This window comes from Lynx canadensis, chromosome C2 (assembly GCF_007474595.2).
Source record: "Lynx canadensis isolate LIC74 chromosome C2, mLynCan4.pri.v2, whole genome shotgun sequence".
NCBI lineage: Eukaryota > Metazoa > Chordata > Mammalia > Carnivora > Felidae > Lynx > Lynx canadensis.
Genome location: NC_044311.2, coordinates 47,479,740 through 47,551,828, shown reverse-complemented (window position 1 = coordinate 47,551,828; position 72,089 = coordinate 47,479,740).

Genomic DNA, 72,089 nt, shown 5'->3' with positions numbered 1-72,089 from the left:
TGTGGTTGTCAGTGGTGAGGGATAGGGTGACAGGTAGGAAGACCGTAGATGTGGTCACAAATGGGCAATGCCAGGGATCTTTGTGGTGATAGAATTCATTTGTGTCCCTACTACACTGGTAGACCCAAGGATCTACACAAGTGATAAAATTGCATAAAACTAAATACACACACATACACACAATGTAAGTGAAACTGGGGAGATTTGGATAAGATCTGTGGATTGCATCACTGTCCATGTCCAGTTTTGGTATTGTAGTATGTTTTTGTAGGTTATCATTGGAGGAAAACTGAGCCAAAGGTACATGGGATCTCTGTGTTATTTCTTTACATCTACATGTGAATATATAATTATCTCAAAATAAAAAGTATACTTAAAAAGTATTGTAGATAATCCTATTATCTTCATTCAAATTATTTTGCCACGTCCCTGAGAAAAGTGAACTAAAAATTTTATAGTACCTATTTTTAGCCGCAAAGTAAGCTGAGCTGTAAAAATAAGGTTCCATTCATCAAGTAAAGCAGCCATCCTTCACTGATGCACTGCCTTTATTGTTAGTAATGCATCCACTAACAAGTGATTCAGTAATACCACATCTTTGTGCTCCACGGACATGCATTATACAGTGTGTTTGTGTGTGTGTGTGTGTGTGTGTGTGTGTGTGTGTGTGTGTTTAAGTGTGAAAAGAAATCCCTTAACAGTACAGCTTTCCTCTTGCATTAATTCATTATCTGAGCTTGGGCATAGATGTCTGGTTTTCGTTTTCTTTGTGTGTGGCCAATGTCAAAGTCATCAATTTTTAAATTTAAATCCACTTTATTTGTCAATGCCCACTGATTTTAAAGATATACAGAATTTGAACCACTTATTTTTCTTTAAAAAAATGGCATGATAGTTTCTTTCACCTTTGATTTGAACGGGATGGAGGAGGGGAAGTATCTTTGAAAAAAAATAGCTTTTAAAGTCTGCTTTCTTCAAGCACAGTACTAATGAATCAAGGCGGTCTGAAGTTACAAGCTTCTGGTTTTGAGCTGTCATTTTCTTCACTCACTCTGGCTCCAAATTCCCCAGCTTCTGCTCCCCTGCCACTTTTGTTCAACCTGTGCCTGTTGTTATTGGTGTTGATATAATATACACAAAGCGAGATTTGCCTTTATGGTTGCCATGGAAACACTGCTTATTAATAAAAGTCTTTCTTCTGAAAGGAATTGTGATGTGATGCATTCACCCAGGTCTGTAAGCAAGTTTTCTACATTCTGAAATTACATATTTAATAAAGACCTCGCTCTGAAAAATTGACCTCTGGCATTTACTGTCCCCTTTAGTGACCTTGTACTGTTTCACAAGATACGCACTATTTTTCCAAAGTTGTGACCACATCCTTCTGGCCACAGGGAACTAAATATAATAAGTAAAGCAGGGAATAATTCTCTTCTTCCCTACACCACCCTCCTTCCAATTTGAAAACTTGTGACAATTATTTACATGTCTCCCTGCTCTATGCTCCAATCAAAATTATGGCTGAAAATACTTTGTAAATTTATCCAATAGCATGGTGCTTACAGCTGGCATGATCCAGTTGAGAAATTTATTGCAGATTGTCTTATATCGTGTGTTGTGTCCTATATATTTACATTGTCACTTCCACTGACTATGAGTCAAAGGCAACAGCACCCTGTCCTGTGCTAATTACATATTCCTCTCTTTCTTCCCTCTTGCTTGACTTACTAGTTTAGGGATGAACAGTAAATCACTCAGTTGACAAATGTTTATTAAGCTCCTACTGTGTGCCTAGCACATTCTAAGAGCTAGAGATACAGCAGTGAATAAGATATGTTTCTAGATTTTAATTATATCTGGAGAAAACTTGATTTGCTTTGGGTATAAATAATCTTTTCCTTTTGCCCCTTTTGATTAAAAAAAAAATGCCACCCAAACTGTTTTGTTGGTGCTGTTCATCACTGAGACCCTTTTGTTCCTCATTTAAACACATAAAAGTGACAGTTGTAAATGGAAAAGTTAAAAAGATGCAGCATTGCTCAAAAGCAGTATCAGTAACTTTGATGGAAAAGTAGTGAGGCAGAAGCTCTGGAAATAAAAGCTAGAGAATGGCTGGAATTTTAACTCCTGCAGTGTGAGATGATCAGGAGACCAGAGTCTGCCCATTGCTTGAATTAGAGGCCTGGGGTAAGGAGCACCCCAGCCCATGAAAGGAAGAGAAAAACAGCTTTTGACCAACATCTGGGGTTACAGCTTATGTGAAGTTACTTAACCAAGATGATCCGGCACCCAGGTCTCATGCTCACCTGCCTACTGACACAGTGCATTCATCTATATTTGTTCCAATACAAATACAGATGAGCTCAGAGTAAGCTCGGAGTCTGGACTGGGGTTCCCAGTCGTCTAGGTGGTGTATTAGTGGGAAAGGTAAATATACAGAGAGCATATGGGATGCCTGGGTGGCTCAGTGGATTAAGCACCTGACTTCAGCTCAGGTCATGATCTCATAGTTCATGAGTTCGAGCTCCACATCAGGCTTTGTGCTGACAGCTCAGAGCTGGAGGCTGCTTCAGATTCTGTGTCTCCCTCTCTGCCCGCCCCCCCCCCCCAGCTTGCACTCTGGCTATCTCTCACAAAAATAAATAAACATTAAAAAAATTTTAAAAATATACAGACAGCATAAGAAAACAAACAAAGAACATGGGAGGAAAAAAAAAACTTCCCTAAAAATGAGCTTGAAAACCAAAATTCCAAAGTACACCAGAAATATAACTGAAAAGATAACCAAGAAAGTTAAAGATTGGGGTAAATAATCACTCTGAATAAAGTGAAAATAACAGAGCAATCTGAAAAATTAAAGCAAGTATGTTTAAGATTTTAACAAGATATTTCAGAGAGCGAAAATATAATAGTCTTAATATAAAGATTATGAAACCAAAAGCAATAACATATAAAGGAATCAAGTAAAAACTTTGGAAAGGAAAAATATTATTATAGACAAAATAACAAACAGAATGAACTCAAGACTAAATGCAGTTGGAAAGAAAATTTTAAGACATTAGGAAAGGGGCACCTGGGTGGCTCCATTGGTTAAGTGTCTGACTCTTGATTTCAGCTCAGGTCATGATCTTATGGTCCATAAGATCTAACCCCTCCCATTGGGCTCCATGCTGACAGTGCAGAGCCTGCTTGGGATTCTCTCTCTCTCCCCCTCTCTTCCTCTCTCTCTCTCTGTCTCAAAATAAATATAAACATTTTAAAAATTAAAAAAATAAAACATTAGGAAAAGTGTGCTTAGAAATATAAACAGAATGCAGCCCCAGGAGGTAAGACATTGAAAATACGTATATTAAATAGCAGTTATGGTATTATACAGAACTGAAAAGAATAAAATTTCATTTTGAAATACCACATAATACATAGCAGGATGTATTTAAAAATAGACAATTATTTATTTCAATGAGAAGATTCCCCCAAATAAGCCTTTGTCCATTATGACAATGTAAACTTCAAAGGATGTTGGCGAAACAGTGAATTGTCTACTTACAGAATTTATTACTTTATTCACACATGTATTTAAATTACATATTATTAAAATACAGTAATTTAGAAATGTTGTTTTTTCTTCCCCACTCACACTTTAAAAAAAATTCAACCTTTTCAAATGCATCTTTGACATCAGCATCTTTGTTAGTATTTTTTTAAAGTTTTTAAAATGTTTGCTTATTTGTGAGAGAGAGAGAGAGAGAGAGAGAGAGAGAGAGCAAGTGGGGGAGGAACAGAGAGAAAGGGAGACACAGAATCTGAAGCAGGCTCTAGGCTGTCAGCACAGAGCCCCATGTGGGCTCAAACTTACCGACCAGCAGACCATGACCTACCTGAAGTCAGACGCTTACCCGGTTGAGCCACCCAGGTGCCCCTGTCAGAATACTTTTCAAGCATCATAGCAGCATCACCTGTGCCTCAGTTGCTCTGAGATAGTCTGACTGTATGTGCAATGTTGGCACTAGACGTTCCCATTCACATACATTAGTATAGTTTTATTTTAATTTTTATTCTTCTTCTGGGTTTATATTCCTCATCCTCATAATGCAAGAACCACTTCTGATTTTTTTTTTTAAAAGATGTATTCATTTATTTTGAGAGAGAGAGAGAAAGGGTGTGTGTGCATGTGTGTGCGTGGGGGAGGGGTAGAGAGCGAGGGAGACAGAGGATCCAAAGCAGGACTCCGCACTGTCAGCACAGACCCCGATCCTGGGCTCCAATTCAAGGTGCGAGATCATGACCTGAGTTGAAACCGAGTTGGACCCTTAACCAACTGAGCCACCCACATGCCCCGAACCACTCTTGCTTTTTAAAGTAATCTTTAACAGCCTTATATCTGATGGCCTCCAAACCTTGCAAACATAAACTCAATTCCAGAAATAAATATTGAAATTGTTCATCCTCCTTGCCTTTTTAAATACTAATTTTAGCATATGATCTTTGTAAACATCAAAACTGACATTAATTGTAGAAAAGACACCGCAGGGTAGTTTCTGGCTGACATGTTGTCCTAGGCAGTATTTTATGGCTTATGGAAGTGATCCATAACATTAGAGATTGTGTAGGGACCCATATCTATACGGTCATTCCTTTTCTATAATTTTTGGGGGAAATTTTACCTTATATTTGAGTTACGTCATCACAAGCCTGGCAGGCATGTCTCTCATATACACCACACACACACTTACACTCACCCCCTCATGCTCGCACACACACACACACCTGTTGTGTGCTGCCTGGAACAGGTCCCAGCAGCTGCTGGGGTGGGTGGAATAAGACAGCTGAAGTTGCCTTTCTGTCTCGTAGAACAGCTGGTGGTGGAAGGAGACATGTTGGCAAAGATGCAGGTGAAGAGTCCAGTGTTTCCTGCCAAGCTTTTGCCTGAAAACAGTGGCAACAACACCAAATAGGCCCCGCTTGAACTTCATGAAAAAGGCAAATGTGTGGAGAGAACCTATAAAGCTCAAACTAGGACAAGTCAGGTGAGGCAAATGCAATATTTAAGGTGGCCCTCAGTGAAGGTGCTGACTCTGCCCCTGCAGGACCTTGAGGGTGAGTGCCACCTTAAATTTTGTGCCGCTCCTCTCATCCTATCCCTGCCAACTTTGCTCTTTGATGTGTAGCCTCTCTAGGCTGTAAGCCACCCATGACCAAGAATAACGTGACAAGAAAATCTCAGTGAGGTAGCAAGTGTAGTTTTCTCCCATTGATGCATCTGGGAGGTATTTGATAATGGACTTAAAAGAAGAACTGCGTTGCGAATTCTGAATATCAGTGTTCTTCTAGGTTAATTAAGGTGTGTTTTAGGGGCAGCTGGGTAGGTCAGTTGGTTAAGCGCCTGACTTCAGCTCAGGTCATTATTTCGTGGTTCCTGAGTTCTAGCCTGCGTTGGGCTCTGTGCTGACAGCTCAGAGCCTGCAGCCTGCTTCAGACTCTGTGTCTCCCTCTCTCTGCCCCTCCCCTACTCACACTCTATTTTTCTCAAATATGAATAAATGTTAAAAAAATTTTTTAAAAGTATGTTTTAAAACGGTATTTTATCTGCACACATACTCATCCGCGTGAACAACAGAGAAACGCTTAGGTTGATCAAACTATCTATTCTAGCCTCTTGTTTGTTCTTTGTTCTGGGTTGGTATCCTTAACTGATCCCAGCTAGGCTGCTTTTTTTTATATCATTGACTTAATCACCAGTTACAGAGAATGTTCTCTTCATCAGCAATTACTATGAGTTAGTATCTAAGTAATGTTTGTCTATGGCTACAGTTACCTGTACTCAGAATTTCACAGGGCTTAATGACATTCTTTTGCTCCCAGCTATATTAACAAAATGCTTGCCCTAACTATTTATTCTCCAGGAATGATATCTCTGTATTTGTGCAGCATTCCACATCTCTGATTGGTCCCCCATTGAGAAAGTCTCATCCATTTCTGGATTTTAGCCCAACAACTTCCAGGTTTGTTGCAACCTGAGCAACTCGTCCAGTGCATGAAAAAACTTGACTCTCTGTTGCCCTCTGAATTGTCTACAGAGAACACCATCGCTGGGTTCTAATATTTAACCATTTCATGTTCATTATCATGCTGGTTTTCCATATGACATATGCCTGTTTCTGTTCTAAGTTCTGTGAAAAATGAGAGTCACCAAAGCACAGGTGGAAAGTCTTTTAGCTCATTTATGCTTCTGACCATGAGATCCTAAAGTCCTATTTAATGCCCTTAGGGCCAAGCTGGCCTCCAATGTATGAATTAATCATCCATTCATAAGACAAACTCTTTCCTGTCTGCCTTTTCGCCTGTGTGCCCCTGTCCTTCCTGGCCTGATTCAGAATCCCTAAGGCAGGAATCACAACGTCAAATGCATGGGGTCTGGTCAGAATACATGGATGAATGAAGCTGACCGTTGGAAGAGAAGGGTTACAGCTGTGGCAAACTGGCTTACAGGGCTTCTCTACAGGTCCTGCATGGACTCCAAGTTCAAACCCAGACGTAAATAAGATAGCACAATCCATAGATATAAAATAAAAACGTCACGTAAAAGGTGCTTATGCACGTAAGTGTGCACGCACACATGTGTCTGTGTTGCATTCCGATCACCCCACTTGGAAGGGGGCATTTGTTAATGTAAAGTATCGTATATTATTAAATTTGTGGGCATAAGATACACCTCTTTTTTTTAATGTTTATTTATATTTGAGACAATGCATGAGACAGAGTGCAAGCGGCAGAAGGGCAGACAGAGGGACACACAGAATCTGAAGCGGGCTCCAGGCTCTGAGCTGTCGGCACAGAGCCTCACGCAGGGCTGGAACGCATGAACTGTGAGATCATGACCTTAGTTGAAGTCGGATGCTTGACTGACTGAGCCACTCAGGTGCCCTTGATATACATCTCTTAATAGAGCCAAGTAAAAGTGAAAATTTGGGGTCAGAAACATTTCACAGTTGATCCAGAAGTCCTGGAGGTAAGCTAAGTATAAGCCAGTAGTGTCTCCAGGAAGGAGAAGCCACAAAACTCAATTTCTAGATGAAACAATATGCTAAAAATAAACTCGGAGCGGTGAGCCTGAGAGGGGGATTTAACAGCAGTGTCAGTGTCTCACTCACGCTACAGGGGAGATCAATGAGAAAACATCTTTCCCTACAATTAATGGTTGTAGCATTTCAACTTGAAAAAAATTCCAGAGCAAGCAAAAGCACCCCTGAGGCAGTACTAAGAGCAAATACACTGATGATTCTGCTGCACTTGTAACTTTCCATACTAATTCTTAAATAAATATACCCGATTCACTTGGAATCTTGAGCTATGAAAGCAAATACCACACGCACAAAAACCTTATTCAAAGCCCCATACGTTTTATTTATTTTGAAAAGCAAAGCTCAAAAATTGGGGTGTCCTGAAATCAATCTTCTAAGTGAAAACTTAAAAAAAAGTTATTTGTACTAATATTCCCTACTAATTAACTAAATTTTTGGTATTATTCATAAAAAAATAGCATACAAGCTTAAATGACCAAGGACCAAAAATTTAATTTCAGACAGTAATATCAATATAGCAAGATGATTTGATTAAGTAAGCATCAACAATGATTAAATGATATGTAGGGCCGGGTCTGAACAACTATTCTTAAATTGAAAATGTATCTACCTTTAACGAGGACATGGGAAGAAAAACAGAAAATAATGAAAGAGAGTTTGTTTTATAATGCCATATTTCTTGGTAAAACAAACAAAAACACTGTTGTTCTCACAGTATTTCTTGAAAAACAACTCTTTCAGACAGGTGAATTAATACTTGGTACATAACAGAAATGATCTGGAGCCACCTTGTGGTAGTCACCTGTAACTGGCTGTGGTTTTGGAAACCATCCTAGAACTGTATTCTAGAATAAAGGTTTTTTTACAGCTAAAAAATTATCTAATTTCTTTCAGAATGCTAATGTTTCAAACGTAGACAACATATTTATATGGCATAAGTGCCAAACAAAAATATTTTTGTAATGGAAAGTGGTAATAATAATTACAGTAGCTGTCAATCATTTATTCAGTGCCTTCTGAGTGCCAGGCACTGAGCTGTGGGTCTTGTGTATCTTCACGCGCCGGATGGAAAGAAGTTTTTAGGGAAAAGACTAAATCACTCTCTTACCCATGGCCCCACAGGTTTAGTAACAGGCGTAGCTGAGACTTGGAGGTCAAGTCCTTAGTAACTACCACCCCTTTAAAAATGCCTGCTGTATATCAGCCATCATGTTAAGCATTTTCTATTTGTTATATAATCATGATAATATTCTTATGGGATAAATATTATTACATACATTATATAAATGAAGAGATTCAGGCAGATTATATAAACCTGCCTTAAGTTTTAGCCCAAACTGACAAAGCTGGAATTTGAACCCAGGAAAGTTTAATCCTAAAAATCGCTCTCTTATACTGTTCTATGTTCGTCTACATCATCTACATCATAATACTTTAATTAATTGTTTATATATGGATTTATTCATTCATCACTCAGTCACTCATACACACACACACACACACACACACACACACAAATGGAGGGTGTGGGGTAAGGAGAAAGAGAGAAATATTAAGACACAAGCTGCTGGGTTTGAGGCTCCAGGGTCCATCTGACAAGGTCTAGGAAGGATCTATTTTCTGCAAAGCTGGTAAATATGGTTAATGTGGCTTCATTTATGAAGGAGAAAGGTTGAGGGAAAAAACACACAGATATAGATACATCTGGTTATTATGGAGGACATGTTGAGTTGTTCTCTCTCATTTACGCACAGACACACACACACACGCACGCATGCACACACATGCTATGGTGCATCTTTCTTTAGCTGGCATACTCTCTCCTCCTTCCCTTGGGTAAATATTCCTTTCCAAGTTGATACTTAGACATTGGTTCCCAGAGAAGCTTCCCTGGCCTGCTTCCCCAATCTACGTGTCTCTGTAGCTTCCACACACCCTACCTTCTGCTTTTCCTAGCACTTTGCACACTTCACTGTGATTGTATTTTCCTATCCACCATCAGACTCCAAACTCCGGGGGTCTTCATGCCATTTCCTCCCTTGGTGGACCACCAGCGTTCAATAAAACTTGTTGGCAACTGAATTAAGATGCTCAAGGAAATCAAAATATAGGTCACAAAAATAAAAGCAATAAGTACCAGAAAATGCCGGGTACAAGTATAACTAGGGTAAAGCGGAGGCACGGAAGGGGCAAAGAGTCCATTTTATTTGAGGAAAGAGAAAGTTAAAAAGATTTTTCTTAAGGAGATGATATTTGATCCGTGGAAGGGGCAGATGGAAAGGACAGAGGTGTCACCAAAAGGATTGAGATGTGGCCTGCAAATATTAATGTACGTGAAAAATAAATTGCCTGGAGAATTTGTCAAAATGTAGATTCCTTGGCTAAATGCCCAGGAATTAGATTTCAGTAGAACCTCGGAGTCAACATTTCTAAAAATACCCCCAACTGATTGTAGTGCTGATGATCTTTGGACCTCATTATGAGGAAACCAGAGGCATGAAAAGCATGATATGTCTGAGGCCATATGCAAGAAGTTCATTGTGGCTGGGGTTTGTGATACAAGGGAAGAATGTCGGAAGGTGTGGTTAGGAAATAGTTGAGGCCAGATTCTGAAGAACCTTGTGGGTCATGCCAAGGAATTTAAGTTTTATTCTGTGGTACTATGGAGCCATTAGTCACCTAAAAGAAGAGAGGAGATAAGAGCGAATTACATTTGAGTTCACTGTAGAGTGTGGAATTCATGGGAGAGACCTTAGATGCTGTGCTCACCAGACACCTCCCCCACCCACTGCCTCAATGGGTGTTTTTTTCTTTTTTTATTATTTATTTATTTTTTAAATTTACATTCAAGTTAGCGTATAGTGCAATAATGATTTCAGGAGTAGAATCCAGTGATTCATCCCCTATGTCTAACACCCAGTGCTCATCCCAATGTGTCTTCCCTAGTGCCTCTTGCCCATTTAGCCCATCCCCCCACCCACAAACCCTCTAGCAACCCTCAGTTTGTTCTCTATATTTAAGAGTCTCTTGGGGCGCCTGGGTGGCTCGGTCGGTTAAGCGTCCGACTTCAGCTCAGGTCATGATCTCACGGTCCGTGAGTTTGAGCCCTGCGTTGGGCTCTGTGCTGACCGCTCAGAGCCTGGAGCCTGTTTCAGATTCTGTGTCTCCCTCTCTCTCTGCCCCTCCCCTGTTCATGCTCTGTCTCTCTCTCTCTCAAAAATAAATAAACGTTAAAAAAAAAAGTCTCTTATGTGTTGCCCCCCTCTCTGTTTTAATATTATTTTTGCTTCCCTTCCCTTATGTTCATCTGTTTTGTATCTTAAATTCTACATATGAGTGAAGTCATATGATATTGGTCTTTCTCTAATTTCGCTTAGCATAATACCCTCTAGTTCCATTCACGTTATTGCAAATGGCAAGATTTCATTCATTTTGGAGTAATACTCCTTTGTGTATGTATGTGTGTATGTGTGTGTGTGTGTGTGTGTGTGTGTGTGTGTGTACATACCCATCTTCTTTATCCATTCATGTGTCGATAGACATCTGGGCTCTTTCCATACTTTGGCCATTGTCAATAGCACCGCTATAAACATTGCCAATGGGTGTTTTTTCAAAAGCCTCCAACTTCCCAGGCATATTCTTGGGATCCATAAAGTTTCTATGATCATCTCCTTTGCTGTGTCAGTAATAGTTTAAAAAATATTTTTATGTTTATTGTTGACAGAGAGAGAGAGAGAGAAAGAGAGACAGAGTGTGAGCGGGGGAGGGGCAGAGAGAGAAAGGGAGACACGGTATTGGAAGAAGGCTCCAGGCTCTGAGCTGTCAGCACAGAGCCCAACATGAGGCTTGAACTCACAAACCACGAGCTCATGACCTGAGCCAAAGTTGGATGCTTAAATGACGGAGCCACCCAGGCGCCCGAGTAATTTTCGATGAAGGTAATCTTCCCTCAAGTCATCTCACTGGTCGTTTTATGACCAATACCTGTAGAAAATTCTAGTGGCTGTTTGCATTTGTGTTTCTCTCTGCATCAGGCCTGTGAACCAGTAAGACAGTTCAGTGTGGCAGATATGAGTGTGCACAGTAGTTCCAGGCTACATAGGTTTAAATCCCGACTTGGTCACACTCACTGGTCGTGTGCCCTTGAGCAGGTTATACACCTCCTGTACCTCAGTTTCCTCACCTGTATAATGGCGATAATAATAGTGCTACCACACAGAAGTGTTGAGACGATTAAATGTGTCAATAGCACACATGTGAAGTGTTAGAATAATGCCTGGGACAGACTAAGGACTACTTGAGTTTTCACTGTTTTTGTTACTGCTTTTTGTTAGAAACCTCTCCTAAGCTGTGGGACTTCGTTTTACTGCCATAATTGCAGTTACTTCGGCAGCTGCCTGACGCAGCCACAAACCCCTTCCAAAGCCTGAGAGGTATGTTCCGACTTGGCCTTACTCACATTTACTTTATTATTACCTCACTGTTAAGGAAGGATCCTCTTGACTTTGTAGCTGAGATCCCTATGCAGAGAACATACATCTCTATCGTGACCTCGCTTACATGATTAATTACCCAGGGTCATAGTGTCAAGCTTGAGATAGTAGGGAGCTTGTTTGGGCACTACATTTTATTGTCTTCTTTCCGATATCTGAGGACTCCAAATGGTTACCGTACGTGTCCCTTATTGCTTCTCCTCTATCTGGGTTGGCGGAGGTTTATAGGAATAAGGCATTTGGGAATGTGGGATTTTATAAGGTTGAGCATGTGAGGGTAAGTATCATGAACTCCAGACTCTCCTCCTAAAAGAAGTTCTTACCCTGGGGAGCCTGGGTGGCTCAGTTGGTTATGCGTCTGACTCTCGATCTCAACTCAGGTTATGATCTCATAGTTCGTGAGTTCAAGCCCTGCATCGAGCTCTGCACTGACAGTGCAGAGCCTGCTTGGGATTCTCTCTCTCTCCCTTTCTCTCTCCTTGTCTCTCAAAATAAATAAATAAAACATTTTTTTAAAAAGGCAGTTCTTATCGCTCATGTCCACTCTATTGAGGCCAACACCTTAATGTTCATGGACTAATTAGAAAGCAACAGAAGCACATGTGTTATGTGTAACTCTCATACTTACGTGGAATGATAACAAAAGGGTCTTATCACTAGCAAGTTACACACACACATAGAACCCTGGAGAAGGTTCTACTAGTGTGTTACTTCAGAATCAAGGGATCTACAATAACTCATCCAGGGTTCTCCAAAGAATTAGGACTGGTTTTTCTGTTCTATCCAGCTTGCCCTGGGCACCGGACTTTAGCCCTGGATTTTTGGCACATCTCTCTCTCTTTTTTTTAATATTTATTTTGTTATCTTTGAGAGAGAGACAGACAGAAGGCAAGTGGGGGAGGGGCAGAGAGAGAGGGAGACACAGAATCTGAAACAGGCTCCAGGCTCTGAGCTGTCAGCACAGAGCCTGACATGGGGTTCCAACTGGGGAACAGGGAGATCATGACCTGAGCCGAAGTCAGATGCTTAACTGACTGTATCACCCAGGTGCCCTACTTAGCACATCTCTCTTGGACTACTTGTCACCTACAGTCCCCAGGCCCATCTCTGCTAGAAACCTCTCCCTCAACATTTGTTTCCCTTTTTTCATCCTGCCCTGACTCCTGCCCTTGGTTTTGTTGACCGCTTTCCCCATACCTAGAGTTGCCTCTCCTCATTCTGATTCTGCCTGGATTGAGCAGGGCTCACCAGGGCCCTACTTGAAGAGCCATTTGTTACTCAGACCTCTGCGTATTGGTGTCAGTGTCCAGGAGTCGGGTATACTGCTTCACACAAATAATGCTTCTCTCAGGCCACACTTCACACACAAGAAAGTGGCTAAAATCTTCCTCGGTCCACCAGCAAACGCTGGCCCTCATCGCCCTTCTTATGACTTTGCATTATACTTACGTTCTGTAGGAAGGCCTAATGGCTGATCCTACATGTGTAGTTCATCACTGTTTTTCTGTATCAAGGTATTATGCCAAAGGCATGTGGTAGCCAGAAGGAAAACCCACTCTGAGTTTCTCCTTCAACTTACATAAATGAAGGGAGGTGGCCATTTTTGCCCCTGTAACTGCAATGGAGAAAAGTAGTTGAAGTTCCTACCTAAATGACAAGAAATGGGAGTGAGGAGGGGGTTATCGATCGTAATGCAGTCTATCTGTTCTTTGGTGCCATTGTCTCTCACCTTGGGCATAGAGTTCCTAGAGAGTTCCACTCTTTGTTAGGAGGTCTCCTGGGAATAATAGGATATTTGATTCGCTAATTGAAACATACTTCAGAGAAAACCAGGTCCCAGAATTCCTCCCTTGATGGGAATGGGCTCAAGCTGGGAGCCCTAGGATTTCTGGGCCACCAGGAACAGGCTTTGAAGTAGCACCTGAAGGGAGCTGTCACCCTAGACAAGTCATTTAGATCAAAGCTGCCTGGTTTTATTCTCCTTCAGGATAGAGTCAAAATCAGATTAGAATCGAGTTTGCTGGTTTTTATCAACTTCTGCCAGTCCACCACTGGAGGCAAGGTTTGCCCCTCAGCACCCTAGTCATAAGCAGATGATGTGGAAGGGGTGAGGGTGGGGAGTTCTCACTCCTTAAATTTGACCCTGAACCTATTGGCTGCTCTTTCCTAGGCCAAGGCATCCTGACTTTAAATCACATGGACTGTTCAGTGTATAATAATTTATATACTTGTAGTTTTTCTAGATTTTTTTCTCTACCATCGTGATTAGTTATCTGAAATGCAAATGTATTCCCAACGACAAAAAATGCTTTATGGTCACTTGAATCATTAAGCTCTCTGAAAGTGCCGTCCTTGTGGAATGCTTCTGTAAAGGCCACAGTCCCTCAAACTCCATTCAGTACCACCCTTCTTTTTTTCCAGGCTTTGTCCCTTCTTTTGGAGGGAAGAACAAGCACTTCCAAACTTGCAGCTTTTGGTTTTATCTTCCATACCCCACATGCTCCAGCTAAGGTAAGTCTGCCACCACCCCATTTTCACTATGGGATCTGTCCTGAGAGCCTGCAGTGGACCAGGACCTTAGAAGGGACTGAGGTGATACCGACTGATATTGCTACTTTGGCTCAGATCTGGGGTCTGGGCCAACTCCCTGCACGGTGCCCACAACCTCTTACCCCACAGCTCCCTCCAAAAATCCCAGATTGATATAATGCATTGCACCTTCAGGGCACTCCCAGCAGCTCAAGACCAAGAGGCCTAAGATCTGAGGCCTTGCAAAGGGCGTATGGCCAAATGTCTTTCATAGATTTGAAAATAAGTGACCTTTTGCCCCCTCCTGGCCTGGCCCTCCATCTATCTGTACTCATATCTTTGCCTGTGGAATTAGTGGCTTCAGAACAAGTAACCCGGTGCTAAAGAGTGGCAATTCTGAGGGAGAGGGAATCTGATGAGGTTATGGAAGATTTAGCCTAATAACAGGCCCAGGCCTACAGCCAGAGGACTTTCTTTCTCTGACATTCAGCATGTTTTGTCCTACAATAAGAATATTAATAACTAACGGCTTATAGTGCTTGCCCTGTGCCAGGCGATCTTCTAAATTCTTCACATACATTAACTCAGTCCTGTTAACCCCGACACTACTGAGAGATTTATGAGGGAGCAAAACCCCAATTCTGTAATCTCACCCATGAGTCACTTCGCAAGCAATCCAACTGTTTCTAATTCTGTGTCGAAGTATAAGACTACTGTAACAATCTCTACTGGTTGTTCTCCTTGGCCTTTCTGTAGGACAACTCCCATCCAAACTGGGAGTTAGCCTGGTCCTGACTCTCTATTGAATGTTGACTCAGCTACAGCCCTGAATGCCCCCCTGCCACTGACCTCCCCACTTAGAGGGCACCCTATACACCTTTAGTGTTCACACCATGCCCACACTCAGCTATGTTTGGCCATTAGAGTAGAATGCCCATTACCTCTGATCTATATGATGATGCAGTTCAGATAAAGCAGAACACTGTAAAGAATTTCCAACAATTCCACACAGTAACTTTTCAAAATGTAACTTCAGCATATTGCCCCTGTACTTCATTGCTAGAAAAAATAAATACATTAAAAACATCTATTTCCTTTATTATCCTTGACAGATATTTCAAAAGTCCTCTTCTATTGCTTTAGAACTCCTCTTTGGAGCCCTTCTTCATTCAATTCAAATAAAGTCATGACAGTATACTCCAGGAGGTCATCTGTCTCACGTAACTGGCAACCTGGATGTAATTTTAAGCTCAGCTGGGAATCTCCATGTACAGAAATATTTATTAGTTGGCTGACTGGAAATAGTGATGTGTTACATAAATGATGTGTCCATTTCTTTCCTCTGAGTGGACAGCCTATAGCTTACTTAAACATAGCACTTCTGTTCTGTCTCCTTTGTCCTTTCTAACATAAGCTGCTTCTCTGTTATGCATACAGTTTTAGTTTTCCACACACAGAGATACATTCCCTCTTCATAAACAGTACTTATTTGCCTCTGTTTCTTTTGAGGAGACAATACTATTACATTATTGTATTAGTTAGGATGCTTTTGGTACCAACTACAGAGACCCTAACTCAAATTAGGTTAAGCATTAAAAACAACTTATTGGTTTATGTAAAATAAAATCAAGAATTAGTCTAGGTTCTAGAAAAGGCTTGATCCAGTAGCTTAGCAAATAATAACTTAGCAAGTGACTGGACTGCTTAGTTATCCTGAAGTGTTACAAATGGCTTTCAACTGGTTCCAGTGGCCATATTCACACCTAACAGTAAGGATTCTTCTGTGGATTTCTAGTAAAAGCAAAAAAGTTATTTTTTTCAACATCCCCAGTGCACGTTTTCTTGTGTCTCAGTGTCCGAGTGGGTCACATGCCCAACTCTAGGCAATCGGTTTTAGCTGGCAAATGGCACATGCTGACGGGCTTAAACTATGCAGTGCTCACCTTTGATAATGAAAGTGGGATCAGCTTTTGCCAGGCACAGAGGCTGTATTGAGGAATGTATTTTCATAGGAGGAAGTAGAGCTTGGATAGAGCAAACTACCCTACCATAACCACAATTGTACCATAAATCTAATCCCGCTAATCTTCAAGGAAGCCTATGAAGTGTTACTTATCAACTCTTGATAGCGTGTGTTCCAAACGTGCTTTGTGTATTTCCCATGTTCTTTGCTTTGGTATGCGCAGATATCTGAGGCCGTAAGCACTCTTAGTGGAACCCTTCTCAACTATTCTCTTTGTGAATGGCTAGGTCCTGAGCCAAGTGCTTTATATGTTTACACATTAGAATTTCACAAAAGCCTTGTGCAACAGATGCCATCAACTTCTTTTTACAGATGAGGAAACAAAGTTAATTAATTTGCTCAGTGTCACATAATTAGTAAGTGAGGGACGCAGGATTCAAATGGAGGTAGACTCCAAAACCTATAGGCTTAATTCAGGACAGTCCATGCCAACTACCGTGTCTCTAATGACCTGATATTACCAAAAGTGCTAGAAGAGCAACATGCACTATTTAGTTATATTCAGAAAAAATCAAGAGAATAAGTAAGTTATAATCTGTTAGTTGGGGCTAATAACTTAGTATTAAAATTATTAATTTTAATGAAAATGACAAAGAGTAAGTAGATCTCTTTTATTTCTACATTGCTTTTCATCTTTTCTGTTAGGGGAGTGATTTTTGGTCTGAAATAGTAGCTCAGTGGGGTGCCAGCGTGGCTCAGTGGGTTAAGCATCCACTTGGGCTCCAGTCATGGTCTCACAGTTCCTGAGTTCCAGCCCCGCGTTGGGCTCTGTGCTGACAGCTCAGAGCCTGGAGCCTGGTTCACATTCTGTGTCTCCCTCTCTCTCTGCCCCTCTGTGCTCTCTCTCTCAAAAATAAATAAACATTAAAAAAATGGAAATAGCAGCTCAAATACTGGCAATAGGGAATAGATTTTGAAGCTGGGTGAAGACATTACAGGAGAATATGCAGCCACTTCTGTGAGTTCTTGTCCTCATGCCTAGACAAATTCAATCCCGGGACCTGAGAGAAGCTGTGCCTGAGGCAGACTGCTGAATCAATGGCTGATCTATGGCAATGGAACCTACTCCTGAAGGCTAGAGACTGACAAATGTAAAAAAAAAAAATCCTAAATAAATAAACAAATGAACAACAAACGAACAAATAAAATTTTATACTAAAGATTGAAGAGGTGTTGATTGTGGCCAAGTGCTAAAGTAGCTACCAAAAACATAATTTATTAGCACTTAGAAAAGAACCAGCTCTTCTAAATAAAAATGGCAGACTGATGATGGATGTTTACTTCCACTTCTTTCTTAAGGCTTAAAAATCACCATAAAAATTTTAAAATGCATACATCTGAGTATATGTAGTAGCAGATGAGAGGGCCTCATGTTTTTGAAGCTAAAAATGAAATACATGCACTATTACTAACCTAGACATCTATAGAAAATTAAACCCAAGGTTCTGATAAGGCCGAAAAATCAATGAGAAGTAGGTCTGTCCACTACAGACCTAAAATGACTTGCGGAAAGGAGACAGAAGTGGGGATAGCCATCGTGCATAAATGGGGGATTAATTATAAGTTATGAGGACTGCTTTTTCCTGCTTGGATCATATAGTCTGGGGTCCAACTATACACCATGGGAACCTCTACCATGCCTATAGTTGGAATATTTCTCTCTAGGAAAAATGACATATTCAAAAGAAAACCCTAATAGTTGCATAATGAAACCACATTGCTTTCATTATTTGGATTCAGGTGTGTCCCCCTTCTCATTAGGCCATGGGTTTCTCAAAGATAGAGACCACATTCTTTTCCAGTCTGTATTCCCGCCTCTAGCCCGATATCTAGAAAAAAGAAGAAATGTATCATAAAATATTTTTATTGTTAGTTGGATACAATGGGAATTTATACCAGCTGACTCAAAAGAGTTCTCTTTGAATCCTGAGATACAATGACTATAAAACAAAATTAGTCTCCCAGGAAATTATCAAGATTGTGTGTAAATGGAATGTGACATTTAAACTGTATAATTGAGAAAGTGGGAATTCATTGGAAATACATGGTATAATATTTCACACAGGAAGTAGTGAAGAAAATTCAATCATTTCCTCAAAATATTAGTGTTTTTCATTCTCCATTCATATATAGGTTACTTTTTCCTTTCTCTTCAATCTGTTCACTACTCTCTTCACATTTAGAGAGCATGTAATTTTGTTCTGTGTGTATGGTGGATATCATGTATATCAGTGACTCTCAGTCTTTCAGAAACCAGATAGTGCCTGGTGTCCCCTGGTTAGTCATTCCTTGTGTTTAGAGTTGAGGACTTTGAGGACACAATCTTAGGAACCAGTTTCTATTGGAAAACTTTTGTGATTAACTCTGGGGAGATTTTGGGATTTATGAGCCATGAGCCATGTGTCTATAGCATGTTTTCTTACAGATAGGCCTCATGGAGTTGTAGGAATAGAGTTAATGGGCTTTTATTTTCTTATTATGACTGGCAAGGCTACAAAATATCTCTTCCTAGCTACATAACCCCACTGATTTATCTGGATCATCATTCTTGTTTTGGAGATAATTCAGTTCCATAAAATTACATAGACATATTAGAAGAAAGTAGGTATAATACAAGTAAATGAGCCATATTTCATTTAACTGAAAGGTTCATGAGGGCAGGAATCATATGTGTTGTGTTTCCCACTGTATCTCTAACATCTAATACCATACAGAGTACATATAATACAAAGTAATAAAGAGTAGACACTCAGTAAAATTTGGTAAATAAATGAAACACATAATTATAGTGAGCCTTTAAATTATCTCCTTAGATATAAATTTACAATGCTATTATAAATTCTGAACCAATTCGATGTTTTTGATTATTGTATGCATATAAACAAAAATCTCTTCCATAATCAGGACAGTGTGCTATTGGCACAGATTAAGCAAAACGATCAATGAAACAGAACAGAGAGTTCAGAAACAGACCCACATAAATAGAGTCAACTGATTTTTAAGAAAGCAACAGAAACAATACAATAAAGATAGTATTTTCAACAAATGGTGCTAGAACATCTACATGCAAATATATATATCTCATTCAAAAATCATCAAGAATTAAAAGGTATACACACAAAAAAATCTTCCTTCCTTTCATTGACTCCATACACTTCTTATGTATCCTTCTAGAGAGCTTCTATACAGCACATAAAAATAAATATTCCTTTATTCCCAATTTTACACAAAAAGGAACACGCCATGTATAATGATTTGCACCTTGCTTTTTGGTTTGTTTGTTTATTGCTGTAATAATATACCTTGGAGCCCCTTCCCTCCAGTGTATAGAATGTCTTCATTCTTTTTACAGCTGCCTAGAGTTCTTTGTGTGAATATGTAGTTTATGTAACTGTAGGAGTTTCACGACACCGACTCCGTCTTTGGCTCTCCATCTGTTCCCCCCTCTGACCAAAAGGTGGAGCCAGTTGAGATTACTAGTAGAGATCCTTTCCTGCCAGATGGTGCTACTTTAGATAACTAACTACCCCGTGACCTCATTACCATACCTCTCCCTATATAAAAGCTGTGGGTTGAGGTCCAGGCTTTGTAGAGACTATGGGGGCAGAGGATAGGCATGGAGAATGTCCAAGTACTGCCTTGATCATCTACCTGCCCACTCACCCGCTGGATACCTTCTGTGAGTAAGTTACTCTGTATAAACCTGTGTAAATGGTATGGAGTGGCTTGCTTTGTTTTTTAAAGTGTCTTTTCTTTCTGGAGGATACATTACTGATCCTCCTCCATTTTCTAACATTAACGAGCTTCCTATTGGCGGGCACTTGTTTATAGCCTTCCTGACTTTATAAACAATACCGCAATAAAGAACTTGGCATGTATGTGGTTTTACAAATACTCGAGTATTTAGAATCTTATGAAACTATCTGACTTTTGCCAAACTAATGGATAAAAATGGTTATCTCAGTGAGTTTCAATTTGCATTTATTTTATTATCATTGAGTTTAAGAGCCAGTTGTACTTTCTTTCCTATGGTTTTCAATCTTCCTTTAATAGTTTGTATTTTATATGCTGGAAAAGTCCTCTTTTAAAATGTAATAAATGTTTTTTGACTAATGCATAACACCAGGGTCAAATTTTAATGAATTAATTTTACCTAAGGTTATATTAATTTTACCTGTGGCTATATTAATGAGGTTCCATTGTGTTAAGTGGCTTAGGGTCACAAATATAAAATGTAGCATGCCTTCATTCTTGATCTCATAATTTACTAGGGATGATAAACATATTTAGAGATAACTTGGATAAAAGGTGGAGGTGGGTAAGGGAGAAGTTAACCCTGACTAGGGAATCAGAGAAGACTTGTGTTGGAAATGTGGACAGGGGTGGGTAGATTTTGTAGAGCAGACTTAAAGGAGGAAAGATCTTAAGTGACCCTTGAATTGGGGGTCTACTGGGGGTTATGTGAGCACAAATTGCTGGAGAACAGGTCTTGAGGTGATGTTCTGTAGCATGAAAGACAGCTTGATAAGGAAACTCAGTTTTTGAACTTTAAAGGATCATAATGCTCATTAAAAATCATTTTGCAAATGAAGAAACTGAGGCCAGAGAAATCAATGGCTTCTCCTAATATCTGAGTTATGAAGAGACTGTGCTGGGACTCAAAGTATGGATTCCTGCCCCATATTTTTTCTCTACTTATACTCCCTCTAGAAGACAGTGGTCATATGGAAGGAGGCTCTGAATGCCCTCAAGGAATATGGAAAGGACCTGGGTTGATTAGATTTAGAGTTAGGGTATATTAGAGGGAAGAGAAGGTAAATGTAGGAATTAGGTGAAATCTGCGTTATCAGAAAAGCCAACCTCCGTTCCATTTTGAGGTCTCACAATGTCCTGCATAGGAAGCATTTTGTTACATTGCTTTCTACCCTTCTGGTTGGAGGAATTGTATGGGCATGCAGGAAAATCTAAGTGTCTGTGTCTGTATTTCCTGTGCGGGGTCATTAGCATGAATAACAGAATGAAGACTATTTAATATGAACGTCCAGCTTTGCCCTTTTGAGTCACCCTGGCCATGTCCCATGTATTACCATCACTCTAAGGACACTCATCCGAAAGTTCACTCCTCCCCAAGATTGCCCCACAGGAAGGAAATAGTAATCTAAAGCAAATGACTACTTCATGCGGGCATAAAGTCAACACATGTAATTTAATACTAAGTCTGAAACTCATTTCTATGAGCTTCATTCAATATCAGCACATAAATACAGGCTTTCATACTTTATCACTTTTTTCTCCATCAACAGCCGAATGTTTCAAGTTCATCTTTTGTACAAGCAATCAATTCTCAGGAAAACTGGCTGTCAAGCCTAGAGCTTGAAGGAAATAAAAAGGGAAGAATATCAATAAACTTCCTGCTGCTTTGTCCTTTATAAATGGTCAGATTTATGCCTTGTATGCTACCTATTTTCTGAAGCTAAAGCAGTTGGCTTCCAAAGGTGGAAAAAAAAGCCCATGAACTATCCACTTGAAAGATCTTGCCATTTACCTCTGGGACTAGTTAATTAGCTTTTTGGCTCTTTGCATTTAGATGAAAGACAAATTAGAATCAAGAGGAATAATTACATTCACTGGCATTATAGATCTGATTTTATTATTACTTTAGGCTTGCTCATTGTTGTGGTTGGCTGTTAGGTCTAACAGCCAGAAAACAGGATTCACAGTTGAGACGATTGAGTGACCATAGGAAGTATAATTACTTCATAATTGGGTTTTTATATTCATGACTAATGACCGTAATTGTTCAGTTTAAAAGTAAGGAAAATAATGTCCATGGTTGGGAGCTTTACGATGAAATACATAAGTAATTTGCTAATAGTGGGAGCTCTGTGGTGATTTCAGCCACAGAGAATTTAGCAATAATTAAAATAACCTTACATTACAATCAAACAATTACCTCTGGGGACTGATGCAAGCCCATAATCCATTTGATTGTTGCCACAATCATGCTCTAAGAAAAAGCTTTTCAGATGGTACCAAGAAATTTACTCTCATTGAGATCTCAAAATTTGGAGGCTTATAGAACATTCAGTTTAGTCAGCACCCAATCTGAAAGTAAATGGAATCCTTTCAACTTCAAAGTTTGATAAGCTTGCAGATGGGAACTCCACTAAGCTATTGATTTGCCAGTAAATTGAATAAAGGAAAAACAAGAGATGTTGTGACTGCATTATCTTCATCCAGACAGATTAAGGCTTCAGTACATAAATCAGATTGTTCTCTAGCAGCTGCTTACTTAGTGGATCAATCCTTGAAAAAAGTTTCGGAAATATGCGTCATAATAAGTTGAAAGTTCAAGAAAATGTGATCTTGGAAATCTTTAGAAAATCAAACACGCTTTTCCCAAATATTCATATTTACTAGGAAAGTGATATACTACTCTAAGAAGGTAGGTTCTGAGTTAGGAAACATAGAAAGGCCATATGATTATGTCTTTTGAATTCTCTAATGTATTACCCATTTGCTTAAAATGTATCTCACCTTGAGTAAGTAGCTTAATTTTCCAAGTCTGAATCTATCTTTATGCGTAACAGGAGAATACTGTTTATGTGTAGGTGTAAATCCAGGCAAGAGTGGATGATTCACAAGAGCAGCTGCTATGTTTGCAATGGGATGTGAGTTAAAGGGGTCCAGTATTGCACCCCAATAATGCAGAAGGAAGCCTTCTTTTGGAGCCCTTCATGTCAATATTATGGTTCATATGTTATCTTTACCACTTGGGAGTTAGATGGAAGTTTAGTTTTCTTCTCAACCTCCTCTCCACTAAAGCATTTGATTTTTTGCAGTGACTTTGAATGCAAGAATAATTACTTCTCTATGCAGGAATTGGCAGATTACAGCCAACGGGGGTCTGTATGGCCTGAATCTGTTTTATATTTTTATATATTGCAAATAAAACAAACAAAAAAACAAAAAACAAAACCAGAATATGTGCATGGTCAAAACTGTACAGGCCTACAAACTCCAAAATACATATTATCTGGCACTTCACAAATATAGTGTGTTAACCCCTGCTCTATGGGCTTATATAACTTTCCAGGATCCTTAAATGAGAAATACTAGATAATGTATTTTTATTCTTGATTGTTTCAAGCCCCTGTGGTAAAAGTGCTTTCTTCTCTTTCACCCTGTCAATATTTGCATTCAGGGTTGTGGCCACTCACGTCAAAGATGCTGTGTTTGTTACATGAGTTCATTGCATATCAAATGTTTTAAGACTTCGGACATTCATATTTTATTTTATAGTTTGAATCTATTAGGTTTATATGTGTATCTCTTCTTCAGATGCTCAACATTAGAATCAGTCAGTTATTGGAGTGGCAGTTTGGCCAAGGGCTAAAAAATTACATGATGTCAGGGAGTCTGATTTGAATTTGAGCTTTACTACTTGTCCAATGTGTGACCTTGGCCAATGTAGCCAAGTTCTCAGCTGTATTTCTACACTAGCTACACAGTCTAATAGCACCTTCCAGAGTTGTCTGCCTTAAAAAAATTTTTTTTTGTTTATTTTTGAGAGAGAGAGACAGAATGGGAGCAAGGGAGGTAGGGCAGAGAAAGGGAGACACAGAATCCAAAGCAGGCTCCAGGCTCTGAGCTGTCAGCATAGACCCCGAGGTGGGGCTCAAACCCACAAACTATGAGATCATGACCTGAGCTGAAGTCAGACGCTTAACTGACTGAGCCAACCAGATGCCCCAAGAATTGTGTGACTTTTAATGAGAAATCATAATTGAAAGCATCTTGCTCAGTTTCTAATGCATAGATTCCCCCAAAATATTAGTGAACTCTGAATTTGAGGTCAGAACAATGAATGAACATTCACAGATTTAACTCCATCTTGGACCAAAAAAATAATACAGTTTCTTACAAGTAAGAAATTGATTCATGATCTTTTTATCTGGTTGATCTTTATCATTTTTCTTGTAGTCTGAATTTATTATGCATGACAAGTTTTATGACCTATGTGGTTTTCTATATTCTTTACTATGAGAATCTACCTTAAAATGTTTTTAATACATAAAATGATTTTATTATCAGGCACATTATTTTTAACTGGGAAATAAATTTATAAAGTGAATATTTAAGGGGCATATCCATGAATATTTGTGTAAATGTAATGAGTGATGCAGGGTCACTGAGTGCCTTCAGGGAGATCTATTTCTTCCCACATGTGTGTTTATTTTTTAACATGAATTCGTTTGGAAACATGCTTAAAAGCACAGTACCAGCAATTGCTAGTGGCTTCCCAATATCTATTCTCTCTGTTTCTTTTTAGTAAAAGAGCCCTTATTTTTAACTTTACCTATTAGTACCTAGGAAAAGTCTACAGTATTTGATCATGGATGATTGCTGAAAAGTTGGTGGTAACTTCTAGGTAATTTCCTACAAGAGAATGGTTATACCTTTCTCTCTCCTCCATCTTGCTGTCTGGAATGAAAATATAGATGGCTGGAGCTCTAGCAGTTAAACGGGAACAGGAACATGAGGACAAGCATCGCCCTTGTAGGGAGGGCAAAGTAGGGAGGGCAGAGAATGGCAAAGTGCCTGGATTTCTGAATTTTTCAAAGTCTTCATAAAATCTGTATTGTCTTCCTCCAGAGGTACTTTATGTGAGATGGAAAATAATCTCTATCTTGTTTCAGTTACTATTTTCTTTTCTGCCATAGGTGGTAAAATCCAGTTCTATCTGGTGTAGATATCAACAAATTTAATTTATTCGTAGTAAAAATGAAACATCAATGTATTTAAAAAGTGGGACCACACTGATGCTATAGCAAGGGTCATGAAAAGAAAATGTATTTAAATTTGCATCTTGACATTGTCTTTAAACCCATCGTTCATACCACTTAATAATTGTGTGTGTGTGTGTGTGTGTGTGTGTGCGCGCGCGCGCGCGTAATGACTAGAATACAAAAAACTTCTGTAGACCACTGTATTAAGTTACTTGAAGTTCTGTTGTTGTACCTGTTCTTGGGAAGAACGGATTAGTCAGTCAGAGACCTTACATCCATGAAGCAAGAATAAATACTATCCAGGTACATTTCTTTAGCACTAGTCAACTTTATCATAGAAAGAGTTAAGAAATTCTGCCAAAAATGTGTGGGTTATATTACTTTGAAAGAAAAGTTATGCTTTCCATTTTACTTGCATTTTGTTCCTTCATTTACAACACTTGTCAGGTGATACTAATTCATTAATTGTTACCAGTGAATAAAACTGCTATTTTTGTGAATAAAACTGCTAACAATCACATAAGATGTCTTCAACAAATAGATGGTATAGTTGTACCTCCGCAAATAATACACACTAACCATATCATAATTTTAAGTATTTGTTATCTATGAATTTTAATAACCAGGCAGTGTGGAAAAGTGTTAGATCCAATTGTGAAATAAGAAAAAATACACATGTGTAATAATTCCCAGAAATTTATTTTTGAATTTTTATTAGGAATAATGGATTCAAAGATGAAGTACAAATGACTTATAAAATACTAAAATAACCAACTGCCTTGTAATTCACTCAAAGTATAAGCATGAATCTCCTAAAAATAGGAAGCATCTCCTTTTTAAATATCAGAAAACTGAAGCATAGTAAGACTTAAAAGTCAAATTAAGTAAACACTAAAAGTAGATGAGAATTCATATTTCTTCATTTCCAAACTGGTGCTCTCTTGGATATGTTACACAAAGTTTTAGAAATGAATTATTGATAGATGTCACACTGTTGTTGACTCTTCTGAGCATGAGATTGAAAATTCAATTCTAGCTTGTACAAAAGCTTTGGAATTAATTGTAGACACCTGCCAATTTCTTTGCTCTGTCCTTTACCTGAGGAGATTATCACTAGACCTCTGCCATTCTTGTCATCACATTCTGCCCCCAGCTGGGTTCCACTACTTGCTCATCAGAGAAGCCACGGAATCCCCCTACAACTCAGAGGCTGAAAATGATAGGGAATCAAATCATACTCAGGGAAATAGGAACCCTGAAGTTTTAATGAAACAACTAGTTTTGGTGTTTCAAATTCTCTGCTTCATTAATAAAAACCTTACATTTGCTGCTACTATCCCAAAGCCTATAAATATTGTAAAAGATCAAATGCTTCTCAAAAATATCAACATTACTAAATTATTTACAAAGTAACCAATGATATTAAACTACAGAAAATGGAAAGAGGGAAGCTACCGGACAAAAGTAAGTCACATGGGAAATATTCTGGCCAGTTGGCTTGGGACAAACTCAGAGAAAAGCACTAAGGAGGTAGTTTCATAAAGAGGAATGAGGGTCTAGATAATTCCTGGATGTTTGTTGTTACCAGTAGTACCTTCTAGAATAAAGTCACAGCTAGATGGGTGCCCAATGGGAGACTGTAGGCATAAAGGGGGAGGGGCAGAAGGCCACGTTCGGGATCTCTCTTGACAGCCTTCCCCTATATTACTTGATGACAGCCTTCTAGTCCTTCCTTGACTCCACTGTCATTATTTCTGTGTCTCTAGGCAATAAATTTTCTTTTCGCAATGAGAAATAAAACCATATTAGCTGCTTTGTTATCAGATGGTCAAAGTTGTTAACCACTTATTTCTCTTCACTGACTATTTAAGGCAAAGATGTTGTGTGGGTTATTGTTTAGTGAAGGAAATAGATAAAATGAGCTAACTGGATGATACTGAGGAAGTCTGCTGGCATCTGCCTCCATGCAGTGGTACAAAAGGCCAAAGGCTGGTAAAAGTTCTAGAGCAGGGGCACCTGGGGGGCTTAGTCAGTTGAGCATCAGACTCTTGACTTCAGCTTAGGTTGTGATCTCACGGTTTGTGACATCAGATGGATCCCCAGAGGGGCTCTGTGCTGACAGTGCTGAGCCTGGTTGGGATTCTCTCTCTCCTTCTCTCTCTCTCTCTCTCTGCCCCTCCCCCACTCACTCTTGCATGCATGCATGCTCGCTCTCTCTATCTCTCAAAAATATATTTTTTAAAAAGTTTATAAGTAAACACAAGTCCAGGAATAATTTGACATACATGATGTCAGTGGGTGGAAGAGAGAGAAACAAAAAGACTAATCCAACAGGAAAAGTAATGTTACTGTTATATATTGATCATACACAGATAACTGTTGACAATAACTATGTATCATGCACAGGAAGAACTGTTCACCTGTACACTCCAGAGTTACTTCAAGTGTGTCTTTGTGCATTCACATCATTCTTAGGAAGAATGGATGAGCCTACTGTCAGAGGGGGAATATGAGCCAAGTTTTGTGACAGGGTTCCAGAAAAGGAAACTTGTTAATGCCTTTGCGGAATGTGGAGGGTGGAATGGAAAGTGTTTCTTACAGGAGAAAGGGGAGAACAACAGAAGGAATTGAGTGACAATTCCACCTCTCTGGTCTACAGAAATGACTTGCAGCTGTGACCTCAGGGTATACAGGAATCAAGACTCAGAAACGGGAGGAACAAGTGTGAGGCTCAGAATGTTTAGAAGGAGAGTTACTGGCCAAAGAGTCTGGATACCTGAGAGAATAAGGATGTTGGCACTGTGTGCAGGTTGCATAGAGTAAAGGCTGGCCCCAGCACTCAAATATTTCAGAATTCAAGCGAGTTTCTGGTTTCCTGTGCCATTCACATAACTAATACTTGTTGCATCTTTAGTCTCCATTACTCCAGTTAAATGTCTAATGCACAGAAGTGTCAAGTAGCCCCTGTAACACCTCTTTGGAGATTGCTTGGAAGTGAAGGGTCTCCAAATTCCGTGAAGCACTTGACTTTCCACCACAAAGCTCAGACTTGAGCAATTTCAACACAGTGGTGTCTATTAGGTATGAATAACTCTTACTCTTAAGGGAATGGTCTTAAATTCTCAAATTGAGAATGGTCTTAGATTCTCAAATTGAGAGGTGGGGGCTGTGTCTCTGCCTTTGATCCTGGGCTCTGTGGCTAATAACACGCAGCATAGGTGACATAGTGCCAGTGTCAGTCTCCAAGATGAAGAAACTGGCAGCTCCCTCTTCCTGTCTCTTGGGCTAGTGGCTCTTGATACCCAGCCATCGTTCGATGAAGAAGCCAGTCAGTCACAGGGGAGATGACATGTGCATACATTCTAGCCAACAGCCCCAGCGGAAGTCCTGGCCAAGAGCTAGCATCAACCCCCAGATACTGAATGGATGAGACTTCAGATAATCTTACCCCCAGCCCTTGAGTCACTCTGGTCTTCCAGCCACTAGAGCTGGCAATGCACGAGCTCTGTCCAAAAGGCAGATTCATAAGCAGCATAAATAACTGTATAACTGTATTTTGGTCCAATAAGTTTGGTGTGCTCTGTTCTACAGCAGTAAATAATGAACACTAACTATCCTGGATTCTTAGTGGCTACAGAAATCTATCTAGGTACATCTCTCACTGTGGATACTGGATTTTTCTGAGTGAAAAATTTTGCTCTGTGTCTTTCAGGATACAAGGTGGGAGACATTGTAGATTTCTTCTTAGATTATTAAAATTTAGGTTTGGCTAATGGATGCATTTTGTGAATCAACATACTTCATATAAAATGAGAGCAAAATTAGGTAAAATGTATTCCTAGAGCATTGAATAGGTCTGAGAAGAAATCTAAGGATTTTTTAGTCTAGATTTTCAACCATCTTATAATTGTCTATCTCTGTCCTTCTCAGAAACTTTATGCTCTCTCATCAGCTCCCTTCACACCCATTGCCTGTATCACTATGTTAGACAGACTGCTACTTTGATAAGCCTCTGTTTTCCTTCAAGTAGCACTACCACATTTTCCCTATCCTTCATGTCCCACCTCTGAAAAGTATGCTTGACTTGAATCCATGCAGATTTATCTGTTTTGTTAGCTTCCAAATAGTACTTAATTCTGGCTGGATGTCAAAGTTGACGTGCTAAAATTGCAAATTTAGTAAAAACTGCACATTTTCAGGAAGATTTAGGGCTTATCAGCATCTGGAACTCTAGAATATTAGGTTTATTTGGATTAAGTATTCCCTATCCAGCTTTTACGGATTTACTTCATTTTCTTCTTTGTTTATAGTTTTTCTGCACTTCTAGAAACCAAAGAAATTAAAATAGGGGCCTAATTAACGGAAGCAGATTAAAGCACTGAGCTATATAATTTGTAGTAACAAGTTCAAAACTGATTGTGCACAAACTTCTAAAAAAAAAAAAAAACAACAAACTGTCAGACATTTCAGTTTTCAGATAAATACTTATCGTGACTGGAAGAAAAAAATGAATATGTGATTCCATGCAGAGTTATTTTTATTCTTGGCATTTATATTTGTAAATGTTGGTAACATTACTTAATTTAAAAACATTTATGTAAGTAAATTGTGTGAATAATTTACATGCTATATTCTTTGTTAAAATTTGTTTCTCTTTTGAAAATTACAAAATACATATTGTAGAGAGTCCAAGCAATATATAAAAATATGATATTAACAGAAAAAATCTGTTGTAATAACTCTGACCTTCCCTATGAAATCTTTTCTAATTTGTTATTCCTATTCCTACCTGGTCCCCAAACACACCTGCCAAATTAAGTCTTCACTGTGGGAAAATTCATGAATCCTTTTTACATCATGCCTTTGACATTCACTAACAATGTAAACATGACAAACCATTAGAATCAATTTGAAAAAGTTTATTTTAGAATGACATACTTTGTAATCCATAAAGTTAACTGTCATGTCTGAAGATGGAACTGAATCTTGTCTCTTTCCTAATCTAAATGTCAACAGATGAACTTTTCAGATTTGTTTTGCAGTAAGCATGAGAATATTTTAAAATACATTGTGCCTTTATATTCATTATCTTAAATTGTCTGAGGAATTTATTTCAAAGAAATGAGCACTGTCACTTTGCATGATAAATTGGGGGCTCAAAAAGTTAAGCAAATCTTCCACATATATAAATAAAAAGCAGAAATGGCAGTAACCTAGAGCTTCCTTGCTCTCCCAAGTCTGCATTGCTGAGCTGACAGCAATTAAGTAGAAGTTATCATTGGAGAATTCAGGTAACTGCAGTATAAATAACGTTGTTCCCATTCTGTCTGTTGTCATTAAATGCTGCTTGTTATTCATAGAGTAAAACCTGTCCCCTATTGAACTTTTTTCCCAAAGAGATGGGACAAATTGAAGGAACACCTAAATTAACACTTTGTCACAAAAAACTTCTGTTGTAATTTAAGCCATGGACTTATATTTCAGGATTTCCCATAGGTGATACAGAAAAAAATTACCAGGATGACATTTTCATCACAACTGAAACTTGATGATATTGCCATAATCTTATCAGATATTAGAGCATCTCTTAAGGGAGCAGTGGCCTTATGCTAGTTAAGAGTGTATATCATCTGGGGAAGGAAAACACCTGATCACAGTGTATTGTACTTCATTCAGCAAACTTTTACTGAGTACTTATTATGTGCCAGACACTGTTACAGGCAAGGAGGATAGAGCAAGGAACAAATCAGATTTAGTCTTAGCTCTCATGGGGCTTATAACCTAGCGAAGGGAAGCAACAGACAACCAAACAACAAACAGGATAATTATGGATCTGAATAAATTCAGTCAACAAATAGAGTGGTGAAATGGGGGAGAGGAGGACTAGAATGCAGATGGATTGGGGAAGGCCTCTTGGAGGTAAGAACAGAGCAATGTCCTTGAGGAGGATGAGTTTCAGCCCTGACAAGCGTAGCGCAGGGGACACTGAGGCAGAGCTAATCCAGGTCTGATACTGGACACATGAATGTTTCATAATCATCATATGCCTAAATTTGAACACATTGTTTTCTATTTTCCAGAAACTAGCTTTCTTTACCAACTATCTCATTTTCTGTTGCTGATCCTATAATGCATTTATCATGAGCAGAAATGGCTGCTTTATAAATCTGTGGCAGCTAAGTTGCCCTCTCTTGCTGGTTGGTTCAGGAGTAAATTTGGTTATTGGACATTAATGTTCCCTAGTGAAAAAGCAGAAAATCTAATGCAGGATAGACAGTTCTGGCTCCTGTTAAAGAAGGAACAAATCAGATTGAGACTCAAAAGAAAAATAATCTAAATCAGAGAAAGAATTAGGATGTCAAAAGAAGATTATCTAGCCCATTAACAGACAAAGACCATGCTCTAAAATGGGTTTAGAATAAGTTAGATCCATAATATAAGTTAAGCTATCCTATATCCCATTTATAGTGATAGTTATATGTACCATGTGAAATAATTGTTGAATTAGTATACAAATTATCCATTTAAAAACCTGTGGACAGTTCATACGTGGTGTTGATTTAGGTTTTCCCCCCTTTTCACAAGTAATCTTTTTCATGATGTTTCCAGAATTATAAAGCAGCATTATTCCTTCCAACCACCAATTGGGCTAAATATTCCATATCTGAGCTCTTAAAGTTCTCTGAACAAAGCCCTTTGCCTCTTGCCAAAGCAGAGCAAGATGAGGCTATAGCTACTTCAAAGACTGGGCCGGAGTCTTACCAGTCATTGTATGTAAATGGTGCTTGATAACTTCTCTGTAAGTGCTCAGTACATGTTAATTGGAAATGATGACTCTGACTCAACTGGCATTGTAATCGCTATTTCTATGTTCTGAAAAGGACTCGTAGTTAATCCAGACTTTTCATAAGAAAACATGGGAGAATTCGTTTAAATTGATCGAGTAAGGAAGACCTGTCTCAATTATGGCTCAAAATTCATAAACCACAAAAGAAAAGACTGGACACACATGCATGCACACACACACTTTCATGTTGTAAGAAAACCTTACAAGCAAAAGCAAAATGTATATTCCAAGCAAAAGCAAAATGTATATTCCAAGCAAAAGCAAAATGTATACTCCAAGCAAAAGCAAAATATATATTAATTACAAGCAAAAGCAAAATATATATTAAAACCCCAGGAAAGATATTTGCATCTTGTACTCTGGATGTAAAGACAAATTTCCCTAATTTATGAAGCAATCCTAGAAAGTGAGAAGAAAGCGACCATTGAATTCAATAGAAAAGAGGTAAGAGGCAAGGATGGCCAATTCACAGAAGTAAATGAAAAAAACAGAACACTTACTAATAAGAGAAATAGGAAGTCCACACTGAAATCTCACTTCTCAGATTGCCAAAAATTTACAAGGTTGAGAACATACTCCATTACCAAGGTTTTGGAGAAAAAGGCCCTAAGGAAGAGAACCTGGCAATGTCCTCTAGGTCTGAAGATGTATTTACCTTTGACCCAGACATACCACTTCTGGAATTCTATTCCACAATTATGCCTATACTTGTATGAAATCATATATTTATAAGGTTACTCATTGTGACATTATTTTTAATAGCCAAAGATCAGAACAAAACCCAACTGTATATTGAGGGAGCACCAGTTACGTGAGTTATAGCCTATCCACACAAGTGAACTATTAGGCAAATGTAAGAATGCAGAGGACATCTAGTTACTGATACAGGCTGAGCTCCAGCATAGATTGCCAACAAAAAGACCAAGATGCAGACCAGGATAGAGAGCGTAAGAGGGAGGAAAAGGCTACATATTCATATTCTCTTGTGTTAAAGAATCATGGAGGCCAAACAGCAAACTAATAAAATCATTACCTAGAATGGGTAGAGGAAAGAATGAGGAGAAAAGGCAGGGGTGGGGATAAGACTCTGCTTTCTAGAAACTCCCTTCCTTGCATATAATCATATACTATGACAATTCTGACAGCAGGCATAGTATTTTCTTGCTTTCTGGTCATCCTAACAACTCTAAAAATGTAGCTGAAATCCTACTTCCAGCATGAAGACTTCTTTCATAGGGATTCGATTCCATTTATATTTAGGTATACAAAATTTATGAGGTTTTTAATTTTACATACTATTTGTCTCTTAAAAACCATAAGATTTTTTTCTTTTCCACATTTAAAAAAATAAGCACATAAGAATGCTCAAAAAATTTTTGTTGTCTATTTTTTGTGTCTATATAAGACAGCCTAAATATTAAGTAGTGAAGCCTAACTTAAGTCTACACCACCAATTATTTTATTTTTTGATCTGTGCATCCTTTAAATAATGACTCTTTGCAGTCTGCTAAATGTAAATTTTTCTCTGTATCTAATACTTGCAATTATTAAGATTACTTTCAATGAAAAAGTAGTGTGCCCAGGAATTACTAAAAAGCTTATATTTTGGGCATAATAGCATTCAAATATTTTCCATGCTAGTGTTTTATATCATTATAAGTAAGGTTTTAGCACCATAGAAACTGACATTTAATTGTAAAAATGGCTGGGAGCCTGGGTGACTCAGTTAAGCATCCAACCTCAGTTCAGGTCATGATCTTATGGTCCATGAGTTTGAGCCTGGCTTTAGGCTCTGTGCCTATAGCTCTGAACCTGGAGTTCTACCTCTCCATCTCCCTCTGCCCCTCCCCTACCCGCATTCTGTCTCTCTATCAAAAATAAATAGGAATTGTAAAAATGGCAATCATCATAATTTTTTACTTGGCGACTTTTTAAACATTTATTTTTCCTTGTATTTTTGAATAAACTTTATTTTTTTAGAGTAGTTGTAGATTCATAGCAAAATTGGGCAGAAGGTAGAGTTGCCATATATCCCCTGCCCCATTCATTCATAGCCTCCCAACATCCACCACAAAGTCGTCCATTTGTTATAACTGATGAAACTACATTGATACAATCACCCATAGTCTATAGTTTACATAAGGATTCGTTTTTGGTTTTGTACACTTTATGGATTTGGACAAATTTATAATGACCTGTATCTACCTTGATAGCATCGTACAGGGTATTTTCATGGTCCTAATTCACGGTCATAAAAATCCTGTGCTCTTTTTATTGATCTTTCCCATTCCCTGAATCTTTGGAAACCACTGGTATTTTTGTTGTCCCCTAGTTTGGCTCCTCCAGAATGTCCTCTATTTGAAATCATATAGTATGTAATCTTTTCATCTTGGTTTCTTTCAGTTAGTAATCTGCATTTAAGTTTGCTCTCTGCATGACAGCTTGTTTATTTTTAGGGCTGAATAATGTTCTACTGCCTGGATGTACCACAGCTTTTTTTTTTTTTTTTTTACCCACTTATCTACTGAAGTACATCTTGGTTGCCTCCAAATATTGGCAATTATGAATAAAGCTGCTATAAACATCCATGTGCAGATTTTTGTGTGAACTTAAGCTTTCACTTCATTTGGGTAGGTCCCAAGAAGTGCAATTGCTGGATCATATGGTAAGAGTATGTTTAGTTTTGTAAGAAAGCATCAAACTGCTTTCTAAAGTAGCTTTATCATTTTGCATTCCCACCAGCAATGAATGAGAGTTCTTCTTATGCCATGCTCCTTCACTCGTTCTCCTCACCACCATTTGGTGGTGTTAATGTCCGAATTTTGATCATTCTAGTAGGTGTGTATCTCATTGTTCTAATTTGCAATTCTTTGATGACACATAATGCAGAACATCTTTTCAAATGCTTATTTGCCATCTGTGTGTCTTCTTTGGTGAGGTGTCCAAGTCTTTGGCCCATTTTTTAATTGGACTGTTTGTTTTCTTACTGTTGAATTTTAAGAGTTCTTTCCATATTTTGGATAAAAGTCCTTGATCAGATGTGTCTTTTGCAAAAAATTTTTTCCAGTCTGTGGCTTGTCTTTTCATTCTCTTGACATTTTTTTTTTCCCACAGAGCAGAATTTTTAAATTTTAATTAAGTCCAGCTCATCAATTCTTTCTTTATCAGATTGTAACTTTGGTGTTCAATCTAAAAAGTCACTGCTAAACCTGGGATCCTCTAGGTTTTCTCCTAGAAAACATCTTCTGAAGTTTTATAGTTTTGCATTTTATATTTAGGCTTGTGACCCATTTTGAGTTAATTTTGTGAAGGGTGTTAGACCTGTGTCTCTGTTCGTTTATTTTGCCTGTGAATTTTGTTCCAGCACCATTTGCTGAAAGGACTATCTACTCCATTGTATTGCGTTTGCTCCCTTGTCAAAGATGAGTTGATTGTATTTATGTGGGTCTATTTCTGGACTCTGTATCTGTTCCACTGGTTTGTCTGTTCTTTTGCCAATACCACCCTGCCTTGATAATGGCATTTGATTACCCTTTAACGTGCACTTACTATGTTTTAGCATTTGTCATTCTAAGTTACCTACACAAATATTTAGCAATCCTGCAGAAAATGGCATATTATTAAAACTAAGTCAGAGGAGTGGGCCTATCACTTCTTAAGAAATTTTCACATCTTACATGTAGTTCTCAGTTTCACTGTTTCATATTTCTTGAATGTCAATTCAGTGTTATTTTTTGTTCCTTTTTGTTTTTTATTTAAGCGTTTATTTTGAGAGAAAGAAAGAAAAAGTGCGTGAGCTGGGGGAGGGGCAGAGAGAGAAAGAGAGAGAGAGAGAATCCCCAGCAGAGTTTGTGCTGAAAGCACAGCTGAGATTGACAGGGGCTTTGAGATAGTGACCTGAGCTGAAATCGAGTTGGATGCTCAACTGACTGAGCCACCCAGTTTCTCTGGCACTTCAGTATTATTATAACTTTTTCCATCTTAACTTGGCAAAATTGAATTTTTGTTTTTGTTTCTGATAGCATAAAATTATAGTTGAATTGAAAGAACACCCAAGAAACAACTTAAAACATAAAATTAATACCGATTTTATATAGATGGGCATGTATTTATTTCTGCTTGATAGAGTACAAATTGGGGTGAAAATTGGCAAATGACCATGGGATACAGACTTAATGCTACTCCTCAAAAACCCTTTATTTTCTTCTTTTTAAGCATACTCTCATACTGCAGGCATACAGGTGTGTGCCCTTAGACACTGAGAACTGACAAAATCTAGTTTGTCTTTGATGTTAGAAGCTACTTCTTTATATATACTTCTTTGGGTTAAAGAACTTGGTGAGGTTGGAAGGTCAGGAAAGAGCACACGTGGGGGAAAATCAAGAGTTTGCTTTGCTATGTTACTTTCTTTTTTGTTTGTTTGTTTTGTTTTTTGTTTTTGTTTGTTTTTGCCCTGTTACTTTTGGAGATAACAGACAGCTAGAAATATGAGCCTGAATTTGTGGAGTGTTTCAGGGCTGGTGGTAAGAAGCTGATAGTCATTGGTACAGAGATAATACTTAGAGCCTAAGTATTGAATGAACTCACCCGGTGATAGTACATAATGGAGAAGAGAAAGTGTCTTGTCTCTCTCACCAGGGGGCAGTCATCTGGAATGGTCACTGTGGATAAAACTCAGTATAGGCTTAGTATATTTTTTCAAAATAAATGGCGCAGTTTGGGCTTGTGTGAACAGCAAGTCTGATTGAGGTAGAAGGTGAGTGTCTGGTACAGGATGATCTACTCCCAGAACCCTCACTGAGATAGAGCAAAACGCCATTAAAAAAATCAACTTCGGATACTTCTTGCTTCTCTTCATACATATTTTTATTCCAAACCCACTTAATAAACTCCGAATGTTCTCCTTAATGCTTTTCTGTTACTTCTTGTGCCCATTACTCCTATGAAATTTGAAGAGACCTTTGAGGAAAATAAAAATCAGACCTTTTAAGTTAACAAATTACATACTGCCTCTTGCCAGTATCAAGTAGCTCAGTCCAGCCTCCTCCCTTCTGGAAGAGGATAAACAAGGGCTGATATAAAATGGAGTTAGTTATAATGACCCACTGAATTGAGACAGAAAAAAAATGATTTATGATTCACATTAGCCCTTTGAAAGTGTGACAAAATCAAATGCAATTCAGAATGTGGTCTTGGCAACTAGAAGTGGCTCAAGCAGAAAATATTTTTATGATTACAAATCCAATAACTTCATTCATTCACTCATTCAATATTTCTTTTTTTCGATTTCTTTTCTTTTTGTAAACAGCTTTTTTTTTTTTTTGGAAACAGCTTTATCGAGATAGAACAGCTTTATTGAGATAGAGCTTTATTCATATACCATACAATTTACCCATTTAAAGGGTACAATACAATGTCTTTTAGTATAATCACAGAATTATATATCCATCATCACAACCAAATTTATCATATTTTTATTATCTCAGAAACTCCCCACGTTAGCTCCCACCCACCAATCCATCACTGCCCAAGTCCTAGGCAACTAGTAGTCTACCTCCTGTCTCTAAAGATGTGTCTATTTTGGATATGTCATAGAAAGAGAATCATAAAATATGTGACTATGTGTGAATATGTGTCTATTTTGGATATGTCATAGAAAGAGAATCATAAAATATGTGACTGTTTTTTTTTCACTTAGTATAAGGTTTTCAAGGTTTATCTATGTTTTTATTATTTTTTTATTTTTTAATTTACATCCAAGTTAGCATATAGTGCAATAATGATTTCAGGAGTAGATTCCAGTAATTCATCCCCTATGTATAATACCCAGTGTTCATCCCAACAAGTGTCTTCCTTAATGCTCATCCTTAGCCCATCCCCCTACCCACAACCACTCCAGCAACCCTCAGTTTGTTCTCTGTATTTACGTCTCTTATGCTTTGTCCGCCTCCCTATTTTTATATTATTTTTGCTTCCCTTCCCTTACATTCATCTGTTTTGTATCTTAAATTCCACATAACTAATTCAACATTTATTAAGAAGCAACTATGTTTTCAGCATTTCCCTGCCATCCAAAGTGATAAGGGAACATGACAAGCTGAAGTCTAATCAAATGTTTCTACCTGGAACATCGAATCTGGAGCATATGAAGCTTGTAGCTTCCTGTTAAGACAGTTCCAACAAACAGACGGTATTTTACTTGTTCTTTATGAGTCTCTGATACTATCCTAGTTCTTATTTAGTTCCCAAACTTTGGTCTCCAGCTTTCCATTAACTCTGTGAAATTTGTTAAAAGTCTTATAAAAATCTTTTCTGCTTAAGAGAGCAGGGTCCCTTTCTGTCATTTGAAAACATGAGTTCTGGTTGCCAAATGTCAGAATTGGAGAACTACAAGGGGTTAAATGAGACTTTCAAAGACTAAATGTATAGACACAGAAAATGGCTTTATATCAAGAATTAACTATCCAAGACTCAAAATTTTCTCCAGGAAACCATTTACTGATTCAAGAATAGGCAGAAGACAAACTCTGCTTACTACCCAATTATTTCTTGCTTTAGCTCTCTTTTACTGAATCCTAACAGAAAATGATTTCTTGATGTTCGTCTTGCCATAGTTGAAGACTGGAAATTTGGGCTAAAGGATGGAGACAAGTATAACTAATTGCTAAGTCAAGCAATGTAAATTAGATGCAATGTCTAAGGGCTATTAATAGAAACTCTCCCCAGAACCTTGGGGTTATCGAGCTAAGTGCCACAGAGAATAAAACATTGAATTGGTCTAGCCAATCATTTCCAATTTGATGATCAAGAAATGAAAACACTTGGGGGAGTCTATTCACAAGCTCAAAATATTTCTAGTTCTCTTTGTCAGATCTTTAGGGTAGACTTTGGGCTTTAAAAGCCAGGAGTGATAGCAAGTCATTCTAAAATGTGCAGAAATGGAAGCATGATGAAGCATGAGCACCCAGTTTTCTTGTTAGCCTTCTGGGTGGAAAAGATAAAGAAAACCAGAAAAAAAATGACCATATCTTTTTTCCGGCAGCCATAGACACCTTCGTTTCTTTGCTCTTAAAAGAAATGCCACCAGAAGGCATTTATTTAAAAGGGGAAAAAGTGTTCTTTGTAACTTTGGGAAGTTAGAAATAAAAGGAAAGAGGTCTACTTTCCAACTTGACCTGCATGTTAGAAATAATTCTGTTGCACACATTTAAACCAATAGAAGCCATATATTTATGCATCATTTTACAGCTTTTAACACTTTTTTACATCCATAATCAAATCTGAAATATGAGGTAATTCTCCAGGGATTTCAGTAAAGTTAATGTCTCCATTTTGTAGATAAAAACTCTCAGCTCAGAAAAATCAACTTGCCCTAAATAATACAACTAAGGAATTCTGGAGTCCAGATCAGAAAATGAGTCAGGATCATAATGATTTCATAAAGCAATATCTTTAGTTTGCATTAGCATAGATAAAACATTTTTATTACATATATAAATTTATAGTAGTAACTCCAGAAGAGACACATGCGACATTGTCAACATCAAGTCACCATTTCTGGCCTAATTGACCACATGGGTTTATTACTATGCATAACACAGAGTCATGATAAAATAGGATGCCATAGTCAAAATAGTTGTGGTGCCTAACAACAATTCCTCAAAGGCCTATTGTTAGGAGATAATTAGAATGAAGATTCTAGAAAGAGAGATTTGACAAAATTGGACATATCCTTACTGGGTTGCCACTATGCGTTTGGTTTCAAAATATGAAATTGCCTGTTTGTTTTATAGGGATAGATGATTTTTTTAATTAACTAAAATTTTAAAATGGACTTGTAAATTATTGTATTCTATATTATAGGTTAATATACATCAGTTAAATTATCAATGGACTCTACTTGACATTGTCATGGGGTTGGATCTACCAAGAGACTTACATATTGAGTGCTAATTTTTCGAGAAAGCTTACAGAAGATATACTACCAGCTCTTGCAATAATAACAATGACAGCTAGTATTTATTATTTAATATGAATCATATCATTTAATCCCTAAAGCAGTCTGTGAGACTGGTGCTATTGTTCCCATTTTACAGTTGAGATAACCAAGTCCCAGAAAAGATAATTGTCTAAATTATCCAAAGTTATGCAGCTGGGAAGTAGATGAGTGGAGAATTTGAACCCAGGTAGCTTGGTTCCATCATCTCTCCTCTTGATAATTACTGCCTTCATCAGATACAACACAGGTCAATAAAGGTGGATTCCATTTACTAGACAAGAGATGGATTTTAATGCGTTACCTTATATTTGAGATAGTGTGACCTGAGAGATGTATAAATAGCTAGCGCACCACCATGTGCTATTGGAGTGAAAATAATCCCAAGCTCTCATCTTAAAAGGTTGGGATTTCATTTCTTAACCCGCTACTTAGGTGGACTGCCAAGGGCAAGTCATACAGGTTCACAAGTTGCTGCTGTGGGAAATAGATGTAGTTAATTATTGTCATTGTCTTCACCATCATCATCCATATCTCTTAGGAGATAATATATGAGAAAATATTTTCAAAACTATAAAATACCGTATGATTTAGAAATTATTTACTTAAATGATAAGAAAAACTGAGCCTAAGAAAAATAATGTGGGAAGTAATATGGCTCAAAAATATGTTTAGGACTATTTGTTCTTAGGGATTCCAACTTGCCTTCTGACAACCTTATTTTCTCACTGTCAGTAAGATTAACAAGAGTTATTTACAGTAGAGTTGGCATTCATTGAGCCATTTGTTATCTGTGCCCTGAAACCAGCCAAAATATGTCAGATGGGGAGGGTACTGGGACTTACAGTCTGGTCAGTGGTCTCTTTAAAGAATGGTTACCCAGTTGCATTATTCTGATAATGCATATCTTCAAGAGAATGAACTGCCATTTTCATATTAGGCATTGGAAAATCTGGAGATAAAAACAGAAGAAGAGATGAGAAAGATGAGAAGTGATTTTATAGCAATCAGGAGTAGAGAGCCAATGAAAAGGGTTGATGATACAGATAGAAAAGGAGCTCCATGTGGTTTAGAAACAGAGAAAGGGGGCAAATGAGATGGCAGATGAAGAGAAGTGGTAAGGTAGAGCTGACATTTAAATCTGAAAACTCAAATAGCAATTATATGATGAGTGAAGAACCTGAAACTGACATACCATCCTAAATTATGGGAGTGGTGCTTCAACTAGTAGGTCCTTCTCATAAAGAAATGAAATCCAAGCCTTCTAAGATGAGAGCTTGAGGTTACTTTCGCTCCAATATCACATGGTTACTTACACATCATTAACTATTGTGCTGACAGAAAGTGTTGGGTTTCCGGTTTGAGAGGCTTGGGGAGGGGGATGGAATTTCGAGGTGGGGGGAAACTATAGTGACTCAATAACTTTTATTGCCACTGTAAATCCCTAAGGGGATATTTTCTATATGTGAGAACTGATAACCCCCTTCTCCCCTCCCACTTTATCCTAAAATACACTTGATCTCAGCTTCAGAAAGCATAGAATACATTTATGTGTGCACACATACATTCATCTATTTGTATACACACATAAATACACACCTACTCATCCAAGGCTTCAGAGAGTTCATTTGGTTACATATTCATTTGGGATTATATTTTTTATAGTGGAGAATGTAAGCTCTGTGAATACCGAAACTAATTGTCTTATTCATTGATACATGCCCAGTGTCAGGCAAAGAATCCGATAAAGATGCTCTGTAGATAATAGCTGAGTGAGTGAATGCCATTCATTCTTGGTCTTGTAACAAATCCTCTAACTTTCTGAGGCGGACATTAAAATCCCAGTGTTACCATGGAATTACTATGGAAGACCTAATTTCGAATGGTAACCTTCTTTGGAAATAGTTAAAAATAAATGCACACTTTAATGTATGAAGAAAATCTTAATACTTAATAGTACTCTTTAGTCCTATAAGTAGAGCGTGGTATTATTAGGATCCATATGATAAAATGTCCAAGAATTCAACAATTAGGAAAATGTTTACATCTGTCCAGAATATACAGAAATTGATGTGTTAATTTGCAAACATATTTCTTTGTGAGCTAAAGTATTACTGAAAGTCATTGTCTTTTACAAATTGGAAGTATGCAAAGCTCAGTTAAATAAAGATATAAATGAAAACTAACTTTTAGGAACTAATATTGAAATGTCATTGATGTCAGTTGAGCAGTGGTGGAAGATATTAAAAGCTTCTCAAAACTGACATTTTTAATCAAAGTAATATTTTTCATAATAGCTCCTCCGTGATCATGGCAATCACTTGTGTTATTCAAAGTCTATTTTTTGACACACGTACATAGGTGCAGCTCTAAATGTGGGTGGTGTAGGCAGCACATAGACAGTGTGATGTGAAGGTCACCAAAAGGGCTGCACCCTCAAATCCATCCATACAGTCAATAATATGGTGTTAGGTTTGTAAAGAACTCTATAATATTATTTGAATATATTATTATATTAGTCTCAACTCCAGCACATCAAATAGGGTAAATAGTAACAGATGCTTGAACAGTTTAAGTGACTTGCTGAGGCCACATGGCTAATAAGTAATGGCACTGGGACTGGAGCCCAGGTCTTCTTACTCCTAATCTAATGTTCCTTTCACTGTAACACATCAATTCTTGGCACCTAAATCCCCTGTGCTAGGATTCTTCCTTTAGGTTAGGCCCAGTTGTGTCTCCAGAAGATCCTTGTCAAAGTTCAAGTTGATTGACAGATGTAATGCACTGAACCAAAAAAAAAAAGCATTCTTTCTAACCCCTAGAAAGAAAAATGAGTAAACCAAATTAGATGCAAAAAAAAAAAAAAAAAGTCAATTTGGAAAAATTCAAAGCTCCACAAATGGAGCACTGCTGTTGCTGGAGACTCTGGACCAGCCAGGTAACACCACGGGAGGGCGTGCATCCTGGGATGTAGGTCTGGAAAGCGTACAAGTTCTGGAGATTCCCACAGGAGCACAAGGAACCGGTGTATTTGGGAAGTTGGTCTGAGGAAGGTCTGAAGCCAGAGAGCAACACTTCCTTGTTTTCAATGAGAAGTTACCCACATGTATTTTTATCAAAACAAGTAATTTGCTTTGAAGAGATACCCTTTTTTTTTCCCCAAAAAGAAAAGTTTTCTAAAGGTCTAATTTTCAAATGTTAGACATTTTAAACTCAAATTATTATGATTTTCTAGATGGTTGGACACTTTCACCAAAGTTATTCCACAGGGAATAAAAAGGAAAGACCACCATAAATATGTATATCACCGCCACCCAGCTGTTCCCCACTCAGCAAGGCACACACATATCTAGACACTAAGGGTGAATATATTCCTTGGGAAAAACCCGGACTCTATTCATCAACTCACTCTATTCATCCCCTAGGACTTCCAGAACCCCACAGGGATTTCCATGCTAAAGCACCATGTTTACTGATCTAGACATCCATGGAAAGTATTGTAGTCCATGTGCAGGGGTGCCTGAAAAAGAGATTTGAGCCCCAAAGTTGGCACATGAAATCTTCAGGTCCAGTCACCGTAGGTGACCAAGTATTTGTTCAGAAAAGCCAAATAAAGAGCTAACATTTAGTGCCTTCTGCAGAGCCTTTTAACCTTCATTTCATGGCCTGGTATTAAAACATCTTAGTTAAGATACTAACAGTTGATAAAAAAAAACTCAGATTAGGTTTTGCTAAGAGAAAATCTAAGTTAATGTCAAACTCTGTTTGTCTTTTTTCTTTATTTTCTTTCTTCTTCTTCGTCTTTTTTTTTTTTTTTTTGCATTATCATTTTGAGGAAACTCTCTTGAGACAGAAAGTGTAAGGCTGTGAATAGGCTGTTTCCTGAGGAGAGGCCAGGACTGTTAATGGAATGGCTTTACGTATATAAAGTATTTTGAAGGCTGATTTTAGAAGCAGCATTTGTAGTTTAGTTTCCATTGTATATTTTATTCTTTTTCTTTTAAATCAGTTTTCAGTGTGGCTCACCAAATTTCCAGCAATAACTTGGCATTTTATAAGATGCTATAAAGACAGAGGCTTATTTTCCTAAATCTGACCCTTTTCTTCCCCACATATTTTCTTGAGCAGCTAGTAGATAAATTTATGAGGGAAAAATGAGATAAAGAACTTTCATTAACATGGAATCACCATTCATTTAACAAGTATTTATTGAGCACCTGCAGTATGTCAGGTTGTTCTAAGAGGTAAGGATACATCAATGAAAAAAAAAATCAAAACAGAAATCTCCACCTTTGGGGTTCTTTTTTTCTAGCTGGGGGAAGACAGAGAGTTAAAAAGGAAGTAATTTACACAGGATGCTAGAAGGTGGTAAATGCTGTGGAGAAAAATAAAACTTGAAAAGGAATAGGGAGTGTCAAAATCTGGTGTGGGTTGCAGTTATGAACAGGACCACTGGGACAAGCCATGCTGAAAAAGGGATATTTGAGCAAAGACTTAAAAGAGGTAAGAGAGCAATTGCATGGGTATCTAGGGGAGGAGGTTTCCAAAGAGAGAAAATACCAAGTGCCCAAGAAAGGAGGCAAGTGAATGCCTGGCAAGTCTCAGGAAGACCAAGGCAGCCTGTGCAGCTGAAGTAGAATGATCCAGGGGGAGAGCAATAGGATATAAAATCAAAGAGGTAATGGATGGCCCAAACCACATTGGGTCGTGAATGCCAATGCAAGGTTTTAAGGCTGAACAAAGTGGGGAGCCATTATAAGGTTTTGAAAGAGAACTGACAGACTTACAGTTTAACCGCCTCCTCCTGGCTGCTGTGTGGAGAACAGACTGTAGAGGGAACAGGGTGGGAGCAGGAGACCAACTCCGAAGTTACTGGAATAATCCAGGGGAGTGATGATGCTGGTTTGAAAACAGCGTGAAGTGGTCAGATTCTGGATATATTCTGACCAAAGCACCAACAAGATTTGCCCAGGATTTGAATGGGATGACTAGGGTAAAGAGAGCAATCCAGGAGGACCCTGAGGTTTGGGTCTGAGCAACTAGAAATATATTGTTGCCATTTATTGACATGGGAAGGACAGTTTGGTAGAGAGACCAAGTTCTCACTCAATTTGGACACAGGAGGTTGAGATGCGTGTTAGCTGTCCGAATGCAGATCTCAAGCAGGAGGTGGTTAAGAGTCTGAAGTTCCAGGGAGAGGTCAGTGCTAGAGATTGGGGATACGTTTGGGGATTGCCAGTCTGTGGGAAAGTATTTAAGGCAACAACTGGAGAAGATAACAGAGAATGAGCGAGAGAAGACACAGGACCAAGTGCTGAGCCCTAAGACACGTGGATATTAAGAAGTTCAGGACAGGGGCGCCTGGGTGGCGCAGTCGGTTAAGCGTCCGACTTCAGCCAGGTCACGATCTCGCGGTCCGTGAGTTCGAGCCCCGCGTCAGGCTCTGGGCTGATGGCTCGGAGCCTGGAGCCTGTTTCCGATTCTGTGTCTCCCTCTCTCTCTGCCCCTCCCCCGCTCATGCTCTGTCTCTCTCTGTCCCAAAAATAAATAAAACGTTGAAAAAAAAAAAAATTAAAAAAAAAAAAAAAAAAAAAAAAGTTCAGGACAAAAGCAGAAATCAGCACTTTCTCCTGAGATAAAACAGCCAGTGACCAATGAAAGAGAAAAAAAAAAAAAAAAAATAAGAGGGAGGGTTATCTTCCAGGCCAAGTGGAGAAAGTGTTTCAAGGAGGATGGACGGATCAGCTTTGGAAATACTGCCCATAGGTTCAGTAAAATGGCCATTGGCCATTGTATTTAGCACTGTGAACTTACTTTTGGGGTTAGATTTAAAGTTTCTTCTACTTTGGCTTTTGCTTGGCATACTTTGTGACAGGTAGTCTTGTTTTCTGAAGCTAGGTTTGACTCGTCCTGGAAATAGAGCTTGCAAATTCTGGCCTGGTGCGAGGTCATGTGCCAATTTTCTCTGCCTCTTCAACTTCTAAAGCAGCCGATCTCTCTGACAGGGTTAGGCCAAAACCTCTCCTATGTCTGGTGGGCAGTAGCACAGAAAAGGCCAAGAAGAATTGTATCCCATTCTCCTGGTGTTTTTCTATTGTGGCTTACTTAGGTGCAAGCTCTGGAAGGTATAAAGGACGTGAGTCATTACACTTCAAGAGCGACAGGGTAGGTGACCCTATGATGTTGTATTAAAAAAATATGGAAAACTGAAAAATATGGGGGAAATACAGGTGTTACGAACTCGGAATTTAAACAGTAATGTTGTACATCATTTATTATGTCATAGGTTGCTCAACATCTAGTCTAGTCTAGTCACCCAGCTCGTAAATCGGGCATTGTAAACTATATAAAACTATATATAAACTATACACAAAATATGAGCAAAAAGCACTTAATATGAAGGAATTTAGAACTTCTTTATAAGTAAAATTTCCTCAGGAAAATAAATTTTTGTTTTCAGCACAGTGCAAACAACAGATAACTAAATTCCAATAGTTTGTAGGCTGGTGTAAAGAGAGCTTATATATATTTTGACTGAAGAATGAAGTTAGGGAGATGCAGGTCACAAGTAATTTTATTATATGATTTTATTATATTTGTACTTTTATGCTAATTTTTATAATTATGGTTTTGCTTTGTATAGGACTTTAATAATGGAAAATGAATACATAGGTCTCAATAAACGTGTTTGAATTTTGCAAATCTATTATAGACTAAAGATCCAATTTCAGAATGCAATTTCTTTTTCATTTATCTATTGTTACATAATAAATCACCCTAACACTTAAAGGCCTAAAGCTATAATTTTTTAAAAATTTATTTATTTATTCATTCTAAGAGAGAGAGAAAGAGAGATGCAGGAGGGGCAGAGAGAGAGGGAGAGAGAGACAATCTCAAGCAGGTCCGCACCATCTGCGCAGAGCCCAGTGTGGGGCCTGAACCCAGGAACCGTGAAATCATGACCTGAGCTGAAACCAAGAGTCGGTTGCTTAACCGACTGAGCCACCCGAGTACCCCTAATTTTTTTTGTTTAATCTTTGGGATTGTTTTGTTCAACTGGGTTCAGCTTAATTGTTCTTCTGTTTCATGGAATGGTGTCTAGGGCCACAGCCCTGGGATACTTGGTTGAGTTAGAACATAAGTCTGCTCACTCACATGGCTGGCAGCAGTGCAGGCTCTTCTGAGGAACTCAGCTGAGGCCATAGAATACCTTGTTTCTTCTGCGTGACCTCTCCATGTGTTGGGGGATTCCAAGAGGCAGAAAGTAAAAGCTGTCAGTGATCTTAAGGACTGGGCTTGGAAGGTTAAGAATGGCATTTCTGCTTCATGCTCTTGGTCAAAACCTGATACAGGATTAGCCCAGATTCAAGGGGATAGAAAATTAGCTCTACCTCTTGTTATAAAGAGTGGTACATGCATTCAAAAAGGGAAGAAATGGTTGAGGACCATCTTTGGAAAGTAGCTCCACAGTTTGTCCTCTGACCCCAACAGTCCATGACCCTATATGAAAAATACCCTCTTCCCTAAAACCCCCAAAGCATCATACCGTTATGACAGAACTCAAAGTCCAGGATGATGTAGTCTGGTCATCTAAATCTGGTGCATGTGTGAATGGGGCTCTTCAGGTACAGATCCTGGGTTGCAGAGACCTTTAACAGACAAAGTATCTGTGGTCCACACTCCTAACTTAAAAATGATAGTAAGCACAGAACAACTGCAATAGATACTCCAGTTGAAAAAGGGAGATAGCTAGGTGACCCTTAGAAGTCACCAGTCCATAGCAATTTTCAAATCCAGCTGGGCACATGTTGCCGTTTCCTCTGACTCCAGGGAGGTTCTGCTCCCTACAAGTGAGTTCTATTGTTCTATGGTTCTTGGGTTCCCCCTGGTCCTTGGACTCTTCACTCTATCGTCTGAAGCATCCTTCTCTTTCCATAATAAATTGCCTACATTTACAGTGGAGTAGCTTCTCAGTCTGCTTCTAGTCTGTAGGAGGGTATTGGTGGGGGTTCCAGAGACCCCTCAGTTTTCAGTTCTGTACCATTTGACTCAAGTTTGTATAATTCTTTTAAGAAACGTAGGTCTTCTGTGCATCAAATTAAATCTTCGTTAGACAAAAACAATACCTGTATACTCCTTTCAGCAGGCTCTTCTACCCCTTAAGCTATGGGAAAGCACCTTCAAGAGTCTTAAAAGCCCCCCTCCCCACTTTTTTTGTAACAGAAAGAATATAAGAATCGTGTCTTTATGATTCCCGAAGGGCAAATTTTTTAATTGAAAGGGTCTGTAAGACATGTTCTTAGCTTCTTAGAAGTTCTGTAGTCTAGCTCAGATGGTATACAAAGTACTCCATTACATTTTTCTGAAGTCCCAACAAAGGGTCTTACAACCATACCCCAAACTGATCTTGACCCTGGGGCCATGTTTTACTGGCTGGGCTCTGGCATTCCCTTCAGGTTTTAATTTTCTTTGAGTATATTTTGTGAACTGGGATTTGGGGAATGACAACAAATTTTATTTTCTAAACTAGTAATTCTGAGATTGGAAATTTTTCTTCCATATTCTACTTGAAAACATAACAAGTCTTTCTTCAGTTCATCTATTTTTATCTTACCAAACACAGTTAAAAGGAAAACATTTGGCACTTTAAAAATAGTGCCTAGAAATGTTCCTAGCCACATTTGCAGTTTTATGAACAATATACTCCTATTCAGGGCGCCTGGGTGACTCAGTTGGTTGAGCATCTGACTCTTGATTTCGGCTCAGGTCATGATCTCAGGTTTCGTGAGATTGAGCCCCATGTTAGGCTCTGTGCTGACAGTGAGGAGCCTGCTTGGGATTCTCTCTCTCTCCTTCTCTCTCTGCCCCTCATCCTCTCTGTCTTTCAAAATAACCATTAAAAAAAGAATATACTCATCTTCTTTATTATAGGTAAGAATGTTGCCGAACTTTGTCATTACATAATGTGGGTAATGCTTTCATCAGTCTTTAATAATACTGTCCTTTGTCTTCCTGGGGAACAATTTGCAATCTCCTTGAGGCCGTTCTGGCCTATGCTAGCTACTAGTCATAAAGCCAATGTCACATGTTTAAGGATTTTGTTACAGCAACCTACTTTTAGGTATCCATTTTAATTTCAGTTATAATGGTACTGCTAAAAAAAAAATTAAGGGTATTTAGAAAAAAAAACTTATCCTTAGGAATAGTAATGCTAAGAGAATGAAAATTCACAAATTTGCTAATCATTTTCCATGCCTCTTGATATCAGAGTTAGTCTTTTACCAATAATATACACATGAGTTACATAGCCCAGCTGTGAATTTTTGTCCAGTGATGAATTGGCCTGTAAAAATTATTAAGCCAAAATCAGGGCATCAAAATTATGGTTTTAGGGACTTGTCTAAGATTATTTTCTGTTAAAGATACTATATTCTCCTCTATTCTCTGAGTTACCTTTAGGCTCAAAAATGTGAAACTTTCTTGACTTTTTCTGTCCTCAAGCTAATCATCTATTAGGTTCTCTAGATGCAACCTTTACAGTATCTCTTATAGCTATCCCATCCACATCATCTTTCACCTCAGTTCAAATTCAGCCCTCCTTGTCTGTCTAGTTCAATAGCCTCCTCATTTCCAGCCCCTTGCTGTATCTATTTCCCCTTCTCACCATTCATTCAATAAATATTGAGAAGTGATATGAAGCACGTGCACTCTAATGGGCTGTAGACATTAAGTGAACTAACTATGGTCCTTTATCTTGAGGAACTCAACCCTATTGACAAAGGAATTTTCTTTAGTGGTGTCTGGGTGGCTCAATTGGTTAAGTGTATGACTCTTGATGTCCTCTCAGGTCACGATTTCGCTGTTTGTGAGATTGAGCCCCATGTCAGGCTCTATGCCGACAGCATAGAGCCTGCTTGGGATTCTCTCTCCCTCATTCTCTGCCCCTCCCCAACCATGCTTCCTCACTCTCAAAATAAATACATAATTTTTTAAAATGAATTTTCCTTAACCACAAATTGAATCTCTTTACTCACAATTCAAAAACAGTAGAAGAAAATCAGATTCTGTTCCAGGATCCACATTTCATTCACTTGAATAGCTCCTTAGTCTACTCCAATCTGTGACCATTCCTCAGTCTTTCCTTATCTTTCATAATCTTGACACTTTTGATCAGTACTCATCAGTTATTTCATAAAATTTCCCTCAATTTTTTCCATATAATGTTTTTTTCATGATAAAATTTTTGTATCTTTGGCAAGAATACCACAAATGCCATGTTGTGTCCTTTCCAATGCATCATATCAGGGGGTACATGATGTTGATATGTCTTAACTACAAGAGATGTCAACCTTGATCACTTAGAGTGGTGTCTTCAAGGTCCTCCAGTTACTATTTCTCCTTTTATTATATATCTTGGAAGAGACTATAATAGTATGCTATTTCTCCTCAAATCTTCACCCACTGATTTTAACATCCTCAGTGGATTTTGCTTACAACAGTTGTTACTGTGATGTTTTCTGATTTTATATATTCCCCATTCCCTCTATATTTATTAATCAGAATTAGTCTGTAAGGAAGAGCTACCTCATTTATTTATGTATTCAAATATATCTTGGCATAAGTATGGACTCCAGCATATTTATTTGTTGGGGAAAAAATCAAATGCTATATTTATTTTGTTGCTTATAGTTCAATAGTCACCTTTTTAAAGGAAGGTTTTTTTCTCGAATTACTCCAATTGGATGTTACCGTGCTCTGCTCTGAACCTGAAGAGCATCTCATCTGTGGTGTTCTTATGTTTTCCCCTACATTTAGCATTATATTGTAGAAATTTCTGCATATGGCCATTCTCCTAACCCCCCCTCCACTTCCTGCACTAGATTATTAAGGTTAGAGGTGACATATTACTAACTTTCTATTCCCTCCATGGTTGATGCACATTGTAGGAAATCAGTAAATATGTGTTGAATTAAATTCAATTGGCTAAAATATTCTTGGACAGAACATAATTTAGCAACACCCCTAAGAGCCTGACACTGATGTCTCACTCATTTTTACACCTGCTTTTATCTCAAGGTTTCATTGTCTTTGAATTCTTAAATGTTTTTACTTATGTCCCCATCTCTCAGTGTTCTATAATATTTGTGTTTAAAAAAGAAAAAAAAACCCTTTCTTTCAAATACTTAAGACTGTTAATAGAAAGATGGGAAGTTAAGCAGGAACATCACAATTCAAAACAAAGTAAACATAAGACATAATTAGGTCCAGATAAAGACAAGGGATGAGGGGAAAAAAGCAACTAAAACACAGACCCTAAAAAGAATCAGACACAGGCAGTAAAACAAGAACTAGAGAGCTAACTTCTATTCAGCTAGAACAATGTGGGTCTGAAATGTGGAATTTGGATTTTCACAGTTTTGATCTGATTCTCCTGACTGATTTAGTTATCTATTGGCTGTATCACACAAAATGTGAGGATTGTGTCCAGGTAATATTATAGTGCAATGTGTGTGTGTGTGTGTGTGTGTGTGTGTGTGTGTGTATGAGTGAGAGAGAGAGAGAGTGTGTGTGTGTGTGTGTGTATGTATATACACACATATGTATGCTGAGATTATTCTTTATATCTGTGTAATTAGTCTTATGGAACACTCTTAATTAATTTATTCAAAAGTATGTGCTAAATACTTATTAAGAGAATACTATGAGCTATTGATGTTCGGAAAATACAGATACCTTGCCTTCCACATAGCTCTCCAATTAATCATGTTTGTACCATTTTAAAAATACAGAGTGAAGTTACTACTGGTAATCTGGGATTTGAACACAGTTGATCCCAAAGCCTAACCACTGATTCTAAACTGCCTCTTACTAGGTATTTATTAAAATGTTAGGAGCACCTGGGTGGCTCAGTGAGTTAAGCTGCTGACTTCGGCTTAGGTCATGATCTCAGGGTTGGTTCATTGGAGTCCCACATGGGGCTCTCTGTTGTCAGCACAGAGCCCACTTTGGATCCTCTGTCTCCCTCTCTCTGGCCCTCCCCCACTTGCACTCTGTCTTTCCCGCTTTCTCTCTTTCATAACTAATTTACAAAAAATAAAAAATAAAAAATAAAATGCTGTGTTCTTTGTGAACTACAAAAATAATTGTATATAATATTAGGGGGCAATTCTATATTTTGTGATCTCCTAAAAGCTGGGTGAAGTACGTAAACAACTGTAACCCAGTGTAAGTGTGACCTACTGTGAGGATGGGCACTACAGTGAATTGCTACAGGAAATCAGAGAAGAGAGTATGTTCTGTTTGATAAAGTGTAAAGATTTTGTGGAGGAGTTGACATGAAAACATTTGATTTGTACAGACAGAGGTGGGCATGAAAGAACATTGCTAGCTGGGGGTTGAGGGGGGCAGACTGAAAAGCAGCAGGTAGATAATTTTGCTGGAGCACACATTGTGTGAATGAAAACAAGGGAAAATAAGCCTGGTTAATACTATACAAAAACATTAAAGGATCTTCCATGTGATAATGATTTACTGTGTTAAGGAAAGTAAATGAAACATCTGGAAATATGCTTAAAAAATTAGATCTCCCACAGCGTTTTGAGTTAGCAACACGTTTTAGATTTATAGATTGAGAGTTGAATTGATCAGGTGTTTATTTAAATACAGGAATATTACAGCTCGTATTTGGGTAAACTACCACCAGGTGGTAGCAGATAGGCTGATTTTTCAGTCCAGATGATTTAAGCTACAAACATATGTGCATGAGAGTCCGTTCAAAATTCTGTCATCCAGGCTCTTATGTGTTTGAAGGTTTGTTTGTATAGCATATAATTATATCAAGGCCCAGATTTGTATAAAATAATTTACTTTTAACAGTATAGTAGCAGCCCTATTTCAAGAAACAATACATGTTTCTTTGCCAGACATTTTTATTCTTAGAAGTAGAATGTACAGGGATATACACTAATCCAATGGGGTGGTTGGAAATTACTAACCTAAATATCATTTCAAACAAATTAGAAAATATAATATGTTTATCTGGAAGTCTTGTGTTTAAAGGAGTGAGGCTGGAAATTGGGTTAAGATTGAGAGAGAGAGAAAGAGAGATAGAGAGAGAAAGAGAGAGAGGGAGGGAGGGAGGAAAGGCCCTTGGCTTATTCACAGATGGTGGGTGGAATCTACAATGCTTCAGACTGTAGGCAGATCTGCCTTGAAGACACAGCTATCATCTTCTCCTTTTATCATCTAATTTAATCCTCCCAATAGCCCTATGAAGTAGAAAGTATTATCTTTATATGAACAGAAGGAGACTGTCGCCCAAAGAACTTAAGCAATTGCTTAATTTATTTATACAAGTGCATAACATCTGCAATTTGAGCCCCCAACTGCTTTCACTTTCTGAGCCCTCTCTTCTCAGTACCCAAGACCTACATACTCTACCTATTTCAGAAAACCACTGATCTTTGTCTTCATCAAAGCAGGAGAGGAAGTGATAATATTTTATAGTGGGTAATTAATCTCTGCATTTGCTCCACATTTCATTAAGAGAAACTTCAAACAAAAAATGTTTAAAGAATTTTATATGGCACCCTTCATATATCCACAACCTAGATTCTACAATTTGCATTTTACTTTGCTTGATTTATTACATATCTATCCACCTTTTCATCCCCTGTCTAATCATTGACCCAATTTTCTATGCATTTTTACAGTAAATTGAAGACATCAGTACACTTCACCCCTAATCACTTTGGCATGCATATCATTAACCAGCACTCAAAATTAACTTAGAGGCTTTTTACATTTTTGAGATAAACTTTGCATATAATGAAATGCACCAATCTTAAGAGTATCATTCAATAAATTTCAGAAAAATGCATGCAGTTATACAACCCAGATTTCTCTCCAGATACACAACATTGCTCTCAGACTATATATTTGTTTTATGTCCCTTCTCAGTCAAGCTCCATTTCCTCCATCTCTCCCAGGACATGGCCATTCTGTTTTTTAGTTGGCTGTTTAATTATAGGTTAATATTGCCTGTTTTAGGATTTTTAATAAATTAAATGAAAGAGTATGACAGTATGTATTTTCTTTTCTGTAAGGCTTTTGTCATTCAGCATGTTTTTTGAGAGTCATTCATTTTGTTCTATGTGTAAGTGGTTTATTTTTATTCCCGTTGATGGACAGCTGGACTGTTCTGGTTTTTGTCTATTGTGAAACAAAACAGATGTGAATATTCTGGTACCGATATTTTATTTCCTTTGGTAACTACTTGGAGGTGTAACTTCTGGGTTGTAGGCTAAGTATAGGTTTAGTTTTATAAGCAACTGCAAGAACTTTTTCCAGAATGTTGTACCACTTTACACTCCCACTAACAGTGTATCAGAGTTATGGTTGCTCCATATTCTCATCAACACTTGATATTGTCAGTCTCCTTAATTTTGTTCTTCTGGAGAGTTTGTATTGTTTTCTCATTGGGGAAGAGAGCCATGCACACTCAGCTTTGGCTGGACCATTTATTCCATTTGAGTCACTTCCGTTGTGAGCTTTTCCTACATTTTTTTGTCCTACCATGTAACTATTCCCCAACTTCCCATTCATATTTTTTCTGCTTCCTCACAACATTTTGTTTTGGGGGAATTCTCTGACTTCAACATATTCTATTTCTAAAAACTAGCTCTGTTAATGCCTCTTCTTTCAATGCAATAGCTTATTCCTTTTGTTTAATATGACTTGTAATTTTCATGTTTCTTATTGTTAGCAGTCAGGTGAAATAATTTATCTATGCAAGCTCTTTGTAGTCCAAGTTGTACAGTAGTTAAGTAAAGAATTCTGTTAGACATTTGAATAGGATTTCAGGCTCAACATTTTAAGTTATATAGGAAGGAACTGCTTTCATTTTCAATGAACTTCTAGGGCTTGAGTAGAAGTAGAATTGTTTTATGGCAAAGTTGGGATTGGAAGTTGCTTGATCAGTTCAATAATGGTTTATGTGAAAAACTGGTAAATGAAAGAGTAAAAGGTGATGAGCATCAGGTTTTGTTTGTTCTAATTTGGCAAGACTCAAATGAGCAAAAAAGCAAAATCTAGGGATTGTCTATGTTAAACTTTGTTCATTTGATTGTATTGGTAACACGTTGTGAGTGACAGAGGTTCTTTGTTTCTAACCTGCTTCGGACTTAGGAAAATCTACTGGAAGCCTTCTTGAGAGAGTATGTTGAAGTCTGAATATTACTTTTAAAAAAGTTGCTACTTTGTAATTTGTAGTATTGTGTACTTTATCAATAATTAAAATAGTTTTATCTGATTCCTAAAAGGCACGTACCCCTGCTAGAATCCACATTTCAAAATGACATTTAAAAATTTCATGACAGTATGCTTTACATTGAGTAATGCTCGAAGAAGCTCGTAGCATAAATTTATATTTTCATTAGGGAAACGTTTCACAACAACTTATACATGTGTCTACATTCATCAAGAAAAACTAAAAAGAAACATGAAAACTTCCTGGTCTGAAAACCTGGCTTGAAATCAAAAGAAAATCTTACTAGTAACAGAAAAAAGAAACAAACTTGAATTGGATGACTGGATAATATAAGTTACAAAGCATGGAGATAAAAGTAAATGGATTCACAAAATAATACTTTGGATATCAGAGCAATCTCTTCCACTTTTTAGCTGTGTGATCTTGGACAAGATTTTTAAATTCTCTGAACCTCGTAAGGACTTTTAAAATGAAATAAAATAACAACCTACTTTCGAATATGCAATACATAATGATTATAGTCACAATACTGTACATTATAACCTCATGAATTTTTAATTTTATAACTGGAAGTTGTGCCTTTTGACCCCTCTCACCCATTTTGCTCATGCCCAGCTCCCCCTCTTCTCTGGCAATCACCAATCTGTTCTTGATATTTATCAGCTCAGTTTTTTGTTTGTTTGGTTTGGTTAGATTCCACATATAAGTGAAACCATATGATACTTAGATTTCTCTGACTTGTTTCATTTAGCATAATGCCCTCAAGGTTCTACTGATGTTGCAAATGGAAAGTTTCCATTCTTTTTTTTCTTGCTAAGTAATACTCCATTGTATTTATATACTGCATTTTCTTTATCCATTCATCTATCAGTGAACACTTGGGTTGCTTCCATAGCTTAGCTATTGTAAATAATGCTGCAATAAACATAGGGGGGCATTTCTCCTTGAATTTGTGCTTTCATTTTTAGGGGCTAAATACTGAGTAGTGGAATTGCTGGATCATAGGGTAGTTTTATTTTTAATTTTTTGAGAAACCTCCATACTCTTTTCCATAGTGGATGCCCCAATTTACATTGCCACCTTTTCTCCACATTCTCGCTGACACTTGTTATTTCTCCCCATTTTGATAATAGACATTCTTACAGGTGTGAGGTTATGTCTCATTATGGTTTTGATTTGCATGTCCCTGATGAGTGATGCTGAGCCTCTTTGATATGTGTCTGTTGGACATCTGTACATCTTCTTTGGAAAAATGTCTATTCAGGTTCTCGGCCCATTTTTGAATTGGATTCTTTGTTTTTGTTTTGTGGTTTTTTTTGTTTTGTTTTGTTTTTTTTTTTGGTATTGAGTTTATAAGTTTGTTATATGCTTTGGATATTAACCCCTTATTGGATATATCAGTTACAAATATCTTCTCCCATTCAATAACTTGCCTGTCATTTTGTGGAGGATTTCATTCACCGTATCGAAGCTTTTTATTGTGGTGTAACCCCAGTAGTTTAGTTTTTGCCTTTGTTTCCCTTGCCTCGGGAGACATTCTAGATAAATGTTTCGGTGGCCAATGTCAAAGAAATTACTGCCCATGTTTTTTTCTAGGAGCTTTATGGTTTCAGGACTCACATTTAGGTTTTGAATCCATCTTGAGTTTATTTTTGTGGATGGTATAGGAATGTAATCCAGCTTCATTCTTGTGCATAGGAAACTGTCTAGTTTTCCAGCACCATCTGTTAAAGAGACTGCATGTTCCCCTTTGTATATTCTTGCTCCTTTGAGGATGTGTACTTACAGTGAAATGCAATTGGCATAATCATGAATAGGAAATAATAAGGTGATATTGTGAAAAATAATGCAAAAGAAATGAAGAGTCAAATATTTATTTTACCAAAAACAGAACTATCATGACATTTACATTTTCCCTCAAATAATGTATTTTGGAGTAATGTAAGTGATAACAGTCATCTATTTCTCAGGACACATTAAGTATGAATTGTGCATACATCAATAAGTTTTTGTGAGAAGAGATCTTTTAGGTGCACTTTGACCAACTGTTTCATTGATGAAATAACTGGGCATAGTCTCCAAATACAGCTAGTGGTTCGTGATTTTAGAACTGAGATTTCAGGACTTCATTTTCCCTAATCACTTTTTTTTTCACTATTCTACATTTCCCCTCATATCATTTGCTCAGCTTTTTGTGTACTTTACATAAATTTTTAATTTAACCTGACCTATGCTTTAATCAGTTGTCAGAACTTCCTTCTACTAATACCAAAGATTCTTCCTAATTGTCCGTAATTGGAGATAAACCTACATTGGCTGCCATACTAAATTTTTCTCTATTCAGATTGAAAGCATTTTTCCACTGTTACAAAATACCCCAGATTGCTTATTTAGAATCAAGAGAGGCATGGTTCAGTGTAATAATGTGCTTCAACTCAATTAAATGTAATTACATTCCCCAACTGGAAATGACACTGTAGAAAGGCAGTCTGCACTATCATTAACTTTACTTAGTACATGTTTAGCTGTAGGCACTGAGGCATGAAATGGCTAACGATGTTCATTATTGTTTTGGGTTTTGTAGGATTCTGTTGACAATTTCCACCAAAGCTACGTTACCAGAATAAATAAAAAATGTACTACTAATCACCATCTTATTATATTCCCAATACAGTAAGGAATACCTCACAAAATACAAATTTAGAGTTCGAAGTGTGTGTGTGTGTGTGTGTGTGTGTGTGTGTGTATTACATGAAATATAGGTTTATTTTAGTATACAAACTCTGACTATCTGAATATTCCTATACATTATAACAATACCACACCAAGCTACAAAACTTACAAACTACTCACCGTGCAAGCCAAACCCTGCTATAATGAGTTTGCTAATGCAAGCCAGCAAAAACATTTAAGTTGTGCTGGAGTTCAGTGAGGGAAGTGAATGCCCGGTGTCTCCGTTTTTCTCCTGATGAGATCCAGTTCATTATCTTCATCATCTTCTGTGCCCTTTCCTTGACAGATCTCCTAGGTGCTAGCTTGTTGCAGCCAGTCATTCTAAAATGCATAGGGAGGGGCACCTGGATGGCTCAGTCTTTTAAGCATCTGACTTCAGCTCAGGTCATGATCTCATGGTTTGTGAGTTTGAGCCCTGCTTCAGGCTCTGTGCAGACACCTCGGATCCTGGAGCCTGCTTCAGATTCGGGGTCTCCCTCTCTCTCACTGCCCTCCCCTGCTCACGTTCTGTCTCTCTCAGAAGTAAACATTAAAAAAATTAAAACAAAATGCATTGGGAGATGTAAAAAAAATGTTTAATAGCCGAGGTAATGTTGAAGTGTAAACCTGTACACTTAAACTGTCATAAATCAAGACCTATTGTAAAGCTAGATTCATGGAATGTAATATAACACAGCAAAAATATGGTAATATATTACCAAGATGTGCTGCCAAGATCCAGGTTATAAAATGTTTCTTATATACAGAGGAACTTGAAAAAGAGACTTTCACTTACCCCAATGTAGTGTGATATTAATCCCCCTTTCAGATAATTTGTTTTCAGGCTTTTTTTTTTCTTTTTTAAATCCTGCCCTAGGATTGACTGATGAGTCACAAACAATGCAGTCAGCAGGCAGCTTCCACCTGTTCACCTCTTTCAGCATCTGCCTCAATTGCAAGTAGTTGCTTTGCCTGGGGCTTGCCCTTCGCACAGCCCCTATGTGGGAACTGAATAAGGGAGAGGAGTAAATACTTAGTCATTTCAGCTCAATGCAGGCCACTCTATGGGCAATTTTCACTTGAGCCTTTGTCAGGTCTGCTTCACAGTTCAACTGCTTTCTCTGCCCAATCTTCTTTCCTCCTTATGGAGCAGTAACTAGCATGTTGCAATCCATACAGCTTCTCCGCATTGGTCTTTGGAGAACCCAGCCTTCAGTGGAAAAATAGTGAATGAATTGTTCATACCTAAATTTGCATAGGAGAGGGGCACCTGGGTGGCTCAGTCAGTTGAGTGACCAACTCTTGGTTTCAGCTCAGGTCCTGATCTCATGGTTTGTGGGTTTGAGCCCCATGCACTCTGTGCTGACAGTGCAGGAACTGCTTGGGATTCTTTCTCTCTCTCTCTCTCTCTCTGCCCCTCCCCCACTCGCTCAAACTCTCTCAAAATAAACAATAAATAAATACATTGCACAAAAGAAACCAGACACTAAAAGGAATATATTATATAATGTATAAAAATTCGTTTCAAAAACACATACATTAAAAGAATCATACAGAATGATTAAGTGGGATTTATTCCAGGGATGCAGGATGGCTCTACATCTGCAAACCAAGGTGAAATACAACATGAACAAAATGAAGGATAAAAATCATATGATCATCTCGATAGATGCAGAAAAAGCATTTGGCAAAATTCAACATCCATTTATGATAAAAACTCTCAACCTAGTGGGTATAGAAAGAATGTACCTCAACATAATGAAAGCCATATATGACAATACCACAGCTGACATCATACTCTGGTGAAAAGCTGAAAGCTTTTCTTTAAAGATCAGAACAAGACAAGGATACCCACTCTCACCACTTTTATTCAACGTAGTATTAGAAGTCCTAGCCAGAGCAATAAGGCAATAAAGAAATAAAAGGCATCCAAAGAAACAAAACAAATGAGCTAAAAGGGGGAAAAAGAGAGCGGGCAAACCACAAAACAGACTCTTAAGTATAGAGAACAAACTAATGGTTACTGGAAGGGAGGTGGGTAGGGATGGGTTAAATAGGTGATGGGGATTAAGGAGTACCCTTGTGGCGAGCAGTGCATGTCATATGGAAGTGCTGAATCACTATATTGTATACCTGAAACTAATACTACACTATGTATTAACTAACTGGAATTTAAATAAAAACTAAAAAAATTTTAGAGTCAATATACAAAAATATGTTGCATTTCTATGCACTAACAAACTATCAGAGAAACTAAGGAAACAATTCTATTTATAATACGTCAAAAAAAATACCTAGGACTAAATTTAACCAAGGAGGATAAAACATCTGTACACTGAAAGAAATCGAAGACTACACCAATAAATGGAAAGATATTTCATGCTCATGGATTGGAAGAATTAACATTGTTAAAATGTCCGTATTACCCATAGCAATCTACAGATGCAGTGCAATTCCTATCAAAATTCTGATGCTATTTTTTAAGAAATAGAACAATCCTAAAATGTGTATGGAACCACACAAGACCCCAAATAGCCAAAGCAATCTTGAGAAAGAAGAAAAAAGATAAAGGCATCATGCTTCCTGATTTCAAACAACATTACAAAACCATAGTAATCGAAACAATATGCATTGGCATAAAAAGACATATAAATCAATGGAATAGAGCCCAGAAATAAACCCAGACACATATAGCCTATTGATCTACAACAAAAGTGGCTGAAATACATAAAGGACACTATATTCAATAATGTCGGAAAAACTGGACAGTCACATGCAAAAGAATGAAACTAGACTGCTATCCTATACCATATATAAAAATTAACTCGAAATGGATTAAAGACCTGAATATAAGACCTGTAACCATAAAACCTAGAAGTAAAATGGGCAGAGAACCTGAGTAGACATTTTTCCAGAGATTATATACGATGTCCAATAGATACATAAGAAGATGCTCAGCATCACTCATCATCAGGGAAATGCAAATTAAAACCACGATGAGATATAATTTCATTGTGAGAATGGCTATTATCAAAATGATGAGAAATAACAGGTGTCAGCAAGAATGTGGATAAAAGGGAATCTTCACATGCTGTTGGTGGGAATGTAAACTGGTATATCCACTATGGAAAATAGTATGGAAGTCCCTCAAAAAATTAAAAATAGAACTACCCTATGATCTGGTAATTCTACTGGGCATTTACTCCTCAAAAATGAAAACATGAATTTAAAAAGATATGTGCACCCCTATGTTTATTGCAGCATTTTTATTTACAATAGCTAAGATATGGAAGCAACCCAAGTGTTCATTGATAGATGAATGGATAGAGAAGATCTGGTATCTATACAATGAAATATTGCGCAGCCATAAAAAAATGAGATCTTGGGGTTTGTGACATCTTGAATAGATCTAGAGGGTATAATGCTAAGAGAAGTAAGTCAGAAAGACAAATACCATATGATTGACTTTTCTCATTTAAATGGAACCTAAATGAGCTAAGAAAAATAGATACAAACAAAAAACACACTCTTAACTATGGAGAACAAACTGATATTTACCAGCAGGCAGGCGGCTGGGGGGATGGGTGAAATAGGTGATGGGGATTAAACAGTATGTCTATGTGATGAGTACTAAATAATGTATGGAGTTGTTGAATCACTATTTTATACACCTGAAATAACACTGTATGTTAATTATACTTCATTATACTTCAGTGTATACACATACACATACATTGGTATACAGAATCCATGCCCTGCATAAACTCACCAGTTTTGACTTTTTCATATGAGGAACAGGATATAAGTGACTAAACGAGAGTTTCAAACCTTAGCATTTGTATTAGTTTCCCAGGCTTAAGAGTGCTCAGCATACCATCAACTTTGATAACCACAGAGCATAAGGAGAGGTATTAACAGATGAATTGCTTCATTTTGCTAACTGATTGTATCTGCCTATGTTTAACAATGCTCTCCCACCTCCCGTTTGCAACTAATAATTCTGTAGTTCTGGGTTGACCTTTGGTGCCAACACTAATTTTGGAAGTGACTGGCTTTAAGACCATGTTGAAGAGAATTCTGAGGCCCCCTTTGGGCTTGGAAGAAAATGCAATGTAATCAATAAATGACAACGGCTCTAGGCATGGAAGGAAGCCATGGCCACACATGTGCTACAGATTGGCCAGCCCTCCTGCTTTTACTACTTCATGAATCACAGTGAGTGTAATGATTTCTGAAGTGGAAAATACGTCATTATCATTTGTTGGATACATTATATATCACATAAATTATATTAACAGTCTTTCGTCCCTCCTCCTGCCTTTCTGCCATCCAGCTGGAGTGGGACATAGGTTTATAGTCGTGGTAACACTGTATCTACCACTCTCATGGGAGAGCCCTGAATGCCTTAATTTATAGTAAGCATTGTAGCCTGATGCGATTCAAATATTCCATTTTCTTCTCAACAGGGTTAATGTCTCAAGAGTCTCATTCTTTTCTATACACAAAAAGAGCCCGAACCCACAAAACCTTAAATAGCATTTAACATCTCTTTAATGTCTCTCTAAGCACCAATTGTTCTGAGTGCGCTGAACGATGCTTCAGAAGCAAAGTTGCCAAAATACACAGGTACTGAAGAGTTAGGATTCTATCTGTTGAAGTAAAAAGACCCAATTTCATGAGGCTCAGTAAATACACATATGCTCTGAGACACAAACAAAATCCACATGTTCAGACTCCCCATTTCTTAATTCAAAGATCATCTTTGTTTTCTAACAGCTAGAGTAGAACATAGCAAGAGATCATTTTCCCTCAAGACTGAAGAAGCTTGGGAAAAATTACTAAGAAGTCACAGCAACATGCTAGCAAAGCACAATAATAAAAGGCTGAGTATAAGGTACTTCAACAAACATTATACCTAATGGCTTGCTCCAAGCCTGGTGTGGGTTATACAAAAGACTCATCTTATCTTCAAAACATTCATGGTATTATTGAGTGTACAAAAAGTATTCCCCAAATTATTGGAGAATTAAAGACAGAATTATAAGCCAGTAAACAAGGAAGAAGAGAAATGGGCCATGATAGAAGTTGCTAAGAATATCCGCAAATAAGTTGTAAATAATGATGTGTTAAAAATCCAATGTAGCTTTCAGGGATCTATTAATGGAGACTTTTCCATGTGTGTGGTGATATACCATTGCACGGAAGTTAATAGTATATGCTTGGGAAACAAAACCTGTGTACAAAGTATGACTCTATCAACTAATGTTTTTTTTGACCTTGATTAAGTTACTTAACTACTGAGCCTGTTCATTTATAAAATGGACATAATATCAGTATTCAAAGTCTTAGAGTTTTATACATAGTAAATGAGATATTTAATACTACATTAACTGAATGTGTACCATATACCAGACACTCGAGAGCTATGTAAAATAACAAGGCAAAACTCCTGTCCTCATGGAGAGACTATTCCAGACAGTTTCATTAACTTACCCATTCATTTAGCGAACATTCATTAAATGTGTGTCACTAATGAAGGGGATCATATTTGGCAACACAATTAAGAGGTTATTGTGGAGGTCCAGGTGAAGATTTAAGGTTTATATTTGGGTGGAAGTGGTATATTCTTTTTTTTTTTTAATATTTATTTTTGAGAGACAGTGAGTGAGCAGGGGAGAGGCAGAGACGGAGGGAGACAGGAGATCCTAAGCAGGCTCTGTGCTGACAGCAGAGAGCCAGATGCAGGGCTCTTACTCGAGCACCGTGAGATTTTGATCTCACGTATGAACTGACTGAGCCACCCAGGTGCCCTGGTGGTAGATTCTTAAAAGGATGGGTTGAAATATGTTTTGGAAGTAGAATTAAGTAGTGGATAGTACATGAGACTTGACGGATGGTGAAGAGTCCACTAAAGAATGGTACGCAGGCGTCTGGCTTAAACAACAGGGTTAATGGTTTATTTGAAGTGTACACAAAATGCTTGGCACAGTATCTGATGTATGTTAAGTGTGCGATAAATGTTAGCTTTGGAAAGGTAATTGATAAAATGTGACTTAGGAAATCAATTCTTCTTAAGAACCTTGCTTTACCTGGAAGTGTAGCACCATGATCAGAAACTTGCTACTCAAAGGTCAATAAATTAGCAGTGCCAGCATCACCTGGGGATGTGTAAACAAATCAGTCCCAGGTCCTTTCCCAGATGTAATGAATTAGTCTGTGCTTTAAAAAGACGGTCAGATGATTCTTAGGACACTCAGGGACGAGAAGAATTGGCCTGGTGCGAGTAACAGAAAACTGTGGTCTGAGGGTCTGACCTCTCTGCCTGTTTTTGCAAACAAAGTTTTCCTGGAAGACGGCCATCCCTGTTTGCAGCGGTTACTGTGCTCTGTTGACTGAGGTGAGTAAACATGACCTGCTGTATAGCTGTAAAAACTAAAATGTTACCATTTGACCTTTGGTGGAAAAAGTGCATAGATTCTAAGCAATGTGCGTTTTCATATTCGCTCTTTAAAATGTGTAACATTGAAAAAATTCTGTCACTAATCTGTGCTTTAGTTTCATCTCTAAAATGGAGATAATAATAGTACTGAACTTGTACGGTGGCTATTATAAGGAATAAATAATATAACTCTAGTAACTTATCTGGCATATGGAAAACATTCAACAAATATTAGCTGAGTTTTTTTTCCTAGTTAACAGTGAGATTTTTTTTTTCCTGGTTAACAGTGAGATTGTTTTTGCTTGCTTAAAATTTTTCTATATGTGTTTCATCATGACAAGTGTATTCTTTAATCGCCATCACCTATTTCACCCTCCTCCAACTCCCTTCTCCTCTGGTAACGGTCAGATTGTTCTCTATAGTGAACAGTTTGTTTTTTGGTTTGTCTCTCCTCCTCCCCACCCCACCCATGTTCATTTGCTTTGTTTCTTAAATTCCACATATGAGTGAAATCCTGTGGCATTTGTCTTTCTCTGGTTTACTTTGTTTCACATTATACTCTCTAGCTCCATCCATGTCATTCAAATGGTGAGGTTTTATTCTTTTAATGGCTGAATAATATTCCATCATTAGCTATTGTTGTTTTTCACTTGCCATACCATTTCACTTATCAGAACATGTAATATTTCATGATGAACACTGAATGGGAACAGAATGTGGACCAATAACGCAGCTCACAGTTTTCATGTCCTGTTGATATCTGCACAAAATAGTTTTCTAAATCTGCTGCAGGCAAACTACGGCCTGTGAGTAAATACAGTGTGCTGCCTATTTTTGTATGGCTATCAGGCTAAAAACTTTTTTTTTTTACATTTTTAAGAGGTTTTGAAATGAAACAAAAGAATAAAGACCAGATGATAGAGGCTATTCATGGCCCACAAGCCTAAAATATTTACTATGTGGCCCTTAAATGAAGTTCTTTAAGTTTATTTTTTATAGTTTTAAACTTAATGAATTAAAGAATTAAGAACAGAGTTAAAAATCCAAGTTTGTTTTGAGGCTCCTGGGTGGCTTAGTCCATTGAATGCCAGACTCGGCTCAGGTCATAATCTCAGGGTTCATGGGATTGAGCCCTGTGTCAGGCTCTGGGGTGTGTCCCTCCCCCACTCGCTTGCTCCTTCTCAAAAATAAATACTAAAAAAAATCCAAGTATGTTCTGTGAGACTATTTTCTCTTTTTGGGTTATTAGATTTATGAAATTTGTTTTTACTTCGTCTACCTATGACATGAAAGTCAATCTCCTTACTGAGGTTCATGGTCTTTCTCATGGTAGCATCTCGCCAAAAATATGCATCTGTTTCATACTGTACCATTTCTTTTAATCACTACTATAAAAAGCCAATCTACAGCTAGTAGATCATTTATCTACTATGCAAATTGTATCTAGATGCAAATTGTTCGCATCTGGATGAGACTAGAGGGGTTTAAAATGGCACTCTTGTTGTTTTTTTCTTTCTCTCTTTTTTGCTTTTGAGTTTTTTATTACCTAATTGGTCCCACCTTGGAAGTTAGCAAAGCTAGAAAAGTAGTCAGAATTCTTAAAGCAACTGTCCAGTGACTCAAGAGAAGGATCTTAAGTAGGTGGACAAGCTGGGAGGAAAAAAAGGGCGAAGGAAGGAGAAAGAAATAGACACTGAGGACTGCTTCAATATTGCCTCAGCAGGGCTCCCAAAAGCCCACCTGCTTCCACAGTGACCTCTTTTTCAATCTCTCTGGGTTTCAGATTCAATTCAAGTAAGGATAGTTTGCCTGAGTCTCACAGGACTGGCTAAAAGCTGTTGTGACATAACCGAATCTGCAATCTTTTCCAAGATACCCACAGGCGTTTCAACTATGGGTCTACAGGGGCTCGCTTCACATCAGGCGTTCTTTTTTTCTGAAGGCATGCGGACTGTAGCTTATTTGAGGCAACTCTATCAGTAAACATATGCATGATAAATCTTCTAAGTTAGTTATTTTTAACAAGTATCTGCAAATTTGGAAAGAATGACAGAAACTTAGGTCCCTGACATAAAGAAATTTGTGATAAATACCCTATAAACTATGTGAGATGCTTGAATAGTATTCCAAATAACTCAGGAATTGACAACATCTGGCAAATAAGTCTAAGGTTTTCAAATGGTACTCTTATCAAATATACAGCAAGCTTATTTTTAAAAAGTCTCCTCTGTTCTTTATAAGTTGCCTGTTAAGACATGTGAATTGGAGATAGAATTCTGTCCCAGGGTATAAGGGTAGAAATGATGAGTAAAAATACAGCATGAGAGAGACTTTGGCTTCTGAGAGGTAACATCTAGAACTACATTGTCTATGGTAGCCATAAGCTACATGTGCTTATGGAACATTTGAACATAATTTGAGGAACTTTTCAGTATTATTCAATAGTAATGAATTTAAATTTTAGTTTATAGGGGTACTTAATTATTGGGAAAATTTTAAATAAGTTGGCAACAACTTAGTATGAGAATCTACTTTTTTAATGTAAATTTTATGAAATTAAAATACAGATCAAATATCTTTTTAAAAGGTAGCTGTCCAGGGCACCTGAGTGGCTCAGCTGGTTACACGTCTGACTTTGGCTCAGGTCATGATCTCACGGTTCGTGAGTTCGAGCCCCATGTCGGGCTCTGTGCTGACAGCTCAGAGCCTGGAGCCTGCTTCAGATTCTGTGTCTCTCCTTCTGTCTGTCCCTCCCCAGCTCACATTCTGTCTCTCTCTGTCTCTCAGGAATAAATAAAACATTAAAAAAAAAAAAAAAACCTTAAAAGGTAGCTGTCCTATGGGGCACCTGGGTGGCTCAGTCACTTAAGCATCTATCTCTTGATTTCGACTCAGGTCATGATCTCACATCTTATAGGATCCAGCCCTGCATCAGGCTCTGTGCTGACAGGTTGGAGCCTGCTTGGGATTCTCTCTCTCTGCCTCTCCCCTGTGCATGCGCGCTCTCTCTCTCTCTCTCTCTCTCTTTGTCTCTCAAAATAACTAAACTTAAAAAATAAAATAAAAAGCTGCCCAACTTGAAATGGGTTGGGAATTAAAGATACACAACAGAATTGGAAGGCTTAGTATAAAAAATGTAAAATAGCTTATTAATAAATTTTATATTGACTTTCATTGACATCTAGGGTTACGGTGAGTTCAATAAGATGGTCATAAAATTTCACCTTGTTTTTCCCTTTTAAACATGACTACTAGAAAGTTTAAAATGACTTTAAGTGGCTTGCAGTACATTTTCATTAGAGCACACTTACCTATAACAATTCAAAATGAAAGAGTGGTTTCCAGAGACAGTGAGTTTAACATTGCTAGATGTGCTTAAGTTATTTCCTGAATGCCTGAGACAGCTAAATTATCAAGTCCTCAACTCTCCCTCAGTTCTGTGTCATCCATTCATTCATTCATTCAGCATGCATGATTACTTGTCCACCGTGTGTCATCACGTTGCTAAGCATCGGCCCCTGATAGCAAGATGAAAGTGTAAACTACTTTAATATAAACAGTGGGTATTATAATTGGTATGCGAAAACCATGGTGTTAAGAATATCAGAGAAGTATGAAGACCTTCCTGAGGAGTTGTCATTTTGAGCTCCCAATTAAAGAGTAAGTAGGAGTTTTAAAGGCGTAGAGGGGGGAAGGGGGATGCCAGAAAGGAAGAAAAATAAATGCAGGAGAGGGCTTGGAATGCTGGTGGAACTGTGGGGCCAGTGTTGACGTTACTCAGCACAAGGGCAGGAGACCGAAGCTGGCGAAGGAGGAAGAAATCGATCACGACCGACCTTCCACACCATTTAAAGGACTTCAGGTTTTACTTTGTAGGCAATAAAGTCACTGACGATTCTAAATGTGGTGATGTGATTATAAGAATTAAGTTTCAGAAACACCATCGTGTTGATTCTGAGGAGGATGAACAAGGCGTACTTTTGGCCAGAGGTAGACAGTTTGGTAAGCTATTGCAGTGGTCCTGGCAAGAAATGATGCGGCCCTGAGCAGGGGCACACAGAGAGGGCAAATGATCGCTAAGGGAACAACAACAACACGCTAGATACGCCCAGGGTTCCAGTTGGGAAGGTTCCTTTTACCCGGGGCACAGGAGAGATGAAGACATCTGGCGGAGTAATAGTTCAGTCTTGGGCATTTGAGATTGAAATACCTATGGGGAATCCATACGGAGAAGTCTGTTAGATCATTCTCTGTACATTAACCAATAAGGCAAAGAAAAATGCAGAGGGAACGGGAATAACCTTAAAACTTGAAGCATCAGAAAAAATCCCAGTATAATTTCATCTTGAAATGAATGGTCTTAAAAGTATATTATGTACTTTGTCTTGCTTTCCAAGCAAGGAAATGTAAGGAGAGATTTACTCTAATTAATGTTCTGTATAAGCAACTGCTGAGAAAGTCAGTTATATAACAGGGAAGCTTTGGCAGCCCCCTAAATGAGCAGTGTTAGGGCAGGGGTTAAGTAAACATCAATGTGTACTATCTTTGGAACATTTTGTAGACATTGAAATTATATTTCAGAGGATACTTAATCAGTAAAATATTCATTATACGATAAGTGAGAAAAAAAGCAGGATATAAAACTATGAGCAGTACAATCCTAATTTTGTGTAAATAGGTATCTAGTGATAGAGAAATAGGGGCAAGAACTCCCTTTATGAAATAGGATTATAGATAACTTTAATTTTCCACTTTGTTTTTACTAAATGTTTGACACTTGAAAATGTACCAAAGACTAGGGAATAAATGGTTTCTGTAAAAACAAGTATTCAATTCCACTGAATTTTAATTTTTTTTTTCAACGTTTATTTATTTTGGGGACAGAGAGAGACAGAGCATGAACGGGGGAGGGGCAGAGAGAGAGGGAGACACAGAATCGGAAACAGGCTCCAGGCTCCGGGCCATCAGCCCAGAGCCCGACGCGGGGCTCGAACTCACGGACTGCGAGATCGTGACCTGGGTGAAGTCGGACGCTTAACCGACTGCGCCACCCAGGCGCCCCAATCCACTGAATTTTAAAAGTAATATTACTGAGTTATAGACAAAAGTAAAACTGAAATCCATTCGACCTCTCATTTTGGATATGAGTATGGCACGCTCACATTTTCTGTCACTGTTATCCTGGAAGTAGAAAAGTTCATTTATTTATACAAGTTAATATACATGCTGTGTGCACATTATAAGCTTATTACCCCAAATTAGGGAAAACTTTTGCCCTTCAAACCGAGACAGTTTTGAGAATTGAAGGGCCAGTAATAATTACTCTCGGCAACAGGTACCCATCTAGACATATGGTCACACATTCACCTGGATTAAAATTTAAGGTTTCAGATTGTGAATAGAAAGTTAACCTTTAATATTATGTAATATCCTTTTACTTTTTTTTGTAGGAGTAAATATTTTGGGGCTAACATGTATGAATGAACTAAATCACAAAATGTCATAGGCAGCTCTTTTTCCAACAATTGGCTTGCTCACTAGATTGCAAAATTCAGGTGTGAGGGTAATTCATTCTTGATGGGCTGATATAACAGGGCAAAAGGGTAAAAATCCACCTGTTTCAAAATTGATTTATGCTATGTTGGCTTTTCTGGAGTTTATAAAGTTCCATTTGAAACAGAGTGTGGAGTACATCATATTCTGACCTTTGAACAAATTTTATCTTCTGGCTGTTTTCCTAAACAATAAAATGGAAAATCTTTTGATGGTAAGCATTCACAAGTATTAATACCTGATGCGCTAAGTGTATTACAAATGGCATGAAGTTTCACAAGGACTGATGTGACTAAATATATATTCATAAAGTCATTTAAACAGCTAAGATTTGTGCTAACTTCTGTAGTTACTGAAAGAGAATGACTAGGGGGAAAACACTTTCATAAACGAGTATAGTAAATGCTAGAGAATACATTAAAAAGATCATGTCTCCTCTTTGTCAGTAAATACTGTTAAAAAGAGGTGACAAAGGAAAAAACCCAACAGTCCATAAAATCATATGTTTAAATTTATGCATAGTACTTTGCACTTTTTAAATTTTTTTAAATGTTTATTTTTGAGAGAGAGACAGAGTGTGAGCATGGGATGCAGAGAGAGACACAGAATCTGAAGCAGGCTCCAGGCTCTGAGCTGTCAGTACAGAGCCCGATGCAGGGTTTGAACTCCTGAGCCATGAGATCATGACCTGATCCAAATCGCTTAACCAACTGAGACACCCAGGCACCCCTTCATTTTTTTTAAAGCTTATTTTGAGAGAGAGCATGGGTGTGAAAGTTGGGGAGGAGCACAGAGAGAAGGGGAGAGAGAATCTCAAGCAGACTCCATACTGTCAGCTCAGAGCCCCACACAGGGCTCTGTCTTAGGAACTGTGAGATCATGACTTGAGCTGAGATCAAGAGTCAGACACTTTAACCAATGGAGCCACCCAGGTTGCCCCACTTTTAATTTTTTAGTAGAATTAAAATCATAAGCTGCTTAGTTTTCTTAGTTAAATAGAGCTAGTAAAATACTAAGTGCACTTTATAATTTGCTTTTAACAAAAAGTATATTAAAAATGATGACAAACAAGCTTATTAAATATTTTGAATTTTAGAGTGAATTTTTGGTGGTATTGGGATTACTGGATGGAGAGAGACTAAGATTTCCACAAAGGGAGCCAAGGATTTAAAAAACCTTATTTTTGTTAAATTTGACAAAAATCTGAGAGAAAGCTTTACAAATAAGAAACCTGACAATTGAAGTATTTATATGTTCTTGCTAAAAATAAAACCAAGAATTTCAAGTCTTGATACACATGTGGTTAAAAATGCATTGGATTGTCTGTTATTTTGAAGCACAAATAAATTGGTAGGATAAACATAACTCAGTTTTTAAATGTCTGATGGACCCATGTTCCCCTAGTTTCTATAAATATCACCAGGATGTTAGAAGTTTAAAGTAATGTTGTCATTTCAATGCTAGAAATAAGTTTATGGTAGCTTTGGAAATAACATTCCTCCCACTTGGATAATGTTTCAAGCTACATATCCATTCAAAAGCCTCTATCAAGAATTAAACAGATTTAAACACCACATCAAGGCATGAAAGCCAACTTTGTGTTGTTTTGATAACTCATAAGATAATTGGATTTTAGAAGTTGTACTGGAGTGTTAACAGAGAGAAGTCTCTTGTGGCAGGGACATCATGGCATGACAAGAAAAGAGGGGCAGCTTGATGGAAGACGCACAGCAGTGAGAGAAGACACCTGGATTTGAATCCACATTTTGTCTCCCCAGTTTTCTGACTTGAAATTAAATGCTGGTCGCCAGTGGCTTCATACCTTCCTGTAGATATGATTCCGGGCTCCCCACCCCCATAAAGCCTAAACTTCTGAGGATGGAACTCACACATGAAAATGATAACCAAGTAGCTTATAAAGTCCCTGGAGGAGATAATGACTGTAGTGATCATACTGTAATGCTCTCTAAGGTTCACCAAGCTTTGAAAGTAGAGTATTCTATGGTTTATTCCCATATTTGTTACAAGAAGGTAACTAGTACTTAGGAAGCTGGTCTGTGATTCTATCCACTAGAGGACAGTAGTAAATGTGCATACCCATATTTGTAATCGTCCTAGTGGGGCCACTGAAATAAAAACCTGTGTTGCAGAGACATGCGTTTCAAAGAAACACGTGAATAAAATTAGGGTCAATATGCTGAACACAACCATAAGCATTGTTACAGGGTTATGGAAACTCCTGATCTAGAAAATATTTAAGTACCATAGTACAATAAATAGGCAATTGCTCTGAGACTAGGTCCCCTGGAAGAAGTCTGCTGGTTGAGAAAAACCCCAACACTGGCAGTGAGGTGATCC